This window comes from Zosterops lateralis (genome assembly GCF_965231275.1).
Source record: "Zosterops lateralis genome assembly, chromosome: 2".
Classification (NCBI taxonomy): domain Eukaryota; kingdom Metazoa; phylum Chordata; class Aves; order Passeriformes; family Zosteropidae; genus Zosterops; species Zosterops lateralis.
This window is the reverse complement of record NC_139763.1, coordinates 68,074,255-68,146,343: the sequence shown is the minus strand read 5'-3', so window position 1 is coordinate 68,146,343 and position 72,089 is coordinate 68,074,255. Positions and strand designations below refer to the sequence as shown.

At 39.4% G+C, this 72,089-nt stretch overlaps 1 protein-coding gene and 1 pseudogene across 2 annotated transcripts in view; one reads left to right on the top strand and one right to left on the bottom strand.

Annotated features, from left to right (window-relative positions):
• RFC3 (replication factor C subunit 3) overlaps positions 1–5,019 on the top strand; it is an 8,078-nt gene extending 3,059 nt beyond the window's left edge. Inside the window, exons 4-9 of the mRNA XM_083854998.1 lie at positions 518–615; positions 892–1,073; positions 1,316–1,452; positions 1,577–1,675; positions 2,695–2,764; positions 4,048–5,019. Coding sequence (XP_083711124.1) covers positions 518–615; positions 892–1,073; positions 1,316–1,452; positions 1,577–1,675; positions 2,695–2,764; positions 4,048–4,239 — 778 coding nt within the window. The 3' untranslated portion in view covers positions 4,240–5,019. The remainder of the gene's footprint in view (positions 1–517; positions 616–891; positions 1,074–1,315; positions 1,453–1,576; positions 1,676–2,694; positions 2,765–4,047) is intronic.
• An 8,180-nt stretch (positions 5,020–13,199) lies between these two features.
• On the bottom strand, positions 13,200–67,340 carry LOC310906179 (putative tRNA methyltransferase 9B; annotated as a pseudogene). The gene is made up of 2 exons: positions 67,238–67,340; positions 13,200–14,288 (listed from the first exon to the last, which is right to left on the bottom strand). The product of its transcript is annotated as a putative tRNA methyltransferase 9B (transcript).
• Between the last annotated feature and the right edge of the window lie 4,749 nt (positions 67,341–72,089).

Here is a 72,089-nt window from a genome sequence, read left to right as displayed (position 1 = left end):
GGTGAAGTCATGTGCATCTTGTGTAACATGGAATGGGGTTAATGGCTAACAGGGAGAGGAAGAGAATTTCTGGGAAGGACTGTAGAATAAAACCCCACATTTGCATCAATCCTTTGAGTCAGGCATCCTATTATGTGGTTAGGCTTAATTGTTCTTCCTGTAATGAGTAAAAAAGTTTACATTGTGTGTCCTGGTTCAAACTGTAGGTAACAAAAGTTTAGATTTCTCATCTGAAGAAAATATGTTCTATTTTAATGAGTTAATAAAACATGTAACAATGGGTTTACTACATTTGAATACAGTTCTACTAATCCAGTTGCAGCTGCATAAGCTTTGGGTTGTTTTTATTATAGAGGAGGTAGCTTTCAACAAAGTATGTGGGTGTTAGTTTAATTTTACCTTAGCAGCTTCTGGATTCTTTTAGCATTCTTGCTCATTTAGTTGACTTTTGGAGAATGTATTTTATATGCAATATAAAGTTGTTTTAAAACAAGATTTATTCAAACTCCTGGTACAGTGATGCAGGAAACAATGACCGTGTGGTAATTCAGGAGCTCTTGAAGACAGTGGCACAGTCCCAGCAGCTTGAGACAAGTACTCAACGAGATTTTAAAGGTGAGTAAAACAGTTAAAACCAGTCAAAATACTTTTTAATCAAGGGGAGATTTCCGTTCAGTGTTTTGTTTGTACCTGTATATTGCATGAAGATTGTGCAGTCAAAAAGGCACACAGGTAATCTTAATCTTTATTTTCCTGCCTGTGGAACCATGCTGCCTTTTTTCTGTGTGTTATCACTTATTTTGGTATTATTGCTTTTACGTCAAAAGTATTTTTTTCTCAGAAAGATTTGCTATTAATACAGAACCCCACTCTGTTTAATCCTTTTTTCAGTGGTGCTGTTAACAGAAGTTGACAAACTCACTAAAGATGCTCAGCATGCCTTGCGAAGAACAATGGAGAAGTACATGGCGACCTGCAGGTTGATCCTGTGCTGCAACTCAATGTCAAAAATTATAGGACCCATTCAGAGCAGATGCCTGGCTGTACGAGTGCCTGCTCCCAGCATTGAAGATGTATGTTGAAACAGAAGCAAAATTAAAGTTACTTTGAAATTCTTACTAGATAAGTTCTTGCTGTGGACTTATATTTTATTTTCACAAAATAACCTACCTTTCCTTTGTGTTGGATGACTTGCCAAGCATGGCTTATGAAAGACTGGTCCATCTCTGGTCCAGAAATCTTTCTAACTGGAGAACCTGTAGGTGCTGAACAGTTTGCTAAGTGTTGTACTCCCTGCTATCTGTTTTCTGTCTAGATCTGCCATGTCTTGTCCAGTGTGTGTAAGAAGGAAGGCCTGACTCTTCCTCAGGAACTGGCTCAAAGGATTGCAGAGAAATCTGGCAGGAATCTTCGGAAAGCTCTACTTATGTGTGAGTCCTGCAGAGTACAACAGTAAGTCACTGCAAAAATTAATGTAAATTATACTGTCACACATAAATGACCTTGCCTCTAAGGCCTCGTTAAAACAGGCAGTAATTTGCTTGGATTGTAATTTCTAAAAAATATTATTTTGTAGGTATCCTTTTACTGCTGATCAAGACATTCCTGAGATGGACTGGGAAGTTTATTTGAGAGAAACTGCAAATGCAATTGTTGGTCAACAAACACCACAAAGGTAGGTGAATGCACTTGTTAAGAGCTATAAATTATGTTTTCCATGTACTGTGGAACCTAAAAAGTTGTATTCAAAAATGTGGCATTTCCAGTTGTGTGTAATTTTCTGTATTTCTACTGGAGTTGGTACTTTGCAGCCAGAGGAGCTGAGCTTTAAAAATTGCCAGAGAAGGCTGAATGAATATCGGGAACTGAAGAACTGTTGCTTTTCCCTGTCAAAGCCTAATAATCTATAATGAGCATAGGCTTAGTTGCATGTTGTGATTCCTGGTTTGTTTTTTTTTTTTTTTTTTTTTTTTTTTTTGGTTGTGGGAGTGGTGGGTGTTTGTGGTTGTTCTGGTTGGTTTGTTTTACTTGAAGTTTCTCTTTGACCATCTTTAGCATAAAGCACCTTTGTAAAAGAACTGGAAGTGAGAAATGATTGCTCTTTTTGAGCACATCAGGAGATGACCCCTGTATCCATCTCACTGTCATATCCAAAGCTTGATCCTTTTAGTGTGTTCCATGTACTACTTGCATGAGATACCACTTAATTTAAATGCTTGTAGCATCTGCCTTCCTGTTATCAAAAGCTGAGCATTGACTAATTGTGTCAGTTCTGCCACCTAATTGTTTTACCTCTTCTTATAAACAATGAGGACAGAAAAACAGCATAAAGGAACTCTGGCTCTAATAAATTGTTTGTGTCTCCTCACTAGTCTTAAGCATAAATAACTTAGATATGAAGAAGAATTAAAGGGAAGCAATCCTGAGACAAATTATAATAGCCTTGTAGCTTCCAGATTAACTGAGACCGTTGTAACTAGAGTACATGTCATTTATCTTTTGAGTAAAAGGTGATAAGCAGCCTTTGAATTGAAATTGATTCATGCAATGCTTTTAATTTTAAAATAATACCCAAAAGCAGAAAAGAAAGTTTTCTTGGATTGCCTCTTTTCCTGCAGTGTATTTCGCTAGTTGTGAAGAGATGAGTCTGCTTTGGGATCATACTTCTCATATTTTGTGGTGTCTTTCCAACAGGCTTTTAGAGGTCCGTGGACGGCTTTATGAACTCCTGACACACTGCATCCCTCCTGAGATTATAATGAAGGTAATTCAGCTGTATAGCTTTTCATGTGTTATAAATTTTTATACTGTGACAGTCTCAACTAAAGCTTTTTTTAAAAAATACACCAAAACATCATAAATTATCCAACTATTGATGAAAAGCTGTGTCTTTTCCAAACAGACTAAAACTTGTTCAGTGGTCAAAGAAAAACAGCATTCTAGCTGAGTAAAAATAAAGGAGGACATTCTTAGCCTCCTGGACTTCTCAGCCAGTTACTATATTAAAGCATAGTTGATGATCATGGTAGTCTTTCACAGCCTTAATGATTATGTGATTCTGTGGGCTAATCTTAATATGATTGGTTTTCTTTTATAAAAGTTTGGTGGTTATGAGTTGAACATTTGCTATGTCTTTGTGGTGAGGCGTGCTGAAGGATGCTAGACCAGCAGGACTATTCAGGTAGATGTCACATTGGGAGGAAAAAAGCAAATGGGATGTGCATGTTTTTATTTTAAGCAGGATGAAAGAATGCTGAAGCCAGGTAGAGTAGAACAAAGATCAAAAATAATGTTAGGAACTTAGCCTAGTAATGTTTGTATTGCCGTCAGACATAATTTCTTTTCATATTAACAAATTTCTGCTTTCTGATGGTTTTGGTACTTTGATGTTTCTTTAACATTCTTTTGTTACAGTAGGTTAGTAGATCCTGAGTTGCTGTGTTTGAGAGGAAAAAGGTGCATATTCTCTACCCACTCCCTCTTCATAAGCTTGAAATGGTCTAGAGATACTTCTCACTTAATCCTGGCTGTTTTAATTGAGATGGATTTGTGATGATTTTATTGCTGCCTCTAAAATAATGCAGTCTGGGGTTTTGTAATGACTAAAGTATTGCAGTCAAGTTGTCTTGTGTTTCTACACATAAATATGTTCATAAATAGAGACAGAGACACTTAAATTCTAAATAACCGTTTCCTTGTTTTTTATTCATGTTGTTTTTCTTTGTGCTTGATGCTGTCAAGATAGAAGTAAATGGTTTTAATACACTTGCTGTCTTGGTAAGAATTCCCCTCAGGCCATGTGCTACATGCAGTATCTCTATTGTAAATGTGTCATCAATGTACTGCAAATACTTAGAGTATTTGGAGATGAGGTTAATTAATTTTCTTTTATTAAGGCATAAATTATTCCAGTAAATGAATATATTTTCTGTTGGATTAATGAGTGAACTGTTGGTTAATGCTTGGTTATTTTCAGAGAACCAAGGTTATCGTCTTAACAAAAAATATCTAATTTTTCAAATACTGCCCTGTTTCTTCCCATTTTAGGGTCTCTTGACAGAACTTCTAAATAATTGTGATGGACAACTGAAAGGAGAAGTTGCACAGATGGCGGCCTTCTATGAACACCGCTTGCAACTGGGCAGCAAAGCCATTTATCATCTGGAAGCATTTGTTGCAAAGTTTATGGCAATTTACAAGAAGTTCATGGAGGATGGGCTGGATGACATGATGTTCTAACTCTGATGCCCAAAGTCACACACAGAATGTTGCATCAAGATACCAATGGTGTTGCAAATCTCTGCTTGTCAGTGCTTGATTATATGTGGATCTAATTCTAAGTCAAATTTTATTTTTTTTTTGCTATTTAATAAAACAATGTTTGTTTGACAGCCGCAAATCCATCTTTAGATCCATACAAAATGCATTGGCCGTTTAGAAAGACAACACATTGCCTTGGAAGATGTGTAAGATCAGAACTGCTTTGCAGTATTTGTAAGCTGACATTAAGAAGAGAGAACACAGGTGCTGTGTGCTTGGTTTTTGTTTGTTAATCACAGATGGGCAAAGCTGAAGGAAAAATATGTTTTTTCCATGTTCTGCCTTGAACATGTATGTTCTGCCTGCTGATCTATACATCTTAGTGTTTGTCTGGCTTCTTTTTGTTAGCCTCAGTGTTTTCTGTGGTGTGCTCACAGCAAATGCTTTCTTTCTTTTCCCTTTGTAAGAAGTTGCCTTGAAATTATGGAGGAGCAGTAATTTGGTGTGGCTTGTGAATCACATGGAACACCTTGTTTAGAAGGATTAGACCTTCACAAGTCGACTTGCTGTCTGACATTCTTGGATTTACCTCAACCTGCTTAATGCTGTTCAGGTAAAAGTTATTCCTTTGACTCTTTTTTTTAATGGAAGGCAAAGTTTCAGCTTTTAATAAATATCTTTCACTTCTTAAACTGATACGTGACATTTTTTAAATGGCAAAATAAATTGTAGAAAATATGAAAAAAAGATGCTGGACTGGTGTTCTAGACTGTCTCACTGCCTAGATGCATTCATCTGCTTTGATGCAGACATCTTCCAGAAAGGTGGGATATCCCACACACACTGTAAGACTGAAGGGAGCCACTGAAGCTAAAAAAAAATCCCAATAAATACAAGCAGCAAGAAAAGTGAAAAAAACACCTCCCAAAGTAATAATAATGATGATAAAAATAGTCTTTCACATGTTACATCAATGTACCATGGTACTCTAAATATTACTAAATTCATGCTCTTTATGTTTTCACCATGCTAATTTAGGCTATTACTAGACAGTATATAAAGCTTAAGTTAATTAAATACTGCTGCTGTTCTCAAGAACTTAAGGGTTCCATGTGGGGTGTTAATGCACAGCTTGCATTCAGATTCATTCTCAGTAAGATGGTGCTGCCCTGTTTCCTGCTCAACTGGGCTCCTGAAGTAGAAAATGAGAGGTTTTTTTCTTCCATATGCTTGTCACCTAAATCCACAGCAATGGTAAGTTGTCATATTGTGACGTGTCATTCACTGTCAGAAGATCCTGGAGAAACATTAAATTAGTCAGTGATAGTGGAAAGGAATACTTAAATTCATTACAAAGTAGGACACAGCTTTCTAATAGAGAGGGCATAATTACTGCACATAAAAACTGCTCTGCTCTGTCCAGAGCCTTATCTACTGATTTTGAAAAGCTGAACGGTTTTTATTATTTCCCTACTTCTAAAGTATAGTGTGTGATAAAGTAAAAGTGTCAATTCATAGGATGATGAAACACTTCCCCCTCCCCAAAAAACCCACCCCAAAAGCTAATGTGGGAGAAGAGGAATGTATGTAGGGGGTTGTGAAATGCACAGGGGTGGCTGTGGAGGGTGGAGAGGCAGGAGCTGTGTGGGAGGTTTGTCAGGGCAAAGGAGCAACTTGCTCTTTCAAAAGGCCTCAGCAGCTTTGTCTACAAGTCAGAAACCCCAATATGAATCTCTGTAGGTGTTCTTGCTGCTTCTTGTTGAAGTTTCCTTTTTATCCTTTTCTACCTGGGATGAATCAGGAGTAGCCAAGGATGGAAAGATGGTATAATGACAGGATTTCTGTGAGAGAAAATGGCTATCATTCTTCCTGAGAGCCAGCATTTCCCCCTGCTGATCCTATTCCCGCCTCTTGTCTTCCACAATCTGGAGTACAAATTTAAACACATGGGCACAATATCTTAAAAGTCTCTGACATGTCTTTCCTTGCTAGTAATTTTTCAAGATATTTTGACTTAGTATCCATAACAGGCTTCAGGAGAAATGGTTGTGTCACCAAGTTTGAGGAGTGTCTGGATCTTGCTCTGTCATGTGGTTTAGTTTTAGTTCGTCCTATGAAGAGCACAGAGTTGGACTTGATGATCCTTAGGAGTGACTTCCACCTTGAGAGATTCTGTGATGATGATCACTAAGAGCTTTCTGGGAATGTTTTAAGAGCCTCACTGCCTTAGATTCTGCTTCCCCTCCCTTAGGGGTAGTTGCAGCTCTTGCTTACAGGCACTGTGATGCAGAACTGAGCTGCTGGGCCCTGCTGCAGGGAGCAGGGACCCTTGAGCTCATGCAGGTGGCTGGCAGAAATAAAACTGAGTTTTCTTCCATTTTTTTTCCCCTCATGGGGCTCCGGTGCAAATCCTTTTACCACAAATACAGAATGTTATCCTGGCAAGCAAGCATCTCCTGGGGTGGGCACAGCTGCCTCTCCAGCCTGGAATAGAATCACAGTGTCATTTAGGTTGGAAAGGGCCTCTAAGATCGAGTCCAGCTGAGCCTGCACACACACAGCCTAGCAGCAGTGCTGTGCTGGACCTACACTGGGCACAGCAACCTGCCTGGTGACTCTCGTGGAAGAGGCAGTGCAGATAGACTCCTGAACACTGACTAGCACAGGCCCAACCTGTAGATGATCCATTTCTTTAGCTGATTTCATCTTTTGAGACCTGCTTAGAATTGCTGCTGAATTGCCTGCTGAGAGGATTACCCTCGCTTTCATCCAGCGACACCTCCTGCTAGGTGGAAATGGAAACTCCACGCTTCTCCCTCCCATGCGAGACTTAAGCATTGAAGGTGTCTGAGGGGTTGCAGGGGAGTCAGCTGCATGCTAGCACAGAAAGCCAGAGGTGAAACCAGTGTAAAAAAAAGGATCAAGAAAATAAGGTCAGCAACTTCTTCTGTTGAAACTTTCTCTGCTCTGCAGAGATCAGCTGTGCAAGGGGTGAATGGTACATTCATACTTTATTCCCCATCTCTGAAGTCCAAGTGTTAACTCCTATGAGGAATGTTATTAAAAGAATTTGACCTCTATTTTTGAATGTACCCTGAAGGCTAATCAATAGTATATCATGCAAGGTGCATGTCAGGAATTAATTACATTTCACAAAATGGTTAAGATTAAAATAATTTGCCATTAATTTCAACACATTGAGAAATTAACTCAAAATTTCCTCTGTCTTCAAAATTATTTTTTGTCCAAATTAACCAGGACCCCTGGTTCCTACTCCAGGGTTTTATTTTTTTTTTTTTTTTTCCTTTTTAAAGCCGCGGATGCTTTGCTTATTCGTAAATTGACCCCAGTAACAGTTAAACATTCTTAGAACAAGTTATCTGTCTTCTACAGTTGCATACAGTGTGTGTGCTGAATTCTGGAAGACATTGTATCCTCTGTTTCAGTAATCTTGGAGTTTGTAAATTGTGTCCCAATCATTTGAGCCTTAGGTGATGTTTCAGTGGAGGTGGGTTTGGCACTTCCTAAATAGGAGTGAGGCATCAGCTATTTACAAGGGTGTAGTTTCACCACTGACACCACTGGTCCATCTGTTTCTCCCAGCAGCCACCAACTCTGTCCTGGCACCTTCCTGGACCTATTTCCAGTTCTGTCCAAGACATGGAGTAGGTGTTGGTCTTGAATGTTTTAATCTCTTTGCAATCCACTGTATACAGTTATAAAGAATAAAGTTTGAGCATGGGGGAAGTTGAAGACTGAGAGCTGTAGACTTACTGTGCTGCTTTCTCTCTTGACTGACCTCATGTGTCCCCAAATAATTTTTCTTGGTTTTCCCTGGGACAATCTACTTTGCTGTATGAAATGTGATGCTTTTAGTTGGCAGTGTGTGACAGCTGGTGAATGGCACAGTTTCACTATAGCTAAATGTTGCCAATGTGGGCTTTTGCTGCAAGCAAGCTGGTGTTCTTTTTTTAAACTTGTGATAGTATGTTCATGTCAAATGATTTTTGTGCCAAACTATAAAGGCAACACTTAGCTCACTCCTGGTCACAATGAAATATGAAAGGCATGCTAGTAAAGCACGTGTTTTGAGAAATCTGTGGAATATTTCCTGTGTTTTATACCACTCAGAATCCTTCTGCAAAATGTTATTTCAGTCTTGAGTGAGAAGAAAGGGAAGAAAATCAGGAGCCCCATCAAAGAGAAGAAGGAAAGAATCAGAATGACAAAGCAGGCAAGGACAGATCCTGAGGGAAGACAGGTACACTCATTAATTGTATTTACATTTCAAAGACGAGTCACCTGCGGTGTTCTCAATCATACGCTACGCTTATATTCCCTGCCACACACCATGAATAATAAATGCACTTTTGAAGTGCAAGAGTAAGTGACCAAATAGGCTTCTTCCAGTTTTAATTTTGTGGATGATCTTAATTTGAGAGGTCAGTACAAATGCCTATGGTAAGTGACAATTTTAGGCCAGTAATTGCTAATTAAGACAGAAAGCAAGATGCTGGCTAAGGCACTTTCAGATAGATCACAGATAACCTTGCAGGAGCTGATTAACTCAAATGGAATGCCTCCTTAGGTGATAGCTACCAAATGATACTTAGAACAATTTTTAAAATTAAAAAGGATGAGGGAGAAGGATTTATGAAACTCTTGGCTGCATTTTCTCCAGAGAAAGAATTTTGATGATAAGTGGGGCTAGCTGTTTGCCAATTAGCAAACAATTAGAAGAAAGACATTTACCCAGCAGGCAAACATCTTTTATGATAGACTCACACTCATCAATCCTGTTTATGCTGAAGGAGGATAAACATTGCTGTGCTCACAGTCTCTCAGTGATTTGAGCAGCACTGGCTGCTGCTCCTGTGCCACCTTTGCATGGGCTGGGTGGGACTCAGTGTGACAGTGCTTAATGTACCAAGCACAGAGCAGAGATCATGGGGTAGCTGGGGACAATTTCCCTGAGTTCCATAGAAAGAGATTAGGAACAGCCCAGCAACAGTCTGTGGAGAAAACAGAAATCCTCAACAACAGGGAATTTTTTTTGGGACCTACAAATCAGAAAAAGTGAGAAAATGTTAGTTTTATTTATATTAGTATCTGTAAAGGAGAACATCAGTCATAGATCAGAGTTAGTGTCAGACATTGGAAGCTTTTCTGAAAGTGGTGTCCTCACTCTTGGAGAGGTGAGACCTCAAATGACCATAAATTCAGAGTGGTTGATGCTGTAAAGTAAAGCAGAGATAAGACAAAAAGCAGCAACCTTTCTACAAAACAGAGATGTGTCATCAGCGCTGCCTGGTGAAAAGGCAGAAGGGATGATGAATGTCTGAGTGTTTAAGGTTGAACTCCTCTCCATGCTCCTTCCACAAGCAAGGGAAAGAGAGACGAGCAGGTGCTGAACCTGAGCTTACTAGTACAAACAAGTCTTCAAGGTATGTTCTGTTGTTCATTCTCTAAAGGAAGCATTCCTTGCCATTGCATCCACAGGCAATAAATGAGTGCAAAACTAGACTTATATACAGATCTACTGACTTGATGCCCAAATGAAGCCAGAAAAATTGTACCTATCTATTTTAGAATCCAGTGCAGAACAGCAAAGAGCACAAGAGGAAAAGCAAATTGAGATCAAGTGCTGCTCAGGAGGGCAGAACATTTCTCTCCTATATCCTTTGGCACAAGGTAGTGCCTACCCTGCAGACTGCAAATGCAGACTGTGTTCAAGAAATTAAGGAATGCACTCAGTCCTGGTTTTGCTACTGGCATCCTAATCAAAACAAGAATGTAGAATAGAGCTTATGTCTTTATAACATTTCTGACATGCATAAATGTGAGGATTTATTAATACATGATCTTTTCAAACAACTACTTATTTTTACTTTTTTTCCACCTTGAGGGAAACTGTCTGGGAACAGTTTCTTTTGCAAGAGTCTGAATTAAGTCTGATCCCAAGAAGCCCAGAGGCAGCCACTGTGAGTGCAAGGCATCCCATGTGGAAGCAGGTCTAACCCATCTCTTAAGGCAGAACTTCCCTGCAGAAGAAGTGGACCTTTGCAGTTCATTTCTTTCAAAACAAAGACATTAACTCCTTGTTTGACATGAGAGTTGCTTTTAGAGCCACTAAGTTGTCCAGAGATTAAAAGTCCTTCCAGCTAGGCTAGTATTGTCCCTGTGACATGGGTCTTGTTTGGAAACACCTGGTGTGGATCAGGTAGACAGGGATATCAGCATTAGGAGAAATCTAGTGGTGACTCATTGCACCTTTGTCTTGGTTTGGATAGACAGGTATCTGCCAAGGAAGATTGGAGTCTCCCTTGGAATGTAAGCTCCCCCCTTCCCCCTTTTCAAATTATTATAAATTTGCAATTTGAAGGCTGTCAGGCAAAGATTTTGGGAATAGGTATAGCAGTTCTTTACTAGGGATATTAAAAATACAAATGTTGTAATACAAAAGAATAAGCAAACAAACAAACAAGGAATCCCAGAAAACCCTGACAGAGTCAGAAATACAACCTGATGCCCTGTTGGTCAGGGCATTGGAAACAGTCCAAAGTCAGCCCTCCTGGAGGGGCAGGTGTGTCCTGTTGGAAGCAGAGATGGTCCTGTGGAGCCAGGGGTCCCAAAGTGGGTCCAGTCTTCCTTTGGGAGTCCTGTGGGAACACCAGAGTGCCTGGTGACACTTGTGGCTCTTCTTATCTTGGTGGAAATGGTTTGGCTCCTTCTCCCTGGGCGGAGCATCTCACAATAGGATGATGAAATGTGTCATGCCATCGGTGAGCTTTAACGGTCCATTAACAGAAGATATTCCCATGGGGGTAGTGGAAGAGTGAACAGAGATAAGAAACAATACCCCACACGGTTTTTAACAGCTGGCTTGGGAGGCAGTGGAAGAGTGAGCAGAGATAAGAAACAATGCCCCACCTGGTTTTTAACAGCTGGCTTGTTATCAGAGAAGGCAGTTACCCTCTCCCTTCTGGAGTTACAACAGATAAAGAAAAATCTCCCCAACTGATCTTTGGCCGCCTCTTTGTTTTGGTCAAGTACTCTTTAAGTATCCAACACTTAGTCTCCTTGGAAACTTATGGGGAAAAAATTCTTTAAAGTAAAAAAGGAACAAACCTAACCCCCAACATTATTAACTAAGGGAATGCTGGAACAGGCTAAAACCTATAGGAGTAGTCAGGTTCAGTTAAAATACCTGTGTTGTCTCAGCAGGAAACTAAGTGTCAGGTGTGCTTGAGGGCAAGGACTGGCAGCTACAATCAGAGGCATTTTTCTTGTGTACTGGATGGGTAAACAGCCTTTTGAACTGGGGGAGCAGATATGATGGAGGGGCTCAGAGCTGCTTTGGTCAACCTGAAGATGAAATGAAAAATACAGATGCTGTTAGAGAACAGCATTAATAATGCTGAGGTTGTTCAATCCCCATATAAGCCACTCACTTAAGAGTTGGACTGGGTTATCCTTGTATGAAATGAAGGGAATGGTGTCATCAGAGCTGAATGACAGCAACAGCATTTTGTGGCTGAAAATTTGCACCATGATGCTAACATTTAGAGGGAAGAAAGGAGCACTGCAGAGGCAATCATTACAGATGGAGGATGCTGATTAGCCTATCTAGCTCTTCCACCTGAGAATACAAGATGTACTATGATGGTACCATGGAAGGAAGTAAAGGAAATGTTATTACAGATATTACATCTAAATTGAATTAAAGCTGCATTAAAAACCAGAGACTACTGCACTTTTTAATGCTAGGTCTGAAAACAGGATATACATCTGCCACTGAGAGGCATGTAAAGAACATGCAGGGGCTTATTTCTCAGAAAACAAGTTTGATCTCTGACTTGCTGCTTCACAAATCCATGGAAACAAAAGCAGGAAGTAAAATTATGGACAGACATTAATAAATAAACATCAGCAAAGCAGCTGTGTTGTTTGGGATTATTGTTTGTTTTTCTTCCAAATATTTACTTTACATTGCAACCTTTAACAGTAAATTGTTAGAATTTCTTTATCTATAAAAATCAGGTAATGAATTTGATCTTCTTTGCAAAAGGTGAATCTGCAGATAAAAGCATTATGTTAATAAATATTTTCTCAGTTGACTAGCAGTCACTGGAACACTTTTCTGCGCTGTACTCATTCACTGTAGAGATTTAAATGAGTTATTAAATCCTTCTGACTTCTAATTATATTGGCAGGGCAAAAGAGCAATCCTTAAAACATGAAGCCCCCTTTTAAAACTGTTTTTGAGGGATCATGTAGTGGCATATAGGGAGGTAAAAATCTCTTTGTTTCCTTGGTTGTGGCTGCTACAAGGCTGTGAAAATATCTCTGGAATGTGACAGTGTCATGAGTTACTGCTCCTGCCATGAGGGCTCTATACACTCAATAATTCTCATAAAAGCCAGTCTGTTTCATATGACTGGACACATCATATGGGCTGACAAAGTGGAACTGTAGTAAAATGGTGTATCTTTCAATTACTTCCCATGTTATGTTACGTCAAGTGGCAGAGTACAATAAATTTTAAAATAAAAAGTTGACATGAATGATTATATAGTAATAGATGCACACATAAAAAATAATCCAGCAATCACCTTGCAATTGTATTTTATCTATTTTCAAGCTACAAAACACAGCTGGCAGCTGTTTATGAAAAGGAATCAGTGTGCTAAAGTCTGCTCAGCCTGAAATAATAACTCTAGGAAAAAATTTCAATAAAGATGTATTTTAAGAACAAAATCAAAGAAAGCAGAGTCACAGAACCTGAGAGTTTCAAAGCAGTTTCTACCTCATACATGCCCTTCTCACCAAAACAAACCCAAGGCTATAAAAATTTCAGGAATGGTTTTCAAAGGCACTGAGCTTTCAGAAGAAAGAAAACCTCTAAGTATTCCCTGTGCACTTCAATGAGGGAATTTTCCCTAGAACTTCCACAGTTTAGTGTTTTCTGTGATCATGCACCAATTGGTGTGGTCAAAGTACAAATAAGTAATGCATAGCCCAGGAATATGGTGCTCTATCAGCTTGGCCAGTTCCTTGTCTTTAAAAATGTGGCAGTACCTCAGTCCGGCCCCACCAGGACCTGTCTGCTGTGGGCTGTTCATGGTCAGGGCACTCTCACTGACTGTTTTCTGCATAGAAGCGCCTACTCTGCTTTTTCTCTGAGGTTAGCAAGAAAGCTCCTTGCTTTGGGTGGTGTGCTGTTTTAAGTTGTTGTCTGACAGCTAATTCTTTCTGACGTGAAAGCAGGTCAGGTAAATACACTCTGCTGCAACCAAGATGACTACCTGCAGCCATGAGGGAGCTGTACACTTGCTTGCCCTAATTCTGAATAACATCTTCTGAGAGCCTTTGAGCAGCGAGGTGACATGGGCAGCACAGGTTTAACAGCCACTTCAAAAGTTATTGTATTTTAAAAACTCAGTTTGCCATGTGGAAAAAGTGAGAAGCACATTTCAGACAGCCATGCTCTCTGTGTTTTTTTTAACTTTTTCTCCCCTTTTTAATTCATTCAGCTCAACACTGTAATTGCCATAACTAATGAGCCCTTCTTGGTGCCATTGATCACCCAAATTTAATACTGAGTCAAGTGATCTTGAGAACAGAGACCATCTCAGAGATTTCTCTGACACTGTGCACAGTGCTTTTTTCTCCCTTCTGCAGGATGAGCTCCTTGCTGTCCTGCATAGCTCTGAAGTCCCATCCAACTTATGACAAGGCTGTTTCAAAGCCAGTTCTTTGTCCCTGTGAAGAATTGATTTTTGTACTCCATGTGAGCAAGGCTCACCTGACGAGCAGGAAGAAGGTGAAGGTTTCTAAGGAACAAAGTTGTCTTGCTTTTCAAATCTTCCCCATTTTTGCTCCATTGCCCACACATATATCATTATCTGGCCTCCTACTCTCAAGATGTGAGCCATCTCTTTTATCACTTGCATGCGCCTCTCTTCCAGCTGAAAAATGGTGTATCACAAGAACAGAACAGATAAGGAGAATAAGTATCCCTTGAGGCGCTAATGAATACAGAGTGTAGGGACAGGGACTGGCTCTGACACAGTGGAAGCCGATGGTTTGCACCACAGGAATGCATCATTTATCTTCTGTGGTGCTATGTGTAGCTTTACTACCTTTATCATCTCTGACATTATGCTAACTTTAACTCTAAAGAGTCCCTACCACACTGATGTATTTAAAAAACACAGCAGAATTTAGAAATGTTGAAACAACTGGCATGTGCCAGGCTGGCAAGAAACTACAAAATTATTTTTTCAATGAATGGCCATCACCTGGTCAGCAGCAAAGCAACATGGAATGTTGAATCAACATATTGGTGAAAGACACTTGGTCAACTAGCATGTGTCTACTTCTTCCCAGTAACAAATATATATATATATTTAAAACAGATAATTAGATAATCTCACTCCTGGTGTGATACCCACCTTCCGGCAGACAAACATGTGAGATGTGGAGAGCACCTCATAAGCAGGATGGTGAAACCAAGCAATACAATTTCCCTTGAGCCAGAACCCAGTTTAAATTTCATTCTTATTTCAATAAAAATATTTGCATCAGAAAGGCAATTGGTCTCAGGCTTTGGCAGGGATTTGCAGAATGACAGTGTTACAGGTTAGCTCCTGCTGTCATGCTGAGCAGCTTTGGAGCAATTCACAACAAACATTGAGGTTGATTAGGTCTTGGTGCACAGCAGGGACTCCAGCAAAGGTTCTGCTGTATCAAGGGAATGTTAAATCCTGTAATAGTGCTGGAAAAGGACACATATTAAAGGCACTGAAAACAAAAAGCATTAGAATTAATGATAATTATCTAACCTTCTTTTTCCCTCAGTGAAAACACCCTGTGCTAGATCTAGTAGACATTTCTACACGTATCACTTCAGGTTACAATGACAAGCCACCTTTTGCTTAAGCTTTTGAAATGATGGCTTCCACAGAGAAATAATGTGTCTTTCAAGGAAAAAGAAATAAAGTGCAGGCTTGATTCTTTCTAGAAACATAAGTATAGAAAATGCTACCAGAAGCTCTGTATGTGTAGCCTCTAAGTGCCTATCAGGGTAGCCATTCACCAACAGATCCATTTTACCTCAGAAAAAGAGACACTTTACAATTAAAAGAATAACAGCATGCAGTCCAGCTGCCACAGGAAAACACTGCAATGAATGATGCATTCAGAGTCTCAGTGCAACGTGAGGATCAAAAGGCAAGCTTTGAAGAAAGAGGATGTTTTAACATTCAGAGTGCTCTGCCTGTAGGTTTCCCTTTTCTGAGATCAACAGAAATCAATTCCAAAAGCTGAGGTCTTCTAGCAGTAGTCGAGATGTTGATACTGAAATATTATGACCTTCGTAATTAAAAATGCTTTGAGTCTCATTAAGGAAATTACAGTTTATTAATACAATTGCACACTGAACAAAACTTTAGTGTGGTCACAATAAATTTGTCAGATAACTTTAAAAGCTGTGGGTGATATATTACATTTAAAAAATGCATAAATCTAAGAAACAGAGCATTTGCATGGGGCAACATCACACTATCCAGAAATCACAGATTATCATGTGAATTACTGTACATGACTCTTTCTAATCAAAGCCAAACCTGTAAGACTCCAACACCACATGAAGTCACATTCACTTAAAGCAAGCAGGTCACAAAAATTTTTTTTTTTCTTTTCCTTGACATCAAAGCCTTGTCTACTGAATTTGTTTAAATTGAACAAGTTGCACTGTGCAGTATAGGTGCTGCTTCAGAGATGGAGCTGAGCTGGCAGTGAGGCACAAACACCAAAGCCTGATTACAGCCCAGCAGTGACATGAGCCTGCTTCCCTCCCCTCCAGTGGGAGGGAAGTTCAGATCTGCTTCTCCTGCATCTTCTCTCATACTGATGAGTCAATGGCATTGAATATTTCATAGAATCATAGGATAGTTTGGGTTGGAATGAACCTGAAGATCACCTGCTTCCAATCTGCCCACTGTGGACAGGGACACCTTCCACTAGACCAGGTTGCTCCGAGCTCCAGATGACCTGGCCTTGAACACTTCCAGGGAGAGGACATCCAGGACTTCTCTGGACAACCTGTTCCAATGCCTCACCAACCTCATCATAAAATATTTGTTCGTATTATCTAGTCTAAATAAAGTTTAGAAAGTGCCTCTCCATCTTTCTAACAAGCCTCCTTTAATCATTGAAAGAGTACAATAAATTCTTTCTAGTCCTTCAGTGCTACCCCAGCAATCTTTCCCCATCAGTTCAGTATATTTTAAGGTGATTTTCCACCATCAAAACACTAGGGTCCCGATGTTTGAAAGTGCATTTATTATTGTGAATGGTACTTTAAATCAAAGTAGCTTTGTCCTAGATTGCAAAAAATACAGAAACTTGCAGGTGGTGAAAACAATATCAGGACAGAGGAAACTTATTCTGGGTCAGAGCAAATATTCCTCCAGCATGGTACTGTGGCAGCAGCCAGTAACAGAGGTACAAGAAAAAAAAGAAGGAAAGAAGAGTGGTGCTCTGTCCTCTTGCCTCCTGTGATCGGCAGCCTAAGAGCTGTATCTGATAGCCAGATATGGATCTGCCCTCCACGGATACTTTCTTGAACTCACTTGTACTTTTAATTACACAAATTCACAAGTCAAACTAACTTGCAATTTAATTATACAGATTTTTTTTTGTTTGTGTTATATATTTCTTTGTGTTTCTCCTGTTGCAATAAAGCACAGAAATTTACCCCTTATTCACTAATTTAATATAGTTTGTGGATTCCAGGATGCTATCTCCCTCAGGAGCAGTATACTATGTATATAATATATAAAAGTGTATAATATGAATTATACACTTCCTTTAAGATGCTTTTGTGATGACACTCTATATAATTAGGTAAAGAGCCATAGCCCATTAATCTGTCCTCATACATACTCAGTTTGCACCTTTGATCATTATAAAGACCTTTACTGCTTCATGTATATTCTTCCAGTGATGGAAAAACCCTGAATTTCATGAAGTATTCAAGATATGGGTGCATCAAGTATTTATCCTCTACCATTCTTCTGCATTTAAATTTTTATTCTTAATGTTTGAATACTTTTTCGACCAGGTTTGAACACTCATCTAATACTTTTGAAGGCATTGAAAATGAGTCTTATGATGATTTCAACAGCTTTCCTGAACAAGAACAGAGGGTACCTCTGTGCCTGTACCCTTATTTTTTTCTATGCACATAACCTGGAAGTTATCCACAAATAATTTTCTGAGACTTTGCACCCAGTCATTAGTTCCATGTGAGAATTTTTCTTGCATCTCCTTGCAGCCAGTAATCCTGAATAACTGTGTCACCAGCAAACTTTATCACTAGCCTAGTAATTTCCTTTGTAATCATAAATTGGTATCTTTTGAAGAGCAACCTTTATACAGGTGTCATACATTTATGCTGAACACTTGGCATTGAATCCTTCACCACTTTCACGCTCCTCTACCAGCATTTTACCCTTCTGGGTTTCCCTTCGAATTTCCCTTAAGAGTTTCTTCCTTTCTGGTTGTAAACTTTTAGGCAGTGAATTTTTTAAAGCATTTTCTAGCAGGTGGTTTGATTCCAGTCCCATTAAATTTAGTGAGAGGATGTGGTTCTTGCACAATTACTTATTGATGTGGGCTTGATGCACTTTTTCAGACTACTAAGAGTTTTTTCCCTTTTGGGGGTTCTCTTATTAATCTTTTCAAGAGCCTTTGTGCCTCTATTGTACCATTTACACAACCTACATATGGAAAATTGTGGTTTCTCAATATTGTGTTTTCTGCCCCCACTGCCCCTGTAGTCTCTTTTAATAATCTATGGTCATTTTCTCTAAGTTTATCAAAGAGTTGGTGATACATCCTTGTTATTATACTGCTCTCCTTTGTTGCTTTCTACCTACGGTTATTTCTTCCAGAAATTTATCTTCATGCTACTTTTTCCACAGAGGAATATTTAGATATTTTTAGCTGTTATGCAAGCCTTGTAACAAAAGGTTGAAAAGAGACTTAAGGTTCATTAAACCCCTTAAGGGCTTTAATGAGCATTATATCATTATCATACTAAGCAAAATCATGTCATGGTGATGAGGAAAAGTAGGACCACTTTCAATTTTCCAAATATCCAAACAAACCATTGAAATTTTTTTTTTTTGCTTGGGTTGAGCATGACCAAACTACTGGCAGCTCCACAGCAGCAAAGCCTCCCTTCATGGATTATTGGTTGTTTTAAATCAAGCATCCTTTTCATTTTGGCAATACATTCCTCTACCCTACCAAAAAATCAATCCAAATTAATTTTGTGTCATGTACTGCTCATTCCCACTGCTTTTGTTTAAATTGAAGACTGAAAGTTTTTCCATAGCTGAAAAATACCTAATGCAATTTTATATTTTAAATGGAGAAGGTGAGGAGGAAAGAACATTTCAAAGATTCTTCTCTTCTTCATTTCACAAGAATATAATGAATTGCTCCTTCTCTTAATTGAATACTGTGACTAATCCTACTAAAAGGGATTATTTAGAACAAGCAGACAATGCTAGATAAATTTTTGTGTCATTCGGCTGTCTTCAGAGAATGAAACTGAAAGCATAAACAACTTTTCTAAATTTTTTTACATGTCACTTTCAAAATTAATATTTTAGGTCAATGATTCAATTTAGACCTTGTTAAATGGCAAAAAAAGAGATCTGTGTAATCAGAAATCACTTTTTTTCTGGTAAATTTCTTTATTGAAGTAAAATCTCATTGGAGACATTTGGAAAGTATTTAAAGATCACAGAATTTTTATCTCAGAGACTCTTTTGTATATACTATATATACACTTCAGATGCCGCTTTATCTCTGTCAGCTATAATAATGGGAACAACTGGAACATATATAAAGACATGGTTCTAAGCTAAATGTTATTTTAGTCTCTCCATTATGGTGATATCAAAAATAAAAAGGGGAGGAAAAATACTAATATATGAAAGAATTATTTAAAAGCATTACTGAATAAACTTCAAACAGTGTTTCCATGAAAAACTTTCCCTGTCAAAAACCAAACTCAATTACTTAGAATAGAAAATTTGTCCATTCTTTTATTTTTTGCATATTTATGGTTAACATGAAGAAATAAGGCTGCTGCCTTTATAAAAACCATCGTAATAGTGAAATTTAATGAACTTAGTAAAGCCTTGATTCTACGTTTTATTTTAAGCACTTGAATAGCTACATCGTTTTAGCTGGATTACTTATGTGTTTATTAAAGATGATTCTAAAATGTTTGTCACAGCAGCAGAAAAGTGGGGACACTTGTAACTAAAATTGGCAAAAGAAGGTGATAAAATAAGATGAAGTAAAGCTGTCTTCATCAAGTCATCCCTCTCCCCTGCTGTGTGCCATCCTCCAGGTGCTTATCCTGGATTAGTTCTCCCTCTTCTCACAGAGCAGTGTGGCCTTTTGTTCTGGGTGGTAGTGTAGGATGCACACAAAGTATTTATTCTATCACCATCTTCATGAACTGTTAAAACCAAGTGGGGCAGTGCTCTAGTGTTGGGGGGTCTTCTGCTAATGGCCCATCAATGCCTTGCCCAGGACTCACAGGTAACTCCCTCCAGGGGTTATCTCTGTGTAATGGGCCATCAAGGACCCACTTCACAGCTCATCATCCCATTGTGAGATGCTCTGCCCAGGGGGAGGAGGCAAGCATTCTCACCTGGATATAAGCTGGGATTTGGGACAGTGCAAGTAGCCCTTACCCACTGGATTCCCAGAGGAGCAGAGCTACCAGACCTTTCTACAGGATCACTGCTTCAGGAAGAGCACCTCACCTGGACTGCTTCCACCATCCTGCTCAGGTTGTGTTCTGACTCTGTCAGTGGTCCTTTGTGTTATTGCATTTATTTTATTGTATTTTTACCTTTTTACCTTTCTTCTTATTAAATTGTATCTCTGACTTGGAGCCTCTCACTCGTTTTGCTTTCAAACCACAACACCTTTCCTGGAGCTGACCCAGTCTCACCAGCTGCAGTACCTGGGCTTCACCTGGCTGGGCTCTCAGAGATGGCTCTGTCTTCAAGCATTATATTAGTTGTCATTGCATAGAGAGAGAATAATGCAGGCAGCTGCTGCCTCTCCTTCCCTCAGATGTGTGCTTCTCCCTGCTGGCCTGCAGGATTAGCCTCCGTTTCCACCTCCTTTGGGCTATTTGGCTTCAGGCTTCAAGGGTTGATGGTGGTGATTTCCCCCCACCCATGCAGATGAGTGTTGAAGTACTGGTGCCCATCCCCGAGGAATGGAAATGTGGGTTCGAAACCCCTCCAGCTGTGGAAGGAGATGAATCAAGCTCTTCTGCTTTCTGGGTCTTCTGCTTCCTGTGGACTTGGCTGTACAAGAAAGAGAAAAAAAGCAAACTCTCTGTAATAGTCTGTTAGACATCAACCCCAAAAAGACATTGGTTCTAGGGACCTTTATTTAGTGAAGAAGGTGTAAATGTGCACCCAGGTCAGGTGCCCAGACACTGTTCTGGATCCATTCTGGATCCCAATGTCTTGTTCAGTAGGACAGCAAGCTTTTGGCAGTATAGCATGAAACCTCCCTGCTAGGAAATCCTGCTCTCAGGTGACGGCAGAATCCTGACAAAGCTTTGATGTGGAAGCTGCTCAGCCATCCCTCCTTCCACAACCAGAGCCATGTTGCTCTGCACCCTGGGAGAGAGAGGAAAACAGCTGTACACTGGCAGCTTGTGCAGCTGTTGGGAAGTTGTCACCTCTTTTATTGACACCCAGCAGCTGGCCAAGACCTTGAAGCCAGGTAATGCTGCTCAGAATATGTTGGTGAGATTTAAGATAGATATACTGTCAACTGAGTGACAGTGATAAGACCATAGATTGTGGTCTAAAATAAATTATTCCATTTATAAGTGATAAACAGGCTGCTGGCTCTTACTGTGAAAATTAAACTAAATATAAGAGTGTATTTGGAGTTTGCACCAGTTCTGCACTCCAGTAACTTGGAGCAGCAGAGTGAAGCGTAAGGAAAAGAGCTCCTTCTGCTGCAATGTTTGTTTTTCTAAGTAAAGAAACCCCACCAAAACCAACAGAGTCTAATTTTCTGACCTGAACACATTCTGAGATAACTGTATCATTCATACACTGGAAATAAACTTAGGATATTTTTGATAAATCAGTTATAACCAGCCTGAAAATATCTATGCAAGAAACACAGAGCTCCTGATTTGGTTGAGATAGAAATCCTTGCTGTGAGTGATAATTGTCTAAACAGACAACATCGTCAGCTGAATGAGTCCAGAGAAAAAAGCTGTGGAAATGACAGAAAATCCTGCAGCTCCTATGGAGATTCTTTGCATCTCTAAGAATTTGTTATTACTAGCTTGAAAATACTGCATTATTCCCTTTAAACAAAACACTAACATTGGTGAGGCCAAAGCTGAAATCAGGGCTGGCAGATGTCTCAGAAGCAGCAGAGGTACTCTGTGGGTCACCTAATCAAAACCAGAAAATCCCACAATGGGTGGTATTTCTCCTGTGTCTCTAAGACCTCTTGTGAAATTCAGATTTTGTTAATATTTTGCACATCTGACTTCCACCAGGGAGGAGGGCTCCCTGCTGTGAGGGGAGCTTTATTAACATTAGGCAGCAACTGGGTTATAGGAGAGTCAATGGATTTTTCTCAAAAAGCTCAGATGGGCTTTACATTACAATAGATGCAAAAAAAAAAAATTAGAGGTTTTTCACTTTCTGTCTCCATGGAACTCTTAAACACTTGGCCCAAATGTGACCCGATTTCCTCCAACCTGCTTTTAAAATCCTCCTAATATCTGAGGTAAATAACCTTTGCTGCAGGGTAAGATGATTATTTTCTTTTTCTTCCTATGTCAAACAAAGAAAAGCTTTCTCTGAAAATCATTTATATATTTGAAGACTATTATGTTTCCTTCAGTCTTTTATTTTTTCTCTTTCTTGACTGACCAAATCAAATTTCTTTCAGCTTCTTCTAATAATTTAGATTTTCTAAACACTAGTTATTTAAAATGTCTCAATATAGATTGGAAGCTTTCTAAGACATGGTCCTCAAAAGCAGATAGGATAGTCCACCTAAGGTCTCAAACACACTAAGCACAGGAGAGTGACTCAGTTTTGTGACTTCCATGAAACTGTTCTGTCACCATCCCAAGCAAGTGTTTATGGGTTTTGTGGCAGCATTACACTACTTGCACATTTTTGGCCTATGGTCCATCTTGCCTGGTCATTATTTCTCATTTTGTTCATTGAATATTTCCTTGCCAAGCATAGTATGTCTCTTTCAATGGTTTCTGAGAACCCTCCATTATTTGCCTTTGTCATCCCATCTTCCAAAAGAATTCCAGCTCCTCCTATATAGGAACCATTCACAAATTGTGCAATATGCTCTCTATCAGCCATCAAAGTTATTAATTAAAATTTCGGTAGAAATCGATGTAGGATGGCTCTGAAGAGCATGCCTTTTTTCAAATGCATACTGTGTGGAGAGTGAACCACTGATTCATTTTGAGGATGATTTTTTTCTATATTCTTAACTCCATTTACTTATTTTACTTGCAACGTTGACACAAGAGTCAAGATGTATCATGTCTTATCCTGCTACCCTGTCAAAAACAGAAAACAGATAGACTTGCTCCTGACAAACCCATGTTGCCTGTTTCCCCTTACATTAGTATTCTGTAGGTTTAAACAATGTAGGTTTAAATAATTTATTCTATTTAAATTAGATGATTTAAATTATTTATTCTACTATCCTTGCATAAATCTGAGTTAGCCTGGCTTCCCCTTAACGTTCTTTCTCTCTCTTTTGGAGGAAAATATTATATTTGCTTTTCTACACTAGTTGGAGATCTTAAATATGATCTGCTAGTTCACAGTAGCTTAAGATTAATTTCATGGTTTCCTAGCAATTTGTGTAACCAGATTTATGTAAGTATTCTTTAAGACGTTCTTTCACTTTATATAGTCCAAACTCTTGTTCTCTCATTAAAACTCTCCTAGCTTGATGGTGGCTGTTACTAATTTTTTGTGAAGACCAAAGAAAAATGCATGTTTTCTTCTCATCTCTTATTTGTTCTTCTTTCTTTTTTGTTTTTCTCTTGCTATGTGTACATTTGTAAAACCTTAGTCTAGTTCTAATTCATGTTATATTGTAGTCATCCTGATTTTGGTTCATCACACCATGCCATGTAATAATTAGCAGTCGTGATTTTTGCTGATTTCTTTTCAACTTCTATGGCATTAAAGAGTTCCTGTCTGCTTTCCACTGGGACAGATTTCTTATTGTGCTTTTAACATTGCCATTTTCTGACATCAGTGCCTTCCTGTTGGAAAGAGTTAAAAAACTTGTAGAAAATAATCCTGATTGATCCTTTTGAAAAATGGAATATGGAAGGACTGGCAGGTAGCGGTGCCATACATATCTGTCAGAACTGTGTCATGCAGCAACCCAGTTTCATGCAAACATGAAATTTCTTTGTGGCATAAGGAAACTTTGTCATTATGGCAAGGCAATATTGTGCCTATAATAATTGGCACAGCATTGCAGAGTAACTACACTGAAGTCTGATATTAACTCTTGGTTTCTTCTTGCTCAATATCTCTCTGAATTTTAAATTTTACCAGAAAGATAGAACCTTATAAACTAAGGAAACTCTCCCAGAGCTTTTATTTGGACTTTGGTTTTTTTTCTCCCAAGACACTCTTCCATTTTGTGTATTTTAAAGAATTATATTATTACACAGATTATTTTCTCAGACAGTGTAAATTAGAACTATTCACATTTATGACCCTTAGGTTCCCCTCACTCTTTCTGTTAAATTACCACAAAACTAAAATATCACAGATTAAAGCAAAGTTAGTTTTAATATATTAAAAATCCTACTAATTTCAATAACTCAGCAATGGCTTCATCGTGCTAACAATTAAAAAATCTTATCAGTATGTGGTAAATGGGATGATTTCTGTTTTTTTGGTGATATTAAATATCAAATAAAATGAATACACTCGGAAAGTGAGTATGATTTCTCTCTTAAAGCAGTGAAAACATTGTGGAATGAATTGCATATATTCACAGTGAAAACTGTCTCTTGAAAAGAAGTTAAGCATTTGAAAGTAGTACATTTTAAACTTTTTCTGATATATCATGTCTGTATTTGTTTCTTGTGAGGTTATTCCATGGATCTGGCAAAAAACTCTTCATTATATATGCATAGCAATAGACGAAAAGTACAAGTTAAAATCATTGGGTTAGGCCATATCCTCTGCTTTCCTTTAGACTGTTCACAAGTACTCCTGGGGCACAGACTTTACACCTTGTGAACATTGCTGGATACCCTTATCAAAAAATCTGGCTTATCCTTCACTTATTTACCCTGGATTTCCAGAAAATGCCGAATCACCTTTGGGCACAGGATGATCTCTCTGGGCAAAGGATGTGAAAAACCAGTAATAAGGACTATTAGCTATTGGTTGTGTTTCTTAAATCATGACTGAAGGATTGTCAGGTGGTGTAAGTGAGCCTGGTTCCCAGCCCTGTACAATGACATAGCTGTGACAATGACACAAAGTCAGATTTCCAGATGGATTTGGACTTGAAAACTAAAGTCCTTCAGGGCTAAAGGAAGATTATCTGAGAGATGGAGAATAGGATGTGCCAATATATTCACTAACTTCAAGAGATGTGAGACATTAACATTTCTCTTTGATTTAACAAGGCTTGGAGACCTTCACATTCCTTTGCTTGAGAAAAGGAAAATAAAGTTTGCTGAGCACTGTAATTTTTTTTTATTTACAGTACTAATTTTTAATCAATACAGGCTTAATATCAAACTTTTAAAAGGTAAGACTTTAAAAAAATCTCCCAAAACAAAAGAACTCTCAAAATGTAAAAGAGAAAAAGCAGAGGTTAACACTACCATTCAGTGTTGGCTTTAAATGTGGCCAAAGGCAGGTAGCTGCTCCATTGTTAAATTAGGATGAAAAGGGCAAGTAATCAAAAGGGAAAAATCTGACAAGAAGTGAAATCTGAGGTTACTCAATGAACATTTTGATGTGGCAGTGCTGAAGTGAGCACTTCTGCTTGATTTTTCATCAGCTCCTTGTTCTTTCTCTACATCATACTCTGTTTTGCTGAAACAGGTCTCTCTGCAGAGAAGGAACAGGTAACTGATTTGGCCATAAACAACCTTTCTATTTTGCTGGGTTACTTTCCAGTTGTATCAGTGTCATGGTCATCCTTTTATAAACACAAAAATGATTGTGCTGGCTGACAAACCATGAAAATGGGAGTAAATCCAGTATTTGGGGACATTCAGAAGGATATAATATTGAGCTCTGAAAATGTCCAGCATTCCTAAGTGTCCTGGGTTGTAGTGTAGGATGTACACAAAGTATTTATTCTATCACCATCTTCATGAACTGTTAAAACCAAGTGGGGCAGTGCTCTAGTGTAGGGCTGTCTTTTGCTAATGGCCCATCAATGCCTTGCCCATGACTCACAGGTAACTCCCTCCAGGAGTTATCTCTGTTAATGGGCCATCAAGAACCCACTTCACAACTCATCATCCCATTGTGAGATGCTCTGCCCAGGGGGAGGAGCCAAGCATTCTCACCTGGATATAATCTGGGATTTGGGACAGGACAAGCAGCCCTTACCTACTGGATTCCCAGAGGAGCAGAGCTACCAGACCTTTCTACAGGATCACTGCTTCAGGAAGAGCACCTCACCTGGACTGCTTCCACCATCCTGCTCAGGTTGTGTTCTGACTCTGTCAGTGATCCTTTGTGTTATTGCATTTATTTCATTTTATTTTTACCTTTTTACCTCTCTTCTTATTAAATTATATTTCTGACGTGGAGCCTCTGACTCATTTTGCTTTTCAAACCACGACACTAAACAAAGCTTCTTTGTTATATCTTCCTCCTGACATTTCAAATTTCTGCCATGTGATAAGGCACAAACAAGTCTTGCCTCTTCTGTTTTTCACATTGTAGTTCAGTTGTGCTTGGGCTAGAAAAAAACCTGACATCTGTGTGACTTACCCATTTTGTAGTTTTCCACCGTGTTTACAATAATACACATTTCTTGTGCTAATACAGATTTACCTGGTCTACACAGCCCAGAATATTCTGTTGGTCACTGAAAAAATCCCAGACCTAGGAGGGACAGCAATGCCAGCCTAGGTGGTTTAGACTCTTTATAAGTCTGTCCTGTAGGCACTGGCAGCACACAGAACTTGCCAGCAATGACAGTGTTGAAGCTCCACTCCCCCAAGGCAGACACGAGCTGTGGCAGACCACTGCTTCATGGCCTCAAATTTGAGCTGATTCCACTGATGGGAAACAGCAGTAGCAACCCAGTTTATCAGCTTGAGAGCTGATGTGAAGTTATTTGCCATTCTTCCAGCCTGAAGGAATAATGAGGAGGAGAAAGGAAGGGCATTCGGTGTCTGTCGAAAAGAAAATGTATTCCTGACATATGCCATGATGTATACCCTTGACTGGCCTAGCTTGAAATTCTCCACCCATTTTAAAGGAGATACAATTGCAGTGGAATCCAGGTTATTTTTTACCCTCACAGTAGAATGAGCACAGGCTGCTCTCTCCTGCCTGGCAGGCTCTCTGCTGTGTGACGGGAGGTGCTCAAGTGAGATCGCTACAGAAGGCCATTTACCTTGGCCTGCCCAGCATGAATGAAATCAAAAATATTTATGGTAATGATGCTACTGCAATTCTGCTTGTAATAGACTCAAAATGCTAAGTGAAGGCATCATGTAGTGGGAGCACAGCACTGAATTATTCCTGTGCATTGAAATGCTGATAGACAAACTAGACTACCAAGTAATTAAGTCACTATTAGACCAAACCATTAAATCCATTGTCTGCTGTTCTAACTGCTGCTAATTGCTGTCACCATGACAACAGGGGAGTTTCTTTATCTGGTATCTCCATGTATTTTCCTTTTCATAATGGAGCCTGCCACAGGGAAATTGACATCTTCCCAACTTGAAATACTTGTGTTGAAATAGAGGTAGACATCTTTAAAAAAGAACAACTTCAATGCCAGCAGTAAAGCAGATCTTATCTAAATTTTTGTAATTTCTTTGCAGAATTATCTGGAACTTAACACAAAGTGCATTTTAGAATAAATTATTAATTTAAAAAGCTTGCCTTCTCACTTGAATGATAAAATTCATGTTTCATCTTAAAATCAGGGTGGTAAATTCATCAGGCTAATATAATACTCTGTACCTTGTGCAGATTTTAGTTCACATCCTGTTTATGGCTACACTTGCATCAATATTAACCTTGGTCAGAGTCCAGATTTTACCTCTAAATCTTTTTTAGAAGGAAAAATAGTCATTTAGGAGCATTTCAAATATTTAAATCCTATGTTTAGGTCAAAGCCATCCCATAGCACCTGCTCTGAAATCCTGCATGTTTCCCTCCCAGCCCCATCAATCAATCTGTTATTCCATTTGAATGGGAGATGAATCACTGCTGAGCTGCAAATAGAAGTCTGCTCTGAACTGCTTGTCTAATATTAACTGCTGATGCCATCTCCTAAGAATGAAGGAAGGATATCCAGAGAAAAGCTGGAGGTCTTTCAGTCCTTCCCATGTTTTACTTCAGCACCAGCTGAGAAGAGGTGTTGTGAATCAGCAATAACAGGTGAATATTTGACTCTATTTTCCAAGGAGAAAGGATACAAAGAGGACTACTTGGGAGCTCTGTCTGGAAAAAAGAACTTCAGGACTTTTTCTGTATGATTTTTGAAGGGATAGGCTCTTGTATAAACTGAACAAGAGTGGCTAAAAGAATTTTCTCTAATCCGACACCAGAGGCTGTTTCCCAGCACTGGAGGGCAGAGGAGAGCCCTGCAGGTGGATTTCTCTCCAGTGCCATGGCACCAGTCTTGGCGACTGTGTTTCATCTGAAAATTGTCTCTGTCCATGGACATCACAACAGTTTGGCAACAGCCTGAGCTTAAATTACAGCAGTCAAGAAGTTGAAAGCCTGTGACATTGGTAAAAATTCAACGCGATGGTTCTCTGTGTGTGTTTTATTTGTACACATTGTAAACATTGCAAAATCTGCCAATATCTGTTATAAATATGCTTCCCAACATTGAGACTGTGATAAACTGGGAAAAGTGTATGGTAAAGTTTGAGTGACACCCAAAAAGTGTCCTAGAGAAAGGGAAGGGAGATAAACACACACTGTAATTCTTGTTACCAAAGTACGTTTCCTTAACTTAAGCAGTATGACATTGTTTATTTAGGAGATAGTATTTCCAAATATAATGTTGCCATTAAAGAGAATTTGCTGAGGCTTTTAAAGGAAGAAGGGCCATCTGTTCTACATTTTTATACAATGTGTTGTTTTCTCATATAAATCTGAAAGGAATTTTATGACCTTTAACACAATGTTTATTAAATTGCTTATGTTGTACTTAGAAGCTGCTAGCTTTTACTTCATAAAGTCATCCAAAGTTTTCAAGTCCATCCTTGAAAAAGATAGTTTCTAACAAGTCCCTTGTTTATAGACACATCTTTAAAAATGGCAACTGAAAATGATGATAAATACCGAAAGAATCTCAGAGTCTGAAACAAAAGCTCCAAGACATGTCATTTGTCCTCTGCTTCATTCAGCACCCAGGAGTATCCATATCTACAGCCTTCCTACTGCACAATTCATTGACACCGTGTGTTCCTGGGGACAAAAATCTTTCTAGCTTTCCAAGCATCCATTTTTTTCAGCTGTTCTGGGTTGGCATGGTGCACAAGTATCAGCAATGCCCTCAGGAAAACCCTGTGATATTGAGCATAGCTGATTCCATCCTAAGCCATTTTCAGTTCCATGTAAAGTCTTGTACAGAAAAACTGTAAAAATTGTGATCTTCATTGAACATAAATTGTCCATGACAGGATTTCATTAAACTATTGAAGATTTGGGCCACCAAGACAGACTGCTCCCACTCCACTAGCATGGTTCTAACAACTCTATGTAGAATAAATTCTCTGAGGCAAAAGTATTGATGGCAGAGCCTCACCCAAGACCTCTGCACTGTAGGCTGGCCATTAATCTGAGTCCTGGTACAATCCTTATCTCGTCCTCATTTTCAAACCCAAGCACATTTTAAATCCCATCAACTAAAAAGACTACTGTTCTGCATTTTCCTAGGCAATGACATCACAGAGAAACACTGGAGCAAACTAAACCCCAATTCAATCTTGCAGCAACAGCAAGAAACTAACTCTAGAGGAGGTTTGGCTATGTCATTTATTTATCTGAAAAGCTGTGCTAGGATTAAATCGTGTAGCCCTTGGTGTCTTCTGTGATATCAGATATTCAGTCAGCATCACTGGGAAATTTCCTCGATCAAAAAGTATTGGAGTGGGATGAAGAAATCCTTTGGAAGTTCATCGCTGCTCTGTTCATTATATGTGTTCCTAAATAACAGCCACTCTACAAACATAGATAATACAAAAATAAAGACAGTGTAGATGAGTTGCTCTGGTTTATTCTCTCCTGCAGAGCAATGCATATATTTTTAGCTTCTAGTGAGGTTTAAAGCCATCACCTTGCAAGCACTTACACAGGTGCTTAACTCTGTGTGTGCAAACAATACCACCGACTGACTCCAATGGGGATATTCCAGGCACAGAGTTCATGACATGCATCTGTGAGTACAAAACTGGCTCTCCGAGGCAGAAGGATTTTTTTTATTGTTCTTCATTATAACCCAGCTCTGCCATAGAAGCCAGTTTTTTAAAAAATGCCTTCAGAAAGACCCTGGCTGAAATAGCTGAAGTGCTCTACTGGGGATCGTTTCAAGAGGAAGCTGATGTACTACCAAATATACGGGGAAAGGCAGAAGGAGGCTAGAGAAGGAAAAGGAAATTGCTCTTTGGAAAAGCTGCAGCATCATTTCAAAGCTTTGCTATTGCTTCATTTGACAAGGGGAAATAATAACTGGTGAATTGATGTAAGATCACAGCAGGGAAGAGCACAGAGCTGTTTAACTCTAGCACACACTCAGGATGGCTCGCTTGGGCTGAGGGACAGCCTGGGATTTGCTATTACCTTTATACTTAACTAACAGGAGAAGAAAGAAGGTGCATATCAAAGCATCTAGAAAGAGAAACCACATAGCAAGACACCCTCTCAAATTAAGGCACAAAAATGTTTAAATGCAAGAAACCCATCATGAGCTGTGTGTAATGCAGTGTCTCCCCTGCAAAGGGAGAGAAACAAGTTGCAGCAGCTATGATTCCGGTCTAGGATTATGAAAAATACTGCACCTTTTGTTTTAAAAGAGAGCTCCAAGAGTGGGGTAAATGCTCCGGACTCTCTGAAATCTAACAGTCCAATTCTGAAATGCACTATTAAAATACATTTTCCATAAGGTTCTTTTAAAAAAATAACCCTCCTGGGAGAGGCTGGAGGGAAAGAGCCATTGGGTTGATTCCCAGCAGCCACCAGCAGGGATGCTATGGACATATCTGTCCAGAGAGCTTCAGAGGATGTCCATCTCCCACACTTACCAAACTATAAATCACAAAATGCTCAACAGCTCTCCATTCAATGCTTTTAGTACAGCAGGCTGAAACCTGTATAAAATATAGTGCAGTAGAGGAAGAGAGGCGGGAGATGTTTGAGGGCACAGACACTGAGATTAATGAGTAAAAATTGTTCTGACAATCTGAGGAAGCTGGTTATGACCCACATCACAGAAGAAAGGAAGAAACCCAAAACTAAGATCAAAAAGCAAACAGGGATGTCCACCAATCTTGCTTGGGGGAAAATTATTTTGAGGGGATTGGCTCAGGTTCAAACACATGATTTATACATGCCAGTCTGAACCTCAAAGAATTCCAGTTTCTTGATCATCCCTAACAGTCTTTCTCTAGTCACAGGGAAAGCCATAAAATAATCTGGAAATCAAACTATGCTTCAGGATAAAGGGCGTTTTCTGCCCAACATAAAATCAGATATTTGCTGCTGCAAATGTCACACAATGGCATTTTACACTGCTGTTGTTTGCCTACTTGCATAACAAAGGCTTTGGGGAATGCAGATATTTTCTTTTTTGAGCACACTCACCCCTAGCTTTATGAGAATTAAAAAAAAAGGGAATCTGTTCATCCAGGGCTGACTGGAAAGCAAAGAGGTATAGAGCAGCAGTTCAGCCTTACTGCCTGCCACCTAATCTTCAGCTAAATTTGACACAATTTGATTGAAAGTGAAATTAAAATAGAGTTTAAAAGCCATTGAAAACTTCTGAGTTCATAAATTATTATTAACCTCCTGAGTACTGTGAGGACTTTGAGTGTTCATGTGGGATGTGAGCCTTGTGCAGGCTGTTGCCTGATGCTTCTGAGAGCCCTTACGCCTCACAGCATTGCTCCCCAGGGGGAACCACAGGCTGGTAGTGGAGGGAACTCTGACTCCCACATCCAGAATGGGAGCTCATCTTCCGGCTCTGGCATGATAGCTTCTGCTGTGTTCTTAATGCCTTAAATTTATCTTTGAATTTTAAAATACATTATTTGTGACTGTTTGCTTTTTGGCTGGTAGAGTTAATTTTTTTCCTAATAGCTGATACCTTGCTGTATTTTGGATTTAGTATGACAGTAACACTGATAACACAGTGATATTTTACTTGTTCCTGAGTAGTGCTCACTCTACCTTAAGGACTTTTCAGTTTCCATGCTCTGCTGAACAGCAGGTACACAAGAAGCTGCGAGGGAGCTTGGCCAGGGCAGCTGACCTGAACTGGCCAAAGGAATATTCCATACTGTGGATTGTCATGTCCAGTTGTAAACTGTGGGAAGCTGATTGCTGCTTGGGGACAGGCTGGCATCAGACATCAATTGATGCATTACTTGTGTTTCTCATGTTTTACTCCTTCCTCTACTACTACTACTACTACTACTACTACTACTATTATTATTATTATTAATAATAATAATAAATTTCAATCATTAAACTGTTCCTTTATCAACCTATGAGTTTTCTTGCTTTTACCCTTCCAGTTCTTTTCCCCCCATCCTGCTGGTGGAGAGGAGTGAGGTACTGGCTGTGTGGTACTTAGTTGCTGCCTAGGATTTAACCACAACAGGGAGAAGAAGAGGCTTTCTAATTCTAAATAATGTCATTCTTTGGGTAACACCCAGTGATGTCAATTTAACTCAGCCAGCTTTGTGGTTCAATCTAATAGGAGAGAATAAACTGAATTGGTAATAAGCTTGCTTCTGACAGTCTTCTAGAAGAATGTGTCATCAGAAAGCTCCCAGATGGAATGAGTAATTCCTGATTTAAAAGAAAAGCCTATTCTTCCCCTCTGCCCCTGAGCACTTGCAGCTGTGGGGGCAGCCACAGGACCAGGCTGCCTGGAGCAGCACAGTGGTGCTTGCCAAACTCTTGCCAGCTCTGCCAAGGCCCCTCTGGCCCCTCCAGAGCCCCATACACATGGGATATACCATGGAAAAGCTGGCAGCAGCACAGGGGAAATGGGGCTGATTCAGAGTTGTGTCCCAGCACCACTGAGCCCTTCCTGATGCCAGCCAGAGAGACAAAACTGGAGCTGCCAAGCTGAGCTGGGCTTCTTCAGAGACATGATTAGCTTAAGTCTTACAGCAACTAGTGCCAGCAAAAGACATAACAGCTGCCTTATCATAGAAGAAAATCAAAACAGCAACTCCAGGACCCCATTATTTCCAATACCTATGAAAGAGATGATGCTGCTTTACTCTCCTCAGTTAAATGAGCATTTTTGTGATGATACATTTGGAAAACCTCGTTAATTGGTCTCCGACTCTGTGCCCCCTGCATCATCAGCATCCCCATCTTATACACAGACATCACATTAAAACTGCACTGAAATAGCTTGCCTATGAAGCACCAAATCTTGTGTGAAACACAGCAAAAATTCATCTGGACCTTGTTAGGGCCCATTCAGAGACCTTCACCAAGTTTGTTCTTCCACTAGCAGCTGCAGCCACCACAGGAACACTCTGCCAGTCAGACTATCAGACTCTACCCCTGCCAAGCAGATAAGAGGAGAACAAAAGAGGAAAAATCAACCTTAAAGCCCTTGAAGGACAGTTCCCATGAGGTGTCAGAATCTGGGGAAGGATTTATTAACAGAAAGGGAAATGCAATATGGGGCACAGAATTGCTACAAGAAAAAGAGAAATGAAAGTACTAGATGGGAAGAAAGTGATAAAATGGAATCTTATAAAAAATAAAGATGGAAGATGAAGGACAAGGATGTAAATGAAAAAGAGAAGACCGAAACTGAGAAAAAGAAAAGGGGATTAAAAAAAGCAATGATAGGTAGAGAAACCTCAAGTTAGTATTTCAATTAATTGGCTTTGGTGCATTTTTCCCAGATACCACCATGCACAGGCACAGCACTACAATTTGACAGTTAATCAGCTATTTGTGGATTCCTCATAACGCCCTATTAATATTAGTACATTAGGGTGAAACCTCCCTACATCCTCCCAGTTTCTGCAGCACATCATATTTGCCTTATCCTCGCCCTTTTAAACAGGTGAGAGGCAGCAGATTTGCATCTTTTCCATATTCCTAAAGCCACCATTTGTTACGTGCCTTTCCAAATCACCCACACACTGCAAGTGCAGTCAGGGAGGTGGCTACATGCAGAAGAGAAGCAGAACAGAACTAGAAAGGAAGGATGGGATCTGTGAGACTGAACTAGTCCTCACTCAAAAAGCCACAACTTTTGGAAGACCTGACACGAGAACATGTTCACTTAATTCAGATAATTAACCCTGAAGGGCAGCCTTACTCATTGCCAGTACCCAATACAGCTTCCAATACTGCAGGAGTGGGCAAGGAGAGAGAAACTGATCTGAAAAGGCCCAATGTATTTTGAAAGGCAAATGAGGGCCAAGTTAGCTCCAGAGGGAAGATGCTGGTGCTATATGGGTGTTACAGAAGGCTGGATTGTGAAGACTGATCCATAGTCCTGAATTCAGAAATGCAACCTGGAAGCAGGGTTGGAAGCTATGGGAAAACTTTTTGGCCCTTCAGACTCGAGAAAGTGCTGAATTTTGAATTTTTCTTAGCTACACACTGGTGTCCTTAGTGACTTTCAAAATCTGAACTTTGATTGCAACATAGAAACTAAATTTACCAATACTTCTGTAATGAAGTCAAAAGTTGTTTAGGGAATTTGGGACACTGGATACCTGAGTATTAAACTAAATATTAGCTTACGGTGTTAAAACTGATGCAGTCTGGGAGAGTCACCATCCCTGGAGGTATTTAAAAGATGTGCAGATGTGGCACTTGGGGCATGGTTTGGTGGTGGATTTGGCAGTGCTGGGTTAGTGGTTGAACTCGATGACCTTAGAGGTCTTTTCCAATCTAAAAGATTCTATGATTCTGTAAGTGTCAGGGCTAGGTTCTTGGACTTCTGCTTTGTTTCCATGCTGTCTGCACTACCCTTACCTCAAGCATTGCCAGTATAAGATTCCCCTCTCTGTTCTTGATGCCTTCATGGACAGACAGATGTCTTCCTGCTCACTAGCCCAGACCACAGTGCTACAGTTTGTTGATCCCAGCCCTTTGGAGGTGCACCACTACAACATATCTTTTCTTAGGAACCTCTTGAAAGCCTCTAAGTAAACACAATGCATGAAAGGAACAACATCCACCTCAGAGTAAAGGAGGAAAAAAGCAAATCCAGACCCTGAAAAATAACAAAAGCTGGCACATTTTTTTAGTCCTAATATGGAAAGAAAATTGGCTCTACAGTTTTTGAAAACCTACTGGTGGAGAGGAGGTGTCACTTCTAGAAGCTTGACTGCTGTCCCAGTTACAGCTTACTCTCCTCAGCTGCAATTGTGACACAAAATTCATGCCTTTCCCAATTCATGAGACATCTGAGGGGAATTTTTATAAACACACGTTGGCAACAACTATGGGTAATAAACCAAGTTTGCATCAGCATCACAGCTCCCTCTTCCTGACATGGAGCTGTCCCTGAAGGAGGGGCTTAAACAACAAAATTTCACTGGGAGATGCATCTGTGCATCCCTTATAATGCTGATGCTGTCCAGGCAGCATCACCCTAAAGGAGGCAGAAGAAAATTCCCCCAGAGAAGATTGACTCTGCAAACTCTGCAGTGTCTAAAAACAGATACATATGAAAACAAAGGCAAATATAATGATATAGCTTATTTATGGTGCCAAGTGTATATGTGAATCCATAAAATCATCACACTTGATGATTTTATGGATTCACATATACACTTGGCACCATAATTAAGATGGTTTTTTCCTATCTAAGAATAAGGCATGCCTGAGAGAGCAAAATAGTAATTAGATTAAGCTGGATTGAATGTCTTAGTGCTACTTTATGCCATTACAAAACTGACATGATTATACAAATGGAAAGCATAAAATTGGAAGTATTAACCTGAAGTTCTTGTAAATTTAGTGCTTGATTCTTCCTGCTCCAGAGACCTTGGAAAAAAAATACATATTTATGTAAGTTGCATTATGGCTGAACCTTCCCCACCAAGCCTGAGATGCTAAGAAGGGACTGTGCCTGGGAACAAAGAAGAGGAAAGATTTTTAGCTCTCTGCTTAAGGTTTTATGCATTCAATTTCCATTAATAAAGCTAATATTTACACTGAGAATTCCAATCTTGAAGAAGTGAATTATGTTCAGAAAAATAACAGTTTATAAAAAGTCCATAACCAGTGAACTGCATTTTAATTTTCAATGTTTTATTTAAAGATTTATTTAAGGGGAAGAAAATAATAAGAGAAGCCTCTGGCCACTGAAGATCTGAATAATTTTATAGATGTAGATGCAAGTAGTCAGCAGAACAAAACAGTACATGACATCATTTCACAGTTCAGAGACTGCTGGAAACAAAGACATCATGTGAAATAATTTTCAAGATATAACTTTCTGTATAATAACAAAGAAAGAAACAAAGAAAAGAAACAAAGAAAAGAAACAAAGAAACAACTAAAGGCAAAACCCAGATAGTCAAGAAATTACACATTGACCACAACTCACTGAGCTGGTTGTTGCAATGAGAATTCCTAAGAAAATTTGATTATCTATGGCATTTTCAGAGAAAAATATGGTTTCAACACTTCTTTTTGCAAAAACTAAGATAATTTCCCGAGTGCAAACCAGTACCAGGCTTCCTGAGTGCAAACACGTTAGCATGCAAAGAAAAGAGATGAAACAATATGAACATGCAGCTGAAACACCCTGGAATTAGCCAGACACCAGGTATTTTTCCATAGCAGAACATCAGTCATGTAGTCTTGATATAAACAAATCAGAATAAACTGCTTACATGTTGTAAATCTGAAAGCCTGGTAGCCTTTTCAAAGTGACTAATTATGCGCTTGAAAATAAATGTTTCTGTACTATCCAAATTCCAACACTTTCCAGTTTGGGTTAATCAACATGGAAAGTTCTTATCCTGCTTTTTCCATCCTGACAGACCCTACAGTTACAGTAGGAATCTCAAATAAATATGGATTTTATAGAAGATCTGATGAGGGTATCAATAGACGTGCATAAGTTTTAATGGGATTTATATTCCTTGGTGGCTTTAAACCTAAAGTTAATGGTTAATGATTAATGGTTGGACTTGATGATCTTAGAAGTCTTTTCCAACCCAAATGATTCTGAGTCTATCTAATACTGAATCCAGCATGGATGCACATTCCATGGGAAAGTTTTGCCAAGACATTACCGAAGTATCACATCTCCATACTTTCACTTCTTGCTTTAGAGCAGGGAGATGATGCTGTGGAAGAGTGGGACTGGCAGCCTGCCCAGCTCTTAGAAATCCCTGTGAGACACATTGTCCTTCATGCAGACCCTGGTGCACAAGGTTACAGTGGAGTGTGGGCAATGTGGGTAGATCTGTGAGATTCCCTAGTTACACAGCATTGTACTCTTTAATTCCTCCTTCTCCTCCCCATCTTGGTCTTGAGACAGTGCAAAAGTTGGATTAAAAGTCTAAATCACATGGGAATAGCACAAGAATTTTCACTAACATAGTTTACAATGAACTAGTCAGGAAAATACCGCCAGTTGCCTGTGTTGGTGACTTTTCCACACTTCCCTGTGGCAAGTTTCACTTCCTTCATGTACAGAATCACAGCCTTCACTTCTTAATACTACTACATCCTTGCTCTCCAGCTATAAATGATCACTGCCATCTGTGCCTGGTAATCCTTTCCTGCACGCATCCGGCATCCCCTTACAAATCTGTGTTTTTCAGATAGAAGCAATCTATAGTAGCACTGGTCATCTGCACTCAAACACATGTCATCTGATCCCTGTTTATTTAATAAAGAGCTTGTATTAGAAACCACTGGCAGTAATTCAACAGTGAAGGACTGTGGATTTAAGCATTAGGGATTTACGTAAGTGGAGAGAAAACCAATCTAGTTTGTGCTTAAATGATTATGTTGAGTCCTGCCAATTGAGCTGGGCAGAAGCTCCTGCCTTGCAACTTCCCTGCTTAGCCTGTGGGATATTTGCCATGAAGGAAAATGGAGCTCCTTGTATCATATTCCCTTCTGAGGACAAAAGAGTAGAGGAGATGGAATAGAAATAAGTTTTTCTTTGTTAAAAATTTAGCATTGTAAGCAAGACATCTTCTAATAAACTGGATGAAGTGGCACGATTTTAGCCAAATAGAATGGTGTACTTAATTTTGTTACTGACAGCTGCAGTTTTGTCATTGCAATAGTTAATTTCTTAACTTCTGATTTACAATCATTTAACAAACTTCTCCTTTCCCCACCTCTATTCCTACTTTTATTTGCAGAGCCCGAAGGAAAAAAAGAGAAAAAGAAACATCAAAGCAGGTATGGAGGCATCATCAGGTCCTGAAACAAAAGCCAATAACCTGATTTTGTATTAGTTCGGACTATCATTAAAACATCACATCTATTTGGAAATGGTACAGCTTCCCAGCTTAGAGGAGCTATTCTGAATTTCCTGAAGCATCTCTCCCTACCCCTTCATCTTCTCTACTGCATGTGCTTGTACAGTGCATGCCAACACCACACCTCTGAAAAGGCAGCCAAAACCCCAAAATGACAGAGTGGCTATGAGGCAATGCGTGAGACAGTGAGTGAAAAGAAAGTTGCACTCATAAATACAGCAACAACATCCACAGACAAGGTTTGGGAAGAGATGGGTAATCTAATCCATTTAAGGGCAGGGATAAAAAAGCAGCTGTCCAACATATTAGGGCCCCTGTGAAAAAAAAAAAAAGTGATGCTAAAATTTGGATTCTACAAAAATCCTGAAGAAGATATATTTATGTGAGCAGATGCAGTGTGGGGAGAGCTGTACATCAGCCCACAGCTGTGGTCAGGTAGGTTTTGAATGTCTCTACAGATGGAGACTCCATGATTTATCTGGGCAACTTTTTCTAGTATTCATCTCTCTTACAGTAAAAATATGTTTCTTGTGGTCAAGTAGATTTTTTGAGAAGTGTTTGACGCTCCCATCTTGTATCTATATACACAGACAAAATCTCCCTCTGAACTGAAAGAACACACAGAAGCATCACCACAATGTGTGGCCACAGAAGCCTCACCCAGGAATCAGAAAAGTACAAAAGCCTTGGGCTATGTAGTGTGCAGTGGCCAACCTGCTCCAAGAGAAGCTTAGCCCAAAGTAGCATAGACATAAGCCAGACTGCCTCTTGACCTATGGGGCAGGAACCACTCCCATGAGCTTTTTCCTTCTGACTATACTTTTTTTCAACTCAGACAGCCAAATACTGGATTTAAGCAGAATGGAGGTGTCCATTACAGAAGTGTAGGAGGCAGTGCAGTATTAACATGGAAGGCATCCACAGACTCTGTACAGTGGGTGGAAAGACAAAGGCACTGAATTTAAATGGGAGAATTCAGTTTTCTCCACTAACACTGAACTGTGTAGTTCTATTGAGTTGCCTGACCCACTTCCCCTTTCCTCCTTGCTCTCTCCACCTCAGAACAGTAATGTGGAAGTCTGGTTGGTGTACCAGTGTCCCAGCTTAGCAGGAAGGATTTCACAGTAATCAACTGCAGCCCACTGAAATATGTACATCCAACCTCACTGAAGCTGGTGAGGGTTTCCACAATGAATTTCAGCTGCAGCCTCCCCTTGCTGGGTTTACAACGCTCAGTTCATCAAATTTACCGGGGCAATATATACAACCTGTTCTGCTCTCAGATATGGCTGTGGGATTGAAGTGAGGCCTCCAATAATACTATTTTTTTTCCCCTGGATTTAATACTTGAGAGAAGAATTAGAACTTAAAAAGTAGGAGACAGTGCAGAATAGCTTCCTGCCTCACAGAAAGGATCATGAGAATTTAAACTAAAATATCCCAAGCAGGATCTACTGAACAGCCCCTGGCTACAGAACTTCCTCTCCTGCAGCTGCTTTCAATAATAAAGCTTCAATGCCTATTGTTTTCATCCTTACTTACAAACAATTCCAAATGGTTGATTTAATTATGCTGAATACAAAGCTGCGCTGTCTCTGGCCAGAATTGCTTCTGACAGTACAGCAGTTGCAAGGCCCCAGTCTCACAGACCTCCAGAATTTAACCTGTCTGCAGAGTAGTTTGCATAGCCCCCAGGTTCTTCTTTCCGGGATGAAAACAGACAAAACCATGCTCATCTTTCATCCTAAAGAAGATAAAATTTTAAAAACCTTCCAGAAATCAAAAGCACAGGAGCTCTTGTCTACTACTTCATATAACAGAGAGAATGGCAGCTTGTTTGCTATTTCCTTTTAATTTCAGAACAAAACAAACCCCTCTACAACTGACTTAAGACCAAAACCAGGAAGAGTTGTGAATAAATCCTGAATTATTATCTTAAGCCAAAGCAAACAAACATGATATCGAGAGAACAGGCAAGATAAAAGGGAATCCATAAAACCTTCAAAACAGTGTGGAGCCACTTGTGATCTAAGGTTTGATCTGTGCCATGATAGTGTAGTGCCAAAGTAACTCCTCCAATGACATCAAGAGAATTACTCTGGCTTTACACCAGCATGGCTTGATTCACAACCTGGCACTGAATGCATTTGTAATTAAACCACCAGAGCGCTTGCCATACTCCCCAGGTTTATAGATGTTCTAAAATTGTTCAATGAGCAGTAGTTATATCCAGGATATGGATATAGCAAAACATATGAGCCAAAATGGTCTAGGCCAAATCTTAAACCGATGGAGCTCTACCAATTAGTGTCTGACACGACCTGTGCATCTGCCCCTCTGTGTGCTGTTGCATATTAGTCAGGGCAAGATGGATCTGCAGAGTGATCTCATCTTGCCAAAGTAATAAAAAAGCATAGTGAAAGTACTGAAAATTAAATGTGAGGTCAGCAAAGACTCAGACCTGGGACTGTGTATATCCCAGCAAATCCTATCCTCTGGCATGCAATTGAGGCTAAGCCTAATGTAAAGACCATGTTTTGCTCAGTGAGCTTATGGGATTCCTTTCAGCAGAAGCCTGGGCTTGACTCAGAGTGTCCCTTCTCTTCTGGTGAGGGCTCTGTAATTCTCAGCCAAGAAATCAACTGAATTCCAGTCCATAAAAACCTCAGTGTGTGAGAGATTGGAACTCATGTAATATGAAGGAGCCCTGGCCTTGGCTGCTGTTGTGGAGAAATGGTGGATGGATGGTGGAAGTGAAATGAGATATGAAGGCGAATGAAGCACAGGATGAAATGGAGGAGAGGCAACTGTGGGAAGTCAGAGCTCTGTTTTCTTCATCACAATAGGAATAAATAAATCCACTATTTGTATTTCTTAAAGGACCTGGCCTATCAGTAGTATGTCAGCTTTCCAAAATCTCTAGGCATCCCAGAAAGAGTCAGACTCTCCAGCTACTGCCTAAAGAGTGCTCCATGTCTTTATCTCAATTTCCATCCCCTCCCCCCAAAACATTCCAACAGGTATGTTCCATGTTGTCATCTGTTACCTCTTCACTCTATATTGTCCCATTTGGCTGAGTTCAACCAGCTGTGGTCATTCATTCCATAAGGACTCACTTTGTGAACAGCTGCATTGTTCTTGTGCTTCCAGTGTCACCTAACCCCTCCTTACTTTCTACGGTAGTTAATACCACAATTTGGTTTCACATTTTACTCTTCTTTTAAATTCATATTTTTTTTCCTAACACTGTTTCAATTGACACTTGCAGACTTTGGAAAACTTTTTATCTCTGCTGCCCCAAGCAACTTCAGCCAAAAGCAAGAAGAAACAGGGTTGGGTGGCTGATCCCCATCACCGGCAGTAGATAAAGGTTGTCATGGTTTAGAAATAGTACAAGAAAATGTGCTCCTGTTACAGAGAACAGCCAAAATCTCTCACCAACTTTTGCAGAATATGAAGTAATTTTACATTGTCATAAAACCTAGAGAGAGGTCACCGTTCCTTTCTGCCCAATTCAGTGATGTTGGCACAACTTAGCCTGAAAAACAAACAAATAAAGTCACAAGGAAGCCCTCATAAACAGATAAAAGTGGTGTGATCTGTAAAAAATATATTTGTTGATAGATGAAGGTAAAAAGTTGCAAGTCACCTTGCATTGTAGAATCCTGAACATTGTTTTAAAGTCAAATGAATTTCCTAAAACAGTTTTGATATACAAATCACTAAACAAACAAGCTTCACAACAGGAAAGAGAAAAAAAAATAATAGGAGTTATTAGCAATTTATTTCTCATGAGTGAACTTGCTGCCAATTCCCCAGTCCTTTTACATAAAACAATATAAAGAGATGAGAAAAACACAGTCTGCTGTAGGAAATTCATTCTGAAATAAATATGGTTTTAAAAGTCAAAATAAAGAAGCTAAAGGGAAATTTCAATGTCCCCAACAGAACTAAAGCTGATGACAATGAATAGTAATTCTCCTGCTTGTGCAATCTGTCCTACTCAGTGTCCTTGGTCTAAGGAATGATATAGGATATAGGGTGCCAAAAATTCAGTAGCATTATATTCTGAGATTAAGGAAATAATAGCAAAAGAAATTATCTCATAACATTTTCTCCACATTTTTGTCTTCATTGGAACAAGAAAAGACAAAAAGAATAATGACCAGCTGGTGAATAAAGTGGCCTATAGCTTCTTGAATGGCAAAATCACCAGAGAAGTTCAATGTCAAAGCATCTGCTCCATGCAGAATGTCATCAATCCAAGTTTCCAAGGGAAGGGAAAAACCTTTGCTGCTTAGACAGATATTAAACCTGCACAGAATCTGAAATATATGTCTCATATTAGAACAGTCATTCATGCTCTTTGGAAGAATTTGTCTCCTACTGTAACTGTTAGATGAAACCGGGACAATTGAAAATATTTATAAAAGATGGGTATGTTTGATATCATGACCTATAAGTGCTTGATAAATCAATAAAACTTTCAGTGTCCACTCAGGAGATGAAATTCCTGGTGGACTGTGGTAAGACACCTGAAAGATATTTTTGTAATAATAGAATATAGATGTTTCAGATCTGCAATTCAGATCCATTTTAAGGGCTCTCTTTTCTCTTTGAAGGACTCTGGGGAGAAGGGAGCTTGGCCTTGTTGCAGAAAGGTTTCCATGAAGTGCTTGGTCTCACCTCATGGCTTGGGCAAATGTAACATGCCTCTGCCCTTTTCTCTTACTGCACAAGTGAACTTTCTGTGGCAAGAGTGACCCTGGCAGAGTCGAGGTTGTGTGAGGGGGCACACACAACACTGAATGAAGTGCCTGCAGAACCAACTCATGACAGAGGCAGACAAATTTGTGGGACCATATGTGAAAAATATGGAACAAAGACACCTATGTCACCCCTCCCTTTTAGCTATATTTTAGAAAAACCTCAAATATTTCTTCGCAGTAAAGATGCTGAAATGCATGGATGAATGGATTTGATTCCACTAGCACAGAGCACTACTATGCATGTAAATTGGTGCTAATTATAAGATAGTCTGTCTTTCAGTATAATTCATATCTTGGGAGGCCCAAAAAATTATTTCATAGAAAGTAAAGGTGCCTTTCTTTTAATTACTAAACTATAAGTTATGCATTAAGTTAAACATTAAGTTATGCATAAGTTATTTAACTATAAGTTTAATTACAAACTATAAGTTATGCATTTGGAAAACTGAGAATTCTTAGAAGTGTAGTTATTCCCTCCTGACTACCAAATTTTAAAGCACCATTAACTCGAACAGATAAAATAAGATTAATTCAGATCATATTATGTCAGTAATGGCTCATAAACATTTCTGCAGTCCCCAGTTTTATCCCAGAAAGAGAACAAGTGCTGCACTGGCAGAAGCCAAAGGTGCCTCCTGCCTGGAGGTCTGGTTCTGGTGGTAGCACATACCAGAAACCTGTGGGGGAACCTGTAGGTGACACCATGCCAGCCCCACAGGATGAAAAGGAAGAATTTCTCTGGTCTCCTGAATTTCTGGAAGTGACATTTTTTTATAATCACCCCACTTAGAATCAATTTGGGATTGCTCCACATTGAAAGAAACGATGAAAAAATACAAAAGGCAGCCATTTGTTAAATGTCACATAATCTGCTCACTGATATATATATTAGTATGTATGTTTTTAGTTATGCTTTCAAAAAAAGAGAAAGTTTTATTTGTTTAAATTCAATGTTACTATTTTTATATTAGCCTTTTTTTTCACTCTACATGGTGTGTTTTCCTGTTTAAAAAATATTCACTGCTTTCTACAAAAAATGGACTACTCCTATTCTATTTTATGACATACTTTGTGTTCTTGTTTCTACCTGTTCTATATGACTTCTTACTGTATAGCTTCCTCTGTATCTTGCTGTTCTATTCTTCCTGGAAATATAAACGCCAGCTTTATTAAACCTGCTGTGACACCAATCCTATACAGAATTTGGGGCCCTAGTCACATCTCATTGATGCCTATGAGAAAATAATTGTCCTCCAAATCAATCAAGGTTGGCCAGGCAATAGGTTTGTCACGTCAATAAGGAGAAAGCTGGTGCCCAGCTGTTAAATTTAGAATATTTATAAAGAAAGAAATCTAACCATTTTCTGGATGACTTGTTCTTCCCCTGCTCCCATCTCTTTCCTTCCCTGTGCTCCTGCAGTTTGCTGCTTCCCATCACTTGTATGATTCTGGGCAGAGCTAAAGCAGGTTGTCTGCATGTGGTCAGATCTAAACCCTTGCAAAAGAAACCAACCAGACACACCTTGCTGTTTTGGCAAGTTATAGTTAGACTGGGTACACGCTGAGTCAGTCTTAGCAGCCAAAAAAACCCAGCAGCCCCTTGAATCTCGTATCCTGAGGATCTGGCTGATGTACAAATATGAGCTAAAGAGGCAATTCTCCAATCTGCTCAACTATTTAAAATATAAGTTAAAATTTTAATAGAAATGCTGAGTTTGTCTTGTCATCCAATTACTTATCTTACAGGTTACATTAAAGTTTATAAATGTCACTAGCATATTTGCCTAGTAGCTATTTAACCTAGGAATACATTTGCCATTGTTTCAGCTCACAGGACAACCCATCGTGAGCTGATTTGCAGCCCAGGGTGGTCAGTTTATTACTGCACTTTTTTCCTATGAGCTAGCCTGTTTTTAGTATATGATGAGACTTCATCACTCTGTGGTTTTTAAATTTGAGTAAACTCTTCTAAAAAACTTTTATCAAACCTTTTCAGAAGGGTAGAACTATGTCCCTTTGTTCTTCTTTCCACACTAAATTGAAAGTGCTTTCAAAGAATGTCGCTGTTTACAACACACAAAGGACAAAGCAGGCAGCAGAAGGTCAGACAAGGAAAAGCTCTGTCTTTATTTTCTGACTCCATCTTATAGACATTTTGGTCAGAGGGCCAAAGATTGGCCATACAGGTTGCCACCTCTCTGACCCCATTGGTGAACATCACCATCAATCACATTTCTCCTCCCAGAGAACAAATATGTAAACACAAGTAGATAAATTCCAAAAATATACATTGTTTTCATGAAGCTGCATGAGAATCTTACTGCAAAGATTCAAAGACTTAAAAGCAAGAAAATTCAGGGCGACAAAAGAACATGAAGACACTAGAGAAACAGTGGATGTATTCTAGTTTTCACAGCTGGATGTATTCTAGTTTTCATTTTACCACCCCCTCTACTTGGTAAAGTTTTTGTGAGCTGTGCCACTCCCAGAAGCAAAGCAGTTGCTGTGAATTCCAGGTGGATGGTGGTGCAGGAGGACCTGGGAGCACACATCACAATGATCATACCTGTTGATCAGAGGAAGTTATTTTTCATTGCCTCCCTAAGCTCAGTAGAATCCCTCCACATAGCAAAAGCAAAATGAAAACTCCTGGGCTTCAGCTCAGATATTTGGTTCAAATCATTGCAACCAGGCATCTTCTTTTATTTTTCTTTTTTGTTTGGGAGAAACTTCCCATCTTCCTACTGTAGAACATAGCCATTGCCATGGAGGAATCCTTTCTGTGAAGACATAAACCCATCTTTTTTTACATCCTGCTCCCTTCAAAACTTGCCTGGGGCCCGTCTGCTTGAGCAGGCTGATGTACAAAGACACTGAATCAAGAGGAGGCAGCAGGGGACTGCAGAGAGTTTGAAGTGACTTCCCAGCCTTAACCCTGTTTCCCTGACATGCAATATGCCCAATGAAAGAAATAAGTACAAAATCCATCCAAAGCCACAAAATACTAGGTAGTGTTTAGGCCACTGTCTGAGACTGCTGCTGACCCAAAATTTTCTCCCAGTTTCTTTTGCTACCCTGCCTGCCAGAAATCTTGTGCTGTTTCTTGAATGAGTGCCCAGGACACCTTCATGGTAGACATGAGCACACTGTTCTCTGCTGATGTGAGTTATAAAATATTCGTTCTGATGCAGTTACGCAAGGGTAATCCAATTGTGCTGGAAATTGAATAACTGAATTAGCTGAGCTAGTACAGTTTTCCTTCTTTGGCCACAGCACTGTGCCAAGGAAAACCCAGTTCCTGGAGCATGGCCATTCATGTTTATGTGCAAAAGACTACAGAGGTGAATTGCAAGCTCTTTTTTTCATAGCTGACCACTGCTCTGCACAACAGGGAGCCGGTCTATGGCCCAGCATCCTAAACACCCCAAAAGTGCTGCTGTAACTATGCAACAATAGTTAATAATGTAGCAGGCCAAGTAAAATTCATTTTAGCCTCTGATTTTATACAGTGTTCTGCTATGTCTTTTTTAAAAAGGATTTAAAATAAAAAAGAATTCATACCATTCACCCAAAATCAGTTAAACAGTGCCCTCTTATCTTTGGACTAGACAGGCAGCAGTCTGTGTAGACAAAGACCAACAATCTAAAACTATCCTGCTAGAGAAGAGGTCACCCCAAATCAAGGATGAACACCACTGATTCTCCAAAAAGTACAGGTACTTCACCTCTGAAATGCTGCAGAACCACTCACAGTGTGCATGAACACAGTGAGGTTTTATCTTGACAAATTGTATGACAGCCTCTTCACTGAAGACTAAATTTCATCTGAATACTAATGCTGGCATTGTGTTGACTTTACAATGCCGAGTTCTCTCACTCCCACTATCAGCTCAACCACCATACAAATTTCCTTCATTACTGCTGTGACCTCACATTCCAAAACTCTCCCTTGCAGGAAATTACATGCATTTCAGTGCTGGCAACAAGTAAGGTCTGACAAATATTCCGCTGCAATGGGATTTGAAATCTGGACTTTGAATGCTTTCATCTCCAGATGATATCCTATCATAGGCTTTTTCACATGAAGCTTTAAAAGCATGTGTCCGCCTTTGCAAAGACACACACACACAAAAAATCACTGAAGGGTGTGAAATTGCAATTAATATTGGCTTCCAAAAGTTAAGCCAATCAGAGAAAGAAATTCAGTTTATATGCACCTTTTCAATAGGATGAGGATAGGAAAAAATCTTTTAAAAAGTATTTTGAAAGAGAAAGGAAACTTCCTGTCTTCTCAATTACATGAATAAAAACCTAAGAGCGTTAGAGTTGCTGCTTCAGGTTGTGCAGGTAGCATGAAAAAATAACACAGAATCTATATGAGTACTAGTCTCATTATACCATGATAAGAATTTATCCCACACAACCAAATCCAAGTTCTAGTTTAAGAAATAATCCCACTTGTCACAGATAATCTTGGTCAGTACTTTAACAATATCAAAAGCCCTTACAGGGGGAACTGTTATCTACCAAAGTAGGGAAGGATTGTGGATGGAATGTGCTGTGTTTTGCCAATCCCAGTCTGAGAAAAATTCCTTTTAGGGTCACAGGGCAGGTTTCAGTGGTTTTCAGGCTGCAAAATACTGCAAAACTTCTAGAGCCTAGCAGAAAGGAAATGCAGCTTACTCCATCCTGGCCTTCTCCTCTGCTGTTCCTGAAACTGAACACCAGTTCTAGAAACAGAATAGAATTCATCTCTATGGTATAAGCAGGAATGATTTCCATCCTTCAGACTCTTTCTGCCATGACTGTCCATTATGTCTATAAAGCCCCAGTGTCACTTCAGGAAGCTGTGAGCTGCGCCTGAACTGTACCACAGGCATCAGTAGTGTGCCACACTTAACTTATGCTCCCCATTTATGTTTCAGCTATTATCTGTGTGGGTAAAAAGCAGCTTTCCATTTTCTGTTTCATATGAACCTTATAATTTCTGTGGTCTATCTGTCCCACTGCATCACACACACCTGTATCCAGGCCATAGCAGGCAGAAAACACATGAAGGTGCCAAATGATAAAAGGCTCAATTTTAACTGCCAGACTTGTGGTGGGTCTGGATTTCTTTCCTCTAAACTCACTGAGTTCAACATGCATGTTGGAACAGGGTACCTGTGAAGCTGGTACCTGTCTGCCCCTTTGGTTAAGATCAGACACCACTTTAAGAAAACAGCGGGGAAAGGAGAATGTGCAACACAGTTTCATGAGCCATGTATCCTTTGAAAATCAGGAAATGAAATAAGTTGGATTCTGTAATAATTGACTTTGTGTAAGTGGGTCTGAATTGATCCAATGGATTAATATCTGTGAAAACTTGGAAGGAAAAATTCATGACCCCATATATTTTTTTCCCTTCTCAGCTCTTCTCTCTTTGTTTACTGCAGTTCATTTGATCTTCAGGCAGGTATATATTTTATCTGAGCTCTTCCAGGAAATTCTGTAGGTATTTTGGAACTGCTGTACATTTTCACCAAGGTAACTACACTCAGAATATATAAAAATATATATTTTGTCCCACTATTCTGCTTGTTTTTCACTTCTGTGCCCAGGCCTTCAGTTCTTTACATCTGCATTCCTGCATCAAGTCTCCACTTCAGAGGCATATTCCCAAAAGTCTCAGTTTCTTGAAATGCAGTATTTTTTTTAAAAGCAGAAATGACTTTGTGCTCTGACACTTGAATACCTGAGGGATTTCTACTGAACTTACTGTGTGAATGTTGACAGAATCAGCAGGAGACAAATAGAAGCTTTACTCTTCTAAACAGGGTCATGGAAATGCCACTGTATTTATAACGGAAGGTATAAATCCCCAAACCCCTTTGTTCATTGTTCTGCAAGAACTTGCTTAAGCAAAACTCAACAAAAACCACTGGTGCAGCAGTTCTATTAGATTACACCATCAACAGAGGAAAAAATGACTCTGGAAGACACAGTCTTTTTCCAGAATTTCCTTGTTTTCCACCATACTAGTTTGTGCCTACTTAAGAAGAAGACTTATCATGTACAGGTGTATTATTAATGTTATGTTAGAGGTAATATATGGCAACGTCTGCAATAATCAGTCATTGGAACTTGGTTGACATAATAGGAAAAATCACTATCTTTGAATAACTCGTGTGTCTGACTTGTTTGACTGAGCTGGCAGAGCTCCCAGCAGTGAGAAAGTCCCTGGGCAACCATGCTCCAGTTTACTAAATACTCTAGTCCCATCTTCATTTGGAGGGCATACGGACAGAAGATGTAAAACATCCATATCCAACTCTGTTCATTCCTAAGTAAAGGTCAACGCCAAACAGAAGATGAACGACTCCAGAAAACTATGCAGTAAACATGGTGAGAGAATAAGAGGACAGGAACAAGTGAATAAACAACTAAGATTAGATTAGGATAGATTTGTACCTCATTCTGACCCACTTCTCCTTGCAAAACAGGATGAATTGCTTCAGACATGTTTTAAGTTTTATGTGTGCACTCTCTGTCCTACTGCGTGCTTTCTGCCATCTTCACAGGCAGAAAAGAGACACAAAAATGGAAAAGAAACGCATGCAATTCCTCATCAGGAAAAGGCTATGGGGCATGATGAGATATGCAAGACCTTTACCATTTATTCAAAACTGATGACCAAATTTGCATTTGGCATCTATGAGCACAACAACACCCAGGGTACAGAGAGCAGAAATTCAGCTGCACACACATACACACACAAAAATAAAATAGGTGTGATATGCAGGAGCCTTACAGTTCTGAGGACCATATTAAGGAAGGATAACGTGATGTCTCTCCCATCTCCTTCTGGGTTGCATGTATAAAAATATGACTAGCTGACTTCTGCTCCTTTGATGCAAAGACACTTGCAGCAGTGAAATTGAGGGTATGTCAACACAGTATTCACAGGCATAATTTTGGATTTTATGGGTATACCCAACTTTCAAAATATGTAGTTCATGTACTCAAAGCACTGTAACTGTGGATAGAGTCCAACACATATTTTCTGACAGTGTTGCCAGAAAACATAAATACTGAAGTTCTGTCCAGACTGGGTCTCATTTTGGAACCTGTTCAACCTCATTTTTTCTCCAAACCCAGGATAAACTAGCTACAGAGTTGTTGTTGTTGTTGTTGGTGTTTTTTTTTTTTTTTTTTTTTTTTTTTTTTTTTTTTTTAAATAGGATACAACTTTCTATTTGGGCTATTCTAACCATAGTACTGTGACACCACATACTGTGCAGCATTTCAGCATTTCTTCTGCCGCCAACAGCAGTAAATCGAATGTGCTTGAGCCCATGCTGGCACTGAAGCCAACAGACAGCCAATGCATGATAGGCAACAGAGACAGAGCAGCCATGCAAACCCTCTTTCCCCTCTCTAGTGGATAGCTGGACCCATAGTTCCACTGCAGTCCTGGTCCATGCCTACTCCTGATCAACAGCCAGGATTTGTGTATGATTGCAAACATGCTCATAATTGTGCCAGCACAGCTCTGAAGTGAGTCAGAGACCAAGCCAAAGACTGGATCTCTGCTCACTTCTGTTGCTTGACTCTTAGAGCTTGTTTTGGGTGACTCAGGAATGCTCAAAGACATAAAGGGACAGCTTAGAGGAGAGCTCACTCCAGGGACTGTCTGCAGCAGGCAGCAGAGGTGTATCTGTACCTGGAATGGCTTACAACAATCCCAGTTTCAGCTCCTCAAACTGTGCTGACTTATCTCAGGGTGTGTCATGCTCCTTGTGTCACACTGTGCACACAGGACTGCAGAAAGCTGCAACACAGGTATCACATTACTTCAGGCAATCCAAGCTGAAAAGTAGAAGACTCACAAAATAGCAATTTTTGTCTTTGGGCCTCAAAAGCATCACTTGAGAAGTCAATGTACTAGATAAAGAGCAAGTAATCTGGATGTGAGCCAGTTTGCCTCAAATTGCTCTGTAGAAACCTCCTGTTAAGCACTAAAGAAACAGCTTTTGAGGTATTGCAGAGATTTGGAATAACCAACTGGTTCCTCCATTTCCTTTTCTACTTCCATGACATCTTGAGCCTCCCCTTCCTTAGTACAGCGGTCCCTTGAAATCCTTTACAGAAGCTCTTATGCACTGGACAATAACAGAAGGGATGTGAGGGCCTTTGACTTGTTTGGTACTTTGGGTCAAATTTAAAGTGGCCCTCACATCTAGGCCTGCAGGTCTATCTATAACATAAACATCTATATTTGCCCTAAAATATCCAGTTTGAAACTACTATGCTTCCAACTCCCCCTGATTCATCCTTTGGCTGTCTCATCCTTCAGTTTGTTCTGCTTAGGCTGAGGATTTGAGAATGGGAGGCCAATAAGTGACCGAACCACAATCTCCCTCATATTCCTCGTTTCTGACCTTCAATGCCTTTCTCTGCTTTCCATATTAAGAGACTAGCTGGATAAAGAGCCAAAAAATTCACACACCACTTATGAGGAGCCCTCTATTTTGCAGCTAAGAAGCAGAAAATGTGGGCTGCTCTGCTGTGCTTTATGAAGAGAGATACAGATGGTATAAGACAGCTCACGTGGTTCAGAATAATTGAGAGGGAACCTCAGGATAGACCTGACATATCAATGTAGACATATTATAGTTCCTCTGCAGATGGTGCACACCATGGCATATAGATATACCAGAAGCTCTTCACCACATAAAAGTAAAAGCGGCATGCCTTCTAAAGAAAAAACCTCAAACACAGCCACACAGCTAAAATGAAGCAATCAGTAATTTTGCCACTAGGTCTATTTCTTGAGCTTGACAAGTGCCTGACTAAAGAAAAATAAAAAAACATTGTCTCTTATCTTAAGTTATGGACACAAAGTGATTTCTGTTTCCTGGGTACATGCAGAAGGGAGAGGATCCTCTCCCTCCTTTTTAAATGACACGGAGAATATTTTGTTTAATCAATTAAAGTCTGATGCTGCTACACTTCATTTAGAAGTTCTGACTTTATTATACTTTTGTTCCCTTTTTAAAACTGTTTCTACTTTTTCACTGTAAAATGCTTCGAGCTGCAAATTATTTCTGCATTTCAGATTTATACAGAAATTGTATAAACCAAAAGAAGAAAAATGAAATTATATTCATGCAGCTGTTTCTGCCTATCACCTTTAATCTTTCATGCACTTTAAAATATGTGCTTCCCACAAAGGGAGAGAGAGATCTATTTTTGCTTTATGTGAATATAAAAGTAATTTGTTGCCATAGCAATATTTTCCCATCCAAATGCTCTGAACACCACAGTTGCTTCAGGTTTTGAGCAAACTGTAACTATCCCAAAAAAACATGTCAAGTATTATGCTTCAATAACCTTTTCAGTTCCATTATAATCACGTCTTTCTGCTAGACATTATTAAGAAAAAATAATTCAATAGAGATGTTTATGTCTATACAAGCTTAGTCCCAGAGATCACTTTCAAAATCATTTGCTCTCATCTTGCTTAATTCAATTTCAACTAAATTTCTGCAGAATGGACTGAAAAAAAATCTCTATCCAGTGGGCCAAATTATGAAGCCCACAGGAACAGTGAACAGATTTAGAGCAAAATGTTAATCCCCTACATGTTCTACTTTCTTAAATTCCCCACCTCGTGTAGTGCTCTTCGTAGGGTTCTCAGAGATGTTAGCCCTGTTCATTTCCATAGCAACCCTCTCCACAGAGTGGAACAATTTGTTAAAATTGTTGCGGTTCAGCCTTTGAAAACGGCAATACCACAAAGACTTGTAGGAGAACCCTCCCAGAGCATGGGCTATGAATCGCCACCAAAACACCATTTTTTTCACCTTCATTTTGACCCTGTCCTGAAAACAGCAACTTCCGTGGCTCTGGGAGGACATTTCATGCAAGTTGGAACTGTGGATTATGCTGTGCAAAACGCAGCACCTGGTTGAAGCTTACTATGCATTCTTATTGCAATGTTACATAATGTTTAAATAAAAATAAAACAGAAACCAGATGACATACGTAATCTTAAAGATCCTAATAAAAACTCCAATCCCAGAACACAAATGTGTTGGCAGCTTTCCACTCTCTTCTACCCTCCCCGTAAGAGCAATTTCACAACATGGGGGATTTATGTAAATTGAGGTCAGCTGCTTCAGCTCATCAATGGTGCTCCCAGACATGATGACACATTAAACTCCATCAAACCTGCACACTGGCCACCTGATGCTCATAGGTCTGGTGAAGTTTTCCTGATGTGACCACAGGTAAATCCCTGTGCAGTTCATCTGTAAAGAAGGCACTGCTGGTGTGTGTGTGTCCATTTTTTACTGTTTCAGATTGGATGAGGGTTGTGCCTGCCTAACTGTCTTTGTTACCTTGCACACATTTTCACCAGCCATTGAATGCTTGCTTATCTGTTTTGCTGCACATTCCTCAGCTTGTAAACCCTTTGGGGTTATTTATGATCTAGCCCACAGGGCCCCAGCCTAGCAAGCTTTTCTGTAAAACCACAATATAAACACTAAATAAACATGCTTGTTACAGCCCAGACACACTAACACAGTATCCAATTTCTAAAAAAATCTATCACACACTTTCTTAATCCAGATGTAAACAATGATTTACTGTTTTATTTAAATTATCACCGTCTGTTTAAACTGGACATGAAAAGCAAAATGGTCTGTTTTTCCATGCTCTCACAGCCAACCTGAAATGCAATATGCATTTTGTACTTCTGAATATATTGAATCTGCTGTGGATGGCTGCTCTGTGCAGTCATCTGCACTGGTATTGCCTACATGTGTGTTTTATACAGCGACACAGAGAGGGAAAGGAGATAGTAGAAAACAGCAATGTAATAGAGATCATGAGAAAAGTGGTCAGGAAGCCTTCAACTGACAAGATATTTGCAGTACATAAACTGCCATAACATATTTGCCTCAAGGAGAAGTTTCATGGTCAGCTTAAGACAGACTAAATCCACATACTAGTGCAAACCATGAGCACTCTTGCCTTCTCCTCTGTCCCAGTCTGCAAGTTTCTGTGTACTCCCTTCTGCAGCATTAACGCAAGACTGGGAAAGTGATCTAGACAAAAATGTTTTTCTGTTTTTGAGTTTGGCCAGGTTAAAGTCAGGTCACTTTCCAGACTTGATCATGCAACCAGCCATCTAAGCCTCAGTAATCACCGCTTTCAAGGGCATCACATCTATTTCAATGGAGGTCAGTGAATCCCTGTTGTGAAAGAACACAACTAAGTTTCATATGGATAGTGTTCTCTAAGGGGGAATGCAAAAAATAACTATCCATCAGTATGTGTCAGGCAGTTTACTTCCAGAGGAAACAACTTACTGTAAACAATCTTTCTGTAAGACAGGCACATATTTAAATCACTATTTTACAGATAAGGAAGAAACTGAACTACATAAAGTTTTATCCCTAATGTCAAAGAGGAAATACAGAAAACATGCCTTTGTACAAAGCTCCTTCTCTTTGCAGATGCACCTTTTTTAATGTGTGAGTGCATACATTTAAAGAGATTTATATTACATAAAGAAACGGGTCTAACAGTGTCAAAAATTGTTTTCTTTTTTTCAGTCAAAAAGAAAATAACAACTGATTTTAGTAGTAAAATTGTAAACTGGTTTATCGTTCCATATTTTACATTGCTGACTCCTAAATGTGTTTTGAGATTTTTTTATAATGTTAATTCAAGTTATTCTGCTTTACCAAGGAACAATAGGTGTCAATATTATTGCAACGTCATAGTGCTTATTAATACTATTTTATTGTTAAATTCAACTGACTACCACTTGATATGCAGTGAACTTTAACCATTTTAAACACAATGGTAGATGAGTTCCAGTTGTACTTGTATCAGTCATAGTTTTAGAAACAACAGCTAACAATGAAGTTTATTACAACGAATGATGCACTGAACCATTTTCTTTTTGGCTGTCTACTTTTTCTCCACAGTCAGGCAGTTCCTCAACTGGCAAAGCTCCAAAAGGCATGGAGATTCATAAATGCAAATATGTATCAAATATGCAAACATTATGGATCTGTGTGCCCTGAAATATGCATGCTCTTAAAACACAGCAACATAGTTTCCTGATAATACCTAATGACATCTGACAGCTCATATTATAAACAGATTTCCTTCTGGAAGAAGAATTAGTGGGGAATACAAATGGGGGAATGCAAGAAAGTAAAATAAGTATGTTTACAGGAAGGACAAGTAGGAAACTCCCCAGTGCTGATCGTGCTGCAGAAACTCCTGATCATATTGCAGTACATGGGGTGGAAGGTCTGTGTCCCCAAATCGCACTGCAGAGGGTTTGGGAAACTCTGGGAAAGGAGAAATAAGAACTGGGAGAAGAGGTGGGTCAATGAACCTGCAAGCATGCAGGCTTCCCAGCCAGACTCCTCTGGAAAGAAGGATGAAGCCACTGTGAAGGTACCTGGGAGGCAGACACCAAACCCTGACAGACCTCTCCAACCCACGGCTCATTATCATGTGTTAGGTCAGGGCTTTGCACTTCATGGGGTCAGGGATTTGTTCCTCCTTTCACACAGTGATCCATCCATCAAAGCTGTGCAGTAAGCAGCTTCACCAGCTGGAAATAATGGGCCAGAGGAAGATTTTATTTAAACAGGCAAAACACTGGGAGGGCCACTCTCACAGTTGCCTAAAGGCCCTTCATGCCACCCTGACAGCCAAAGCCAGGCATGTGGAATTAAGATCCCACACAGCAAAGGTGGCTTGGTGTCAGAATGGCATAACAATCCACAGTTATTGCCCGTGTCCTTGGGAAGCAGAGCCATGGGCAGGGCAGTGTGAGGCTGCCCTGAGGAGCCTCTCGCAAGGGGCTCAGGAGGGAGCAAACCCTCCCTGGCTGATGAGCCCTGGCACCCCTCCTTCCCCTGCAGCTGCTTCTACACCAAGGAAACCCACTCAGCACTTCCTTTTGTGAGCCTGGTTTATGCTGGGATCCTGAAGATTGGCCACGGGGTCGTAGGAGCCAGTGCACTGCTTCAGGGGAGACACCAGTGGTGTCCAAGCCTCCCAACTGCACAGGAGCCACTGCCCAGCCCAGCTCTGGAAGGCTCAGCACAGTACAAGAGAGGATTCAGGTCACTGAGATGGATACGGAAGAAAAAATCTTGGGACATGGGGAGTACTGTCATAAAACATAAAGCCTTCAGACATGAAACATCTCATGAGCTAAAAGAAATGGAGGATCACACACAGCTCAATCCAGCTCCGGATTGTCACAGTTTCACCTCTGACCTGCTGCACAAAATCGCTCAGATTCATTGACTATCCACACAAATTTTGTTCCATTACAAATAGAGAACAATGTGTTTGGCCTTCCTGTGAGGTGCTTCATTTTCCATGGAGGAAAAGCAGAATGAATGAATATATATTAATCTTCTTAATTAATACATGGAATCTGCCAGGCAAATTTCATGATTTTACTTCGTATTTGTACAGCACCTCATGCAATATGGGTCCTTTTTTTTGTTTTAACTAGGGCTCGCAGGCACTTGCAGGTCAGCAACAGTACACAGAGTTAATTATTCCCTTGCATGGTTGCATAAGGAAAAAATATTTTTTAGAAATAAAAGTAAAAAAAGAATAAATTCTGGAAGGCTGTCTCCTGAGGCAGCCTATTTGCATCAAACCTCTTCAAAACTAACTGAAAGAAAAAGCAAAGAAAACACAGTATATGAATAAAAAACCCCAAACCAACAAACCAGTCCTAGCAAATATAACATCTTAGACAACTAAGCAAACATATATAAGACATATTTTTTCAATTAATTTTTTGATATCATGCAAAAAAGCCTCACTCCCAAACCCCTAAAAGATACTTAGTTAAGATACCAATACTATGAATATATGCATGTCTAGGTTTTCTGATTTCTGATTTAGTAATTTCAGGTGTTCCATTTGTACTTGAAGAAGTCAGAAATAAAACTTCAGTTCCTGATCATGCTGATTCTGCAAATACTTTCTTAGATGAGTAGTACTCACTCATCTAAAATGGGGGTTTAGTCCATTATTTCCTTCCTTCCTTCCTTCCTTCCTTCCTTCCTTCCTTCCTTCCTTCCTTCCTTCCTTCCTTCCTTCCTTCCTTCCTTCCTTCCTTCCTTCCTTCCTTCCTTCCTTCCTTCCTTCCTTCCTTCCTTCCTTCCTTCCTTCCTTCCTTCCTTCCTTCCTTCCTTCCTTCCTTCCTTCCTTCCTTCCTTCCTTCCTTCCTTCCTTCCTTCCTTCCTTCCTTCCTTCCTTCCTTCCTTCCTTCCCTCCCACTCATTTTGTTTGTTATTTTTGCCAGAACTTTTCTCTGATTACAGCTTTTTGAGGTGTCATCAGCACGTACTCTTGGCAGTAGTTTTGTTTGGACAGATAGAGAAGGCTTACCTACATGAAAGGAACAGGATTTTCATGCCAGATTTCAGTAGAACTGGACTTCTACTGTTGATCTGATGATGTTTGTAAGCAAAAAAAAAAAAAAAAAAAAAAAAATTCTATTGATCTTGCTATTGGTCAGTGGGTGAGGTCAGTGGGAACCAGTGTTTGTCACCAGACCACAGTGACTAATATTTAAGAGAGGCAATTTGGTCCTAAGCATCTCAGTTCTGCTTTGAGTCAACTGCACCTTGGAGACCCTTCAAAGTTGTCCCAGTCTAGCTAAGGTAGCCAAGAACAGGAGTTATCTCCTTCTGGATCTGTCCTGGGCTTTTAAAAGTTATAAATATTTCCTTTAAAAGCCTTTATTTATTTATTAACTCTTACACTGCTGTCCTCCACTGTGCTCTTTTTTCACCTTCTCACCAGTAAATAAACTTCTCTGTCAGTACCATGGTTGCTTACAGATTTTCAAAAGTAGAACTCTTTGTTCAGCCTCCAAAGGTCTTTAAGAAGGGGCTGCTAATTTATATGCCAGCCCCACTAAAAGCATGAGGGCAAACCCTCTGTGTACATGAGCAGAGCTCATTAAATTCAGTGGAACCATGCCTCCAAGTCACCCAGAATTCTGCTGTACACAGCTGTCAAAGACAGGAATTCACAAATAAAACAATCTGGTAAGAAAATTATTTGGTAGAAAAATTAAAGTCTTTAAGATGTGTCACATCTTGCTAACACTTTCGTATACATTGTTTGAATTCAAAGGTGTCAGGAAGGGAAAGTCCTAGAACACTAGAATATGAAATTAAGTAAAGGATCTCGTTATTTCTCTACCATGTAGTCTTTTATTTTTCATTATAAACACCGTCTGGTCTGTGATTAAGCTGACCCTTTGCTTCCTCTGGCTGTGCACTTCTGCCCTTATTCTACAAGGCACATATTTTACCTAAATTGGATATTAATTCAATAAATTTATAATATATTTGTAACTGAAAAAACAATTGAAATGTAGTTCAAGTATACAACTTTCTTGGCTGGTAAAACTGTTTTCAGTGGTGTATTTTTATGTTACAGGAGTAACTGAAAAATTATAAGGGCCTGACTAGAACATTCCTGACATTTTTTATTGATCTGGGACTTGTTTCTACTGAAAAAAAAAAAAAAAAAGCAAGGGAAGACATCAGAAATTTCAGAGTGATGGTTGCAAGATTTTTTTTATTGGTTAAGAACCTAACTCAAAGACCATTTCTGTCAGTCATGAAACTCCTATTACCTTCAGATATATTACTGAGAATGTCATATAAACCATTACTGTGAATGTGTAGTACACTTACAAAGCATAAGCAATAATGCTTCTTAGCACTGTTGATGCTAGAAGCTAAAAGGAATTGAATAGCGATGCTGAGCTTGGGAATCAAATGGCTCAGAAAACATATCTTGACATGTGCTACAAACTGGAGTTATGCACAGCATAGCAGTCTATTTTGGCATGCTAGCATTTAGGTAATTTAAGGAAATATTTAACAAATAACAATGGATGTGCCATTGTATTCCAGTGAATTGTGCTTGTGTTAAGTTTTATCCAAAAGCCTCTGTAATGAGCTAAGAAACTAAAGTTACTAGTGAATTTTCTAACTCCTGTTAATTAAATAGGTGAGAATAATTTGAATTGTTGTCTATAGAATAAATAGGATGATAGGATTTCCTCATGTTGTATTCACCATAACAGGAGGAAATCTGATGTTTTTTATTTAACAATATTTGGTTTTCAATAATCCTCCTTAATTTGGAATACATTAGTGACTTAGTGTTCCAGTGATTTTAACGATTGTTAAGGTTTGGGAGAATCACAACAATAGTACAATGCCTAAACAGAATACAAGCAAATTCTGGGCCCTAAAATACACAGGGGATTTCCTCTGATTTCAAAGAACTTGTGGAACATCAGAAAGGCAGAAAATTTTACCCACTTCTATAAATTCAAACAGATATTTTGACAGTTATCCCCCTAAACCCACTCATCAGATGCCTAATAATGGATACTATAATTACATTTTATGCTAAAGGATTAGTGGGCCATAAAATTTGCTGATAATGTGACTGATGATCATAGGATAGATGAAAGGTGACAGATATGCTAACATTTGCTGAAATGCTGTGCTAGAATTATTTATTTAACCATGTAAAAGATGATATTCAGTTGTTTATCAGATGTTGTTTCTCTAAGTTTTACTTTTTCAGCTGAAGTATGATATAGTTATTCTCAAATATGAGATAGTATTTTTAAAGAAAACCTTGTTAACGTATTTTCTAGATGGAAAGAAGATTAGAAGGTGAAAAAGCCATTTTATTCAACCTTCATCTGAACAACACTCACATTGCAATGAAAACTGCTGAAAAATTGAAATTGTCAGAGACATAGTTCTGGAATGTAGATATGCCTTTCATTGGTCTGCCGAAGAATCAGATTTAAGATTATGGTGCTTTAATAATATACATTATACACAGAAAGTAAATTATATTAAATGGATAAAAGCAAAAATCTTCCATTTTTATGGCACTCTACTCCTGTGAATATATTAAATAAGTGACTATTGATTAGATGATGTTTCAGGATTCCATTAGCTATGAAGATGCAAGCACAAAAAGTTGGATAGAATTTAGTACTTATTTGAGGATTGGAAATAAGATCTGTGAAAGATTATATGAATGAACTCTAGGTTCCAGAAAATGCACGATACAGAAATACACAGAGATTTCTGCCATGATGAGGAATGTGTAGCATGTAATGTGGTGCAATAGGTCATTATCTAAGAAATTGCAACGTGACATATTTTTCTTAGACTTAAATGGGAAAAATCCCACATTTGTCAATAAAACACTCAGAAATTAGGATACTTTGAGGTAAACTTTGCCTCTCTGGGCTAAACCTCCCACACTTTGCATCCTACAAGAGTTTGGAATGAAGAGTCTCATCACACTCTGGCTTTCATTGTAGAAAGCCCCGAGTGTGGGCATGGAGAAAAATGGGAGTGGTGGGGATGCTACAGGTGATTCAGGGATTGATACAGTCAGCATGGGAGCCATGGGCTGCAGAGCACTTCAGAAGAGACATCATCAAAGGCTTTAGAGAACCCCATTCCATGGTGACTGGCTTTTCAAGGAAAAAGGTGTGACAGCTGTTTGCAGTATGGGTACAGCGTTTCTAGGGGGATAAATTATTGCACAGAACTCTCTACACAGGGCTCTGCACAGAGCTCACCATGGTGACTTCTGAGTCACTGGGAAAAAAACCAAAATGCAAAGACATGGCCCCATATGCCCCCAGTTAAAAGGCTGGAGCAATTCCTGAGATTATTTGGGCATCCAGGGTTTAGCTAACTCCCGAGTCGGAGACCTTGCCCAAGAGGGAGGTTGGATATGGCTATTCTGCCTTGCAGTTAAAACAGCCAAATAGCATGGTCATGGCTAGAGCATGGCAGTTCATGTCAAAGAGCAGACCTCAGCACAAAATTGCTAGGGGAAAGTTAAAAATTTTGGATTTCAGAGGCCTTTACTGACTTCTGAAGCTTCTTCTTTCCTAAGACAAGTGCTTCAGGAGCCCAGTATAAACAAAGACATATGCTGTAGGCTGTTAGCTTTGTCTCGTTTAAAAGCTTGTTGGTCTTTCCTTGTGTAGATATAAAACACTGTTCTTCTGGTATTACCCATAATAGGATGAGCCCCCTTCCCTTCTTCACAGTCATCTCTAAACCCAAGTAAACTGCTTTCCAAGGTACACCTCTCAGTTCCATGCTAGTGATGGTCTTCTTGTTCTGAGCTTTTGGAGCCTTGAACTTGGTTTTCTTAAAATGTATTTTTAATGGTCCACCTTTTAAATGTCTTCCATGTCTTCCTTATGCTTGTTACTGTTTTTTCAACATGTAGAATAGTTGGCTATTTTCTAGTACTCACATCCAAGAAGTTTCTTCTATTAGTTGATGGTTGATGTTATTAGCTGATGGTTTTTTACTGATAGCTGCTTTCTGAAATCTGTCAGATAGTTTCCAACTGTGGTTGATGAGGATTTTGCAGTGCTCATGGTACTCTTACTCTCATGGAAACAAGGTGCCTATTTCTGCTTTCACCCCCTCCCAATATTTTTTGAGGCTGTTTGTCATTTTCAAGCACATTTGCTGAAAGATAAATATCCGAAAGATAAATATGTTTCATAAAAGTAGATACATGTAGGAAAATGTTGCTAGAGTTCAAATATCACTCAATAATTTCTGAATCCATTGGGTAGTTTCTGTAGTTACAGATGACAGAATGTTTGTCATTTTGAAATACCCTGCAGCAAGAAATAATAGCCCTGTGTTGATATATGCAGAGTAAACAGAAAATCTAAGTGTAATACTGTTGAAGAGTCAATTAACCAAGAGAGACACAATTCCCTAGAAAGCCAGGTTTGTTAGCTTTCAGAACTACTTGTTTAATCAGATTGCCATGTGATTCTAAGGCAAATACCTTACAAACGTCTGCCACACATCATTTATCAAACAAATTTGTAGTACAAAAAAATGAGATTAGTTTGATCAGACTGTTTTAACATCCTAAAATTATTTTCCTATCTCTTTCTATAGATTCAACCTTTCACTAGTTTTTCTGTTATTGGGCCCAGGCTGACTCCATGCTGAAAGCCTTATCAGCTGATGAACTATCCTTTTTCGAGCATTGACTTGACATTATCACTGTTTGGTCTTCCTGAATTTCCTTAGTAATTTGATATTTATTAAAAATTAACCTAACCCATTTGTTCTCTAATGTCCACACCTCAGAGGCACTCAGTTAAACATCCCTCTTTACTAGGGATGGGCTGCTTCTTTGACTTCTTATGAAATTAGATAGTTATTGAGTTCTTCTGCCTTTTCTATGTCATTATTTAAACATCTCCTTGATTTTATGTCCTATTAATGAGACCAGTGTCAAAATGCTTCCTAAATTATACATGGTAGTTTTTGGTGATGAAGCTGTGGAATATAGCAGGAGATTGAAAGATTTTGTGGTTATGATCTCCTCATACCATTAAGAGATTTAAGTTTTATTCCTACAGGCTTCCAGTGTGACATTATCAAACTAAAGCCCTTTTGTGCCATATGACCACCTCCTTCTGGAGTTGCTAGTGAAGAATTTAAAACATTGCCTGTTTTCCTTGGTCTGTTCCCTCTGCTTCCTTCATGGAATTCTTAATTCAGTAAGACTCTCTATTCTTGGTTCTCAACTTCCCTCCTTCCTAAAGGCAATCATAATCCACTGTTCTCTCATATCAAAAGACAATGAAAGATAGTTTCAGAGCCCCAAGATCTCATTCACCTTTGACCTTACTTTTTCTCCTTGCTTCTCTGCATGTCTCAGTTAATCAAACACGTAGTGTGCAACCCTGAAACTGAATTACCATTTGTCAGCTTTCATGTACACAGGTCTGACCTCCCTGTGCTGTGGCCTCTCTACCCTTTCCTGCACCAAAACTTTTCTTACATGGTCTTCTGTGATCTCTTCTTGTGCTGTGAACATTTCCTACATCACCACATTCTTTTTTCCTTGGCAACCATGTCTATGTTACATTGGAAATACCCTTTTCTTCATTTTTCAACTTTTTAATTTCAGGTTTTGTCTGTAGCTTCTCTTGCTAAATTCTTTTATTTTTGCAAATAATTTATTAGTTAAGCAAATCAGGATCTTTTAAGAGCTTTACCACATCAGTTGCTAATTTATTCTGTTTTCCTGATAATCTTAATTGTACTCCATTTACCTGATAGTTTGTGAGATGGTTCAGGCTTCTTTTTCCCTGCCAGGATTAGGATTAATACACAGGAGTCAAAGTTCGTGTTTGGACTTGGCTGTTTATTATTTCTTCTCTATTTACAGACTCATGAGCTGTGAGCTCTAACTAGCAAATTAGAGAAATGAGGTAAAATGGAGTACTTCTATATCATTACCATGTCTTTTCAAGGACAATCTGTCCAATTATGAAATGCCACCTGAAATATTTTAATTTTAAACCAAATAACTACTTGAAGTTTGCAATGTGGACTCCATCAACCAGTTACAGAAAACCACCCAAACCCATGAAGAAGGAAGAAGAAGGTGGAGAAGAAGGACCCAGGCAACACCCAAAGTTCTCCATCTTGACTCACATGTATTACTATATACTATAATCCTAAAAGCTAAGTTCCCAGAACCCCAACAAGTTTTGCATTTGCAAATAGTCTTGATGATCATTAAAATTCCTATTACGAGCTTCATGCAAGAAATAAAAAGGTTCACTTATAATCCAGCACTTCAGATTTGATGATAATCGGAGCTGGTGAGGATACCCCTGTGAGCAAGACTGGGCCCATTGGTAGCAGTGCTTGAGTATTGTCTCTAGATGAGTGGTTTTGGATGACAGCAAAATGGGCTATCTCTGTGTTCAAGTTCAGGAAGATGCACTTACTTGTTGTGGTGTGCATTTTGGATTTCCTAAGGTTCTGTATGTTTTTTTATTAAATTTCTGTAATGCTTTATCCCCGCCACTCCCAGTTCATTGTAATCCTTCCCTGATAATACCCACGGCTGCACACCCTAAGGCCTGAGTGTTCTGGTGAAGGCCAAGTGACTCAGCCAGGCATCAGGTTTCCCCCACTCCCCTTTTTCCCCATAGATGGCCCTCCTGTTCTGGATCACACCCTGCTTTGGCTCTGGGTTTTCCCCTCCTTGGGGATGCCCCTGGAGTAGAGAGGGGAATCCAGGAGGCTGGGAGCTGTCTCCACATGTGGCCATGAGCCCGAAATAAAGCTTCTTCCTTTCCATGTATGAGCCCTCCTTCTTCCAGCCATGACCACATTTCTGTCTGAGGTTCAGACCCACAGATATCACGTTTTATGGTTCTCTGAAGAGCAGAGCTAGCCGGTGCAAGAGCTCAGAAGAAACCATACTTCCTCTTCTCCTCTTTCTGGACATGATTGCAACTAGGTGCATCCACAATCAGCTACTTTATCCAGGTGTTACTACTGAAGATCATCTGCAAGTTTTTATTCTTCATGGCCAGCAGGTAGGTATCTGGCTGTGGTGCAAACTGGTGCAAAAACTGCTATTTTTAAGACTTTTTGAATTTACAATCTGTTCCTTTTTTGTTCTACTCACTAGTGTTTTCCGATTCTTTGATTTCAGGAGGGTTTCAGAGAGAAAACTCTATTCACCATTTGAACCACAAACTAGACACAGCTTATCCCTGCTGTGGCAGTTTAAAGATAACTTACTGGCACATGAAGAATTTATCCCGGAAAATACACCAAGAATTGCAGTCGAGCACTGTGTGTAGTCCAAGCCCGTGGAATACAAATGCTCTAGTGTGAGCATAGAATTCACAGTTTGGGTTTTTGCAATGTGCCCTAATCAACACTCACAGCACATAAGCTTTTTCTCCCCCCACAACACTTTCCAAAAGTGTAATTTAACACAGACAAGGAGATGATCTCAAGGAGGAATCCCAGGTTCTGAGTAGAGCTATCATGGATCAGATGCAATAAATGAGACTCAGACATAATAAAAATGCTGGTATAATAGATGACTTTAAATAAACAGAAGACTTACATAGGGATAGGTCTGGAAATGACACTAAGGCCCAGGCAGGGGAATGCATGGACTTGAAATACATCCACAATTCATTAAGACCATCTATCCTATTTATTACTACCTTTATGCCCATACAATGTAAATAGAAATGTATTTGGGAATAATTTTCTGGGCTTTGTCCAATACATTAACTGCTACAAGAAGCAGAATACTTCTGGAGTGTGCTTAGTTTCAGTTAAGAGCAGAGAATATGAAGTGATTTTTCAAAATTAATTTTCTGTCTGCTACTTCCAGCTACATCCTTCTGATCTCATATTTTCAAAATGATGGGGAGAGAGAGAAAAAACCCCCTCAACATTCAATCCTGCCTGTTTCCTAAGCAGACTTTTGCAATCTTTACCATGATTATAGAATTATTTTCATAGCCTGAGTAGGATTTTTTATACAATTGATTTCAGAGAGTGCGTACATCAGTCATTGCTGGGGTTTATGCCTTTGCTGTAAAAGCACTGACCAGGTTTTAAGAGCATGTCAGCTAAAATAATGTGCAATGGTGATAAGTGCCAAATTGTTCAGGCAGTGGCTATAGCCAGTCTTCCTCATTTTGACTGCTCCCTGGGAGGGGGTTCCAGAGGTCTGGTATTTCTTGCTTGGCTAATATTAGGCTTAAAATATTCTGATTTAAATATTCTGGGAACAGTCAAGATCTGAAAGAAAAAATGAGGTATTAGTCATGATGCATCCACTAAGGAAAGCCTGTGCCAGCAGAAAAACTGAGAAGTCTGGGGAAAGGTGGAGTGTGTAAAAGACATTCTGCCACTATCAGTTCCCCCATTATTCATTTAGGATTAGTCTCCTTTTGTCTGATCACAGAAGATAATTCCTGAAATAATGCCTCAGTCATCAGCTCTGGACACTCTACTGAGCTCAGTGCAAACAGATTAATCTGAATATCTTAAAAAAAGAAGTCCTTTCCTTTCTCCACAATAATTTTTCCACAGGCAGTAAGAGATGGGAAAGAGAGTATAATATCCATTACTGGCATATGGATATTTTTCAGTTCCTTGTGTTTCCTTACTTACAGGGCTCATCCACCCTTGATTATGTGTTTTCGTCTCCACAGTAATGATTTTGAAGCTATCATTAAATAAATTGATAAGAGTATGAGAATGTAAAAACTAAGTTGCAAACCATAAAAATCATCAAGACTTCACATGTATGGTATGTTGTATAGGGTGCCTTATACAACTCTCAGACCCAGATGTTGAATGACATTGATTATGACTGTCCCCTCTACATTGAAAGATCAAGACAAAAGGCAAGGCTGAGACCTGAAATTCAGAAAATATATTTTATTCCTCAAATATTAATAGCAGCTCCTCCCTAACCATCCTGTGACAGCTCTTTCCATGTGCTTTCATAGCATTTATGTGGTACAGGTATATTTACAAAGTGTTTACAGAACAACTCACCAATACGTTATAGAACAGAGCATATGGAATATCTCTTTTTTTTTTTTCTTCCTTTTTTTTCTTTAATGAATGTATTAAGACTCCCATTCCTCTTAACCAATAATATATTGTATACTTATCTGAATTTCTCTCCCCATTATCAAGCTGTTAGAGTATTGGTTTTGGAGGAAGATTTGATCTCCTCTGTGCTAGCTCTGAACCTGTCTCAGTATTGACACCACAGTTTGTTGGGTGTGTGACCCATTGAAAAACCCTGTGATTCTCTCTAGATACTTTCTTATAAAAGTGCTTAAATTTGTCCCTGCAGTTTTATTGCAAAGTTCTACAGTGTGGATGATATTTGTCACAGTGGTATCCAAATGCTCTTTTAGTTAATGTCTGCTATGTAAATGCATACTTCATTTAACCCACTAAATGTGCATGCCGCTGTATTACCGAAACTGCTTTGTATTTAACTTAAATTTCTTCTTATGAGATATATAAAGCCAAAGTCAGTACTCCAGAACAGCTGATGAACTAAAACTTCATTGATAACAACAACATCAAGATGAAAATTAGTTCCTTCATGTCCCACCCTATAAATGCCAGGCTTCCTCAATACCCTGGCATTATATGTTTTGCCTTTTCTTCCCGCTTAGGTATCAATGAAGACCACATATCTTGCAGACACAAGGTGAAATATCTTTTACCTCTGACATTTTTGGCTCTTCCTTCCTCAGGGAAAATCCTAGTCATACCCATGACAACCAAAAATGTTAATTTCACCTTATCCCCTCCATCATGGTCCCCCATGGTAAGATCTTATTGCAAACTTTCAGCTGTTCACTGGCCAGTACCAAACTGATTATACCCTTACCTGTGCTCCTGTGGTTTATCCTGTTCCAGCAGTGCACAGACATCAACTTCTGCATCAGAGCAAACATTATTTGCTTGGAATTGGTACAAGGTTTCAGTTGTAGTTTCAAGATAGTCTGATTCTTCCACTGCTGATATCCAAAATGGGATGGCCCTAGTCTCTAATTTACAGCTGGGACAATTCTGTGAATCACAAAGAGGCCAGTCTAGCCTCTTAGGAAGTACACCTTCTCATAAGCCATGAGTGAAATGAGTTTTGCTCTCAGGAACACACTCATTCACTATCTCCATTATCCTTTAAGCAGTGCTTTCTAAACTGCAAAATCGTTAGCAAACAGCACAGCAATCTGATCTCAAGACATAGTGTAGCTGCCAATTTTGAAGCACCATGTGCAATAACACAGCATGGTGTAATAATTTTTCCTGAAATTTTATTTCTTAAAACGTTCTTTGCTTTCCACAGTTCTCTCTCATAAAGAAAAAAACCCAACACAACAAAGGCAAACTTAGAAGTGATCACAATGTCAGTGAGAGTAAAAAGCCCAGATTAGTTATTGCTATTGTCAGGAGGAAGCTATTGTTGAACAACAACCAGGACTGCATTTTCCAAGCCTCTTGACTCATTCTTGAAATTGTGTCCCAAAGGAGTGTAACAGAGAGCAAGTCTGACTGCAGAGTGTGCAAACATGCAGCTGTGGGAACAGAATTCAGAGCTCAGCACAGCCCTTGAAATCAATGTGGCTGCACCAGAGTAGCTGAGAGCAGAATGTACCATATGCTACACATTGGAAGTCCTGTCATGAGTTAGGCAAAGAAAAATATACACAGCACACACAAAATGTAACATAACTAGTTGGAACTAGCCATTTTATGTGAGGAAATCTCCTGTGTTCTGGAAAAAATAAAGCTTCATTTTAAAATACTAAGACTGTTGTACAAGACATCTATGAAACAGTTTGTTAAATGCTATTTTTACTTTATTGTAATCTGTTTGCTTTTATTATAGCAGGAGCCATAAGCTGCAGCAAGGACTGGACAAAATTTGGAATTTCCTTCCACTTTGGGACAAGAAGTAAAAATATCAACATGCACCATGGAAAAAAGTTCTGAAAAACATGGATTCAGAAACAATTTAACGTTTAATCTTTTCATAGCTGAGCACAAAATCTGCAGGTTTCTGCAATGTTACACTGCCTGGAGGTTGAACTCCTGCCTGTTCTGGGCAGGTAAGAGAGCAGGCTCATGGCAGCAGTGGGGCTGGTTGTGAGAGGAGAGCCATTGTTGTATCATGTAGGGACAGTGCAATTCAGTATTCACCACAGGGACAGATTAAAACTGCTAAAACAGGCCAAAACTGCAATCCCAACTGTAAAATACTGTGTTGTTATGAAATCAAGTTTCTACTGAACCGAGTTAGAACACAGTATCTTGGCTCAAAGAAAAACCTCAGATCTGTTTGGGAGATCTGGAGATGTGGGCCAACATTTTACATTTTTTCGGCTGTTTTATTTTGTTGTCCACTGGTGCCCTGATGGTCTTAGAAGCTGCACAAAGCTAATTAGATAAGACAGCATATTTTTAGGTGAATTAGGTATTGCTGCCTCCATTTATGAACCCGGAATTGATGTGCCATTAGGAGGTATTTCTGCCTCTCTGACAGTGCTCTGTCTGCACCAATAAACTGAACAGACTCAGGCTAGGCTACCCCATCTAGCTTTTGCCAGCATCATCTAACACTGTGTCTGCCCATGGCTCAGGAGACTCATCCCAGTAAGCAGTATGGATGGGATCCCTCTGTTTTGGGTTTGAGAAAGAAAAATGTGGAGGTCCATAAAAAGGCAGACCTCACCCCACCTTTTATCCTCTGTGTCCTGTCTGTGATCTATTCCACACGCTTGCATGGTAAGACAAACACATGCCCATGTGGTTGGTAGGATGGACAGAAGGTCTGAGTGATAGGAATCCTTGTTTTTTGCAACATCAGTTTTAGTCCAAACCCATCCACAGTTCTCTTCATCAGGCAGATCCTGACTGCTTGTGCAGGGACATGAGAAGGGGAGGAGCTGGTGCTGATGAGTGCCAGGGGGCATGGAAAGAGTGGGACGGCAGTATTGGCCTAAAATATTTGTGAACAGTGATAGCCACACCTAACTTTAGGTATTTAACCAACTAAGTTTTTTGAGCTGTCATTGCTGGGGCTCCACACTGTCTTTCATGAGTGAAAGGAGATACTTCATGTGAGCAGAGAGAACACTGGGGACCTACAACATTCTCAATTTGGGGGCTTTGCTAAGTGCCCGTGGTCAGGCTGGAGGAACAATTGCCAGGTGGCTTGTTGCAAGAACACACAAAAGGCCTGTGAGAGAGCAGGAAGGTGGTCCAAAATGCCTGATGACAGCACAAATGATTTAACTATAAGAACATATTTCTCTTCTGATAGAGGTTTTCTTTATTAATGCAATCATTTCTATGAACATTTTATAATTGGACCAGTACCTGGAAATGAAGTATTGAAGTTACAGAGCAGATTATGCATGCACTTATGAATTGAAAGGAGAAATTCTAGCTGAAAAATGCTTTACTGAACGTTAAACCTTTCTCCAGTGAAAATTAAAGGGTTGCTTAGGACTGCCTACTTTTGCTATCAAAAGGTACATCAGATGTTGAAGTGCAATTAAAATCCAGTGGGGCCAATTTTGCAGCTAATAAAATTTATCTAAAACTCGAGTTCATTGAAGCAATTTTGATTTTCTGCACCTGAGGATCTGCTTCTTAGTTTTAATTATTTTTTCAAGTGTTCCTCTGCTGTGGTGGAAAGGGAGAAGAGGCAGAAAGAAGTCAGTATGAAAGAGGAAAGATGCATGTAATACCTTCCAAAAACAAAGGTAGCCTTAGGGAAAATGGACGCTTTAATCCAGACTAATACTAATAGATGTAGGAATATGTGTTTTCTGTTTTGTTTTGCCTGGATGTTATTTTGGTTTGTGTTTTATGTAAAAAGGATCAAAATACTCTTCAGAACTTAGTCTTAATCAGTCTACTAAACAGGCACTTTTATCTGTGTAGAAATAGATATTTGTGAGATAGGCTTATTGAGAGAATTACAAAAGGCTTACTTCTCATGAAATGAAAGGATGGCTCTTCCTTCAATTATCATTATTGTGGTTTGGTGCCTTCCCTTAAAAAGCAAATATAGCTCTCAGTAAATTGGCCTGCCCTTTAACATAAGGGTCCTCCTCGGGGTCACATAAATGCAGTAAACTGTGTAAGAGCATGTACCCAAGGGATAGGGAGGGTATATAAAGTACTTATTACGTGTGGTCCTTAATTTGTACTCATCCATTTATAATAATTCCCTCTATAGAGGGAATGCAGTCTTAAAGCCCATACTTTAGTCATCAAGCACTTGCTAAATGATGCTTTTGTGTTGCTTTATCAGTAGCCAAGGATAATATTTGATATGATCAAATGACAGCTGCACTGATTGTATTTTCTCTCCTTTCTAATACGGTTGTGCAAAACAGCTTTGATACAGAAGACACTGATGAACTCTTAGAGAGAGTTTGGCACAGCTTGCACTAATTTGAGACAATGTTTTAATAATTGTTGGCTGCATCTGCAGACCAAAAATATGTCCTGTATAAAAATCAAAACAGATGATTTGGAGTCAAGTAACTCCCCTCCTAAGAATTTTCCAAGGCTGAAAATGTCAGGAAATGTAGCTGCCCCTTTCCCTGGCTCTGTCCCTGTCCCAGCCAGATGGCAGGCAATCCCTCTGCAGAACTGGCAGGGCTGGGGATGCTTCTTCCCACCCAAGCCTGGGAAGTGGGGAAAGAAAGGGAAGGCAGACTAATGGAGAGCACAGGGCTGCTTTGGAGGCTGCAGAACAGCTGCTGGTGCCCCTTACTACCCATAAAGAAGCAATTACTGAAAACGCTGAGTGTAATTAATTGTACATAGGAAAGTCTTCAGAGGGATTTTGTAGGCAAGTAAGGCTTCTTTCTGACCATAATGGTTGTTGCCTCTGATCTGCACCCCACACTGGATTCAGCAAGGGGTGTAAAAAAGGAAGAAAATGGTTATTTTGAAAACATTTCAAATCTTTAATAACTGCATAATCATTTGGTCATTCAGAGAAAACAATAAACATTTTACTAGAACCGGAGTCCTAAAACTAATCTACAGACAGTAAACAAAGGGGAGTAAGAAAGAGGGAAAAAAAAATTAAAAAGCAAGCCTCTACCTGTTACTACCATCTAGTGGTAAAAAAAGAAATAAAGGACGTTTTTGCAGGAGCGCTGTGGGAGGGAGGAGGCTGGTGAATAGAATTAAGAAATCAGAGGATTGTTATCTGTCAGCCACTTTCTTCCCCCAAAAGCAAGCACACACAGAATCTGCTGCACCCTCCTTTTGCTCCTATTATGAAATGTGAGCACAAAGCCAGAGCCGTGAATAGAAAGGATCGGTCAGGGAAATATATTTATCTTGACATTAGAATTCACATCTTTGCTTTCATTGTACAGCTATGATTTAACATCTTCTGCCAATGGCCATCTTTGCACTCATATAGCAAAAGAGAACTCGAGATTTCTCAGTTAACTACAGGAAAATACAAGGCCATGTACATAACCTGAGAGCTGCTCCTCTCCTGGTGGCCGTGTGTGGTGGAGGTGGTGAGTTTACTGT